The sequence below is a fragment of the Larus michahellis genome, chromosome 1, assembly GCF_964199755.1.
Source record: "Larus michahellis chromosome 1, bLarMic1.1, whole genome shotgun sequence".
NCBI classification, from domain to species: domain Eukaryota; kingdom Metazoa; phylum Chordata; class Aves; order Charadriiformes; family Laridae; genus Larus; species Larus michahellis.
In genome coordinates, this window is record NC_133896.1 from 180,176,278 (window position 1) to 180,248,366 (window position 72,089).

Consider the following 72,089-nt stretch of genomic DNA (forward strand, 5'->3'; position numbering starts at 1 on the left):
AACCTGTTCCAATGCCTAACCACCCTTTTGGTGAAGAAATTTGTCCTAATATCCAACCTAAACCTCCCCTGGAGTAACTTGAAGCAGTTTCCTCTTGTCCTATCACTCGTTTACTTGGGAGAAGAGACTAAACCTCACCTTATAGAGACAAGGTCTCCCCTCAGCCTCCTTTTTTTCTCCAAACCACCCCAGTTTCCTCAGCCACCCCTCATAAGAGTTGCTCTCTAGACCCTTCATCAGCTTTGTTGCTCTTCTTTGGACATGCTCCAGCACCTTAGTGACTTTCTTGTAGTAAGGGCCCTAAAACTGAGCACAGTATTTGAGGTGCAGCCTCAACAATGCCAAGTACAGGGGGACAACCACTTCCCTAGACCTCCTGGCCGCGCTCTTTCTGATACAAGCCAGGATGGTATTGGCCTCCTTGGCCAATCATGATGTAGATTTGAAATTTTGTGTGCTCAATCTCAGAAACTATTTTTGTTCCAGAATTTTCAGAGTGTTTTGATTTATTTATGTATATGCTGTAGTTATGAAAGATATTTATATATAGCATCATTGTATTTGTCTAAGTAGTGGTTACCTTAACATATTCAGTGGTGTCTGTAGAACTTTATAAATAGCTAAACAATTTAAAAATGTGACATACTTTTAATATGAAGATGTGGGCTCCTGTGTGAGAAGGCTGCCACCTTGTCATGACCAGAATCAAAACACACAATTGCCTCTTTGCAGGTCCACTAATTAAGTCAATTCTAAACTACATTTGGGGTGAGTTCCATGTTCATAAAATGAATAATTGTTGCAGGATCACAATTTCAGGTGATACACTGTACCAGTATTAGTCAGAATTAGGTACTGCAAGAAACAATGAACAAGTGTCCCCACAGTCCTCTGTCAATTCATCTCTGTCTTGACCTGCAAACCCCCTGATATTCCATTCCTGGCCTTCCCTTAAGCAAAGACTGACAACTGTGCCAAATTGTGACAGATTGTGTTATTGATACATAATATGGACATTTTTCCCCAAGGGACTATATAATTACAAGCGTAAAATAGAAATAAGATAAATGAATCAGAAACTAAAGCTTAAAAAAGACAGAGATTTTAACTGAGACCTGAGAGAAAGCAACACTTCAAAAATATAAAATGTTTTTAAGACTTATATCCTCACTATGTCTGCAGACATCATTACTTTAGATAACATTACATAATGTTTATTTGGAATAAAATACAGTTTTGCTGATTTACAAAAGCTATGTTAACAATGTTTTCTCAGTGTCTTAGCGGTTCAACTTGGTGCCTAAGTTTGTATGTGCTTCTTCTCTAGTATTTGCTTTTTCAAACTTTTCTCCCAAAGATTTTTTGGTGTCCATTAATAAAGGTTATCTGCATCTTTTCACATGCTATTTTGTTGTTGCTTTTATATTTCTTTATTTTTCTCTCTTCTGTATCTCTTTTCCTTTCCACAACTTTAAGCTTCTTTCTCTCTTCCCTAATCTCATAGTTGACCCATCAGCCTCTTTGGCTTTAACTTTATTCTCTTTCTCTTCTGCTCTCTCTGCTATTGCTTCATTTCTGTGTCTTCACACATACAGATATTTCTTTTCTCTCTTTGTTCTTCTGCTAACTTCTAATCAATCCTTTCCAACTTCTATCCTTTTCCTCTTCACTACTCTTAATTTTTGCTATTACTACATAGTGTTTCAGAATACGGGGTTCTTTTTTCAGTGCGGATTGTATTTGTTTATATTTTCTACATGGGAAACAGTTTACTACACTGGAAACATCTTGATGTTAAAGAGAAAAAAAAACAAAACACAACAAACCAAAAAATATAGCTCATTAAAACATCTCCGATCTATTTCAGCTTTGCCAGTCCAGAAAGCAAAATTCTTACTGTAAAGACTATTCATCTGTTATGGTGAGAAAGGAGGTGAACTGCCATAATCTTTTTCAGTCATTTTTATTTTAGGGGCAGTGGTACTTGAGTGTTAATGTGACGGTTGAGTTAAACTTGAGGATTGCCTGTTCAAGAGTTCTGTGTATACTGAGGAGCCTAACAGCAGCACTAATGGTCGTTCAGGAAAACGAGACACCTTTCTCAAGGACTTCCAGCAAAGACTTCTGACTATGAAGGATAAAATCTATACCCACCACCTCCTTGAAGTGCACCACAACATAGCTGAAAGTTCTGATCCTTTGCATTAGGTGTCTTCTTGAAGCGTCTTCAGTCACTGTAGCTCATCTGAGAGGAAGGGTATCTGGATTTAGAAACTGGAAAGCACTTTTGACTCCCATCATACACACTTTGTTTATTCAGTCTCTTACATCATTTTTACCTCTAATTCAGGGACAGGGCAGTGGAGAAAAATGAATATTAATCTAGATCTGGCATGAAATTTGTAAAGACCTGTGTAAGAATGGGTGGAACGCTTCTGCAAGAGGATTAGAATAAATAAATAAATAAATGAGGCAAGCATAATTGTCACAATGAAGAAAGAAATTCTAATTTGCCCCTATGTGCCATTAACATTGTGCATCACAATATGTATTAACCACAGGAGTAGTATTTCAGACTGTCTTAATATTTTAGGAAGAGTAACCAGAACACCCGTGTAGGTGGATGCATCTCCATGCAAAACCATCACTCTGAAAGAGAGATGGGCTTTAAAATTATTAAATTTTAAACAGTGTGGATGAAATTCATGCAGAAAAGGTGAGCAGAATGTATAGCTGCAGAAATGCAGGAATGGCTTAGAAGATTTGAATACTGGTTTAAATAACAAGCCCACTCTATTATGTAGGCAGGAATTTTGGAATGGTTCTTTCAACTAAGAAAAAAGTTGAAAATATGTGAAATCAGGAAGTGATACAAATTGTCCTGAGGGGAGAAAAGGGAAGGGAATAAAGATACCAATATTAATCATCTTGGACAACCAGTTCTGAGACCATTTCAGTCTGATTTAACCCTTTACAACTCGCAGTGATATTGCCCTTTCTTGGGGCTGCCTGCAGGTAAATGTAAGGAGCAGAAGAAAAGGAGGAACAGAGAAGGACAATAGGAAGCATCTGTGAAAATCATCAAGGACAAGTACTGTGTTTATGCTTGTATGTAAAACAGCTTTTGGTGGCCACGTTGTCAGGGGCTTATTGTTTCTTAGCAATCAGTTGCTGAGAAACAGCTTTTATGTCTTCTGTAATATTGTTCAAGATGTTCTCCTTGCTTTTGAGATACAAAGAAATGATACCTAGGAAAAACTACTGCCCTTGTGGAACTTACAAATATAAAAAAATTTACAGTGTATTGCTTTCATTGAAAGTGCCGACATTAGAGGTGATTCATGAATTTTATTGCTGCTTATCTAGGCTAGTAAGCACAAAACTAGATACCACTAAATAAGTATTCTCAACCAGAGAGCAAGCTGAACATATTACAAGGAACTAATATTGAATTATTTGATTTCAGCTGAGGCAGAACTAGTTCCTCAAATGCTGCAGTTATGTACCTTTTTCACTTTTACTCAATCACTTTTAGAATTTCTAAAACAGATTATCTGTACAGTTGCAATGGGCATTCCATAGCAGAACCCAATTCTCGTAACCCCAACTCTTCAGCAATTTAACATAAATATATAAAACACAAATTCAACTTCCCATTAAGGTCTTCCCAAGCAGAAAAGTTTAGATTTTATCAGAATTTTCATGACCAAAAAACCCCAAATATCCCCAAACAAAACCACTGAGGTGTATGATATAAAACCAGAAGCTGTAATTTTCTCAAGCCAAAGAACATTTTGTTCCTCCCTTATGACATTGTCTTATTTAATGATATTACATTTCTGAAGAAAAGACATCTGGTAAAAATAATTCAGTAAGAGGAAGCTCAAGTGATTATATTAGCGGTTTCAAAGAAATTTTGTGGCAACACAGACTGGTGGTTTTTTTCCTTTTTTTTCATCCTTTTTCTAGACATACTTTGATGTAGATGTCTAAACAGAGCAGATGAACAGAAAGTGATAGAATACTTTTCCAACCAAAAACATCTGCAGTGAGAACCTGCAAGTAAACCGAAACTATTTAATGCAAACCAGATTCCTTTTTTGGCGGATTAAATAAATTCACCACAAGATGGCTCCCCAGCTTCTCCAAAAATCCTTCTCCCCCCACCCCCCACCCCTCTATTTTTTATTTTTTTTTTTTTTTTAATCAAGCTACTCTCCAGTGAAGGCATTGATTATCTTATAGAAGTCTGGAGTACAGCTGAGCAGACTGTGGATTAGAGCCTTGTCTAATAAAATAATAGCTATTTTTACATTAAAGCCCTGGAGATCTCTTTGAAAGGTAATTCTGTTACTTTAATTTCTGTACCCCATAAAAGGCTGTTATCTAGTTTGTGCCTCTGTTCATTTTTTTTCTAACAGACAAAGATTGGCTCAGAGAATTCAAACTGATTTGGAGTTTAAGCCTTCTGCTTTTAAAGGCTAAAGCAGCTTATGCTCCTAAGATTTCTAAGTTTCTAAAAGTACTAGGAATTTGAATGCTACACACATTTTTTTAATTATTATTTTTGTTGGCCATTAATTTTTTAAAAGTAGAACTAAAATAAAAGGGTGTGAGTTATGATTTAAAGTCTTTAGCAGGAGGTGTTCCCAAAATTATTGAAATCACATTAGAGTAAACACTATTCTCAGGGAAAATACAAGGTTTGGGGTATTTTTTGTAGTTTTTAAAATAAACAAAAATAAAGGTACAACACCTGGCTCAGTCAGAACATTATGCATATTTTTTAGAATAGCACTTATGAGATAACTAGGTTTTGTTTCGTTTTTTGCTGGAATTCTTTTATTTATACTGTCTTCCTAATACAAAGCAGACACATGCAGAGGAAGAAAGAACAGAAAAACCTTGGGGTGTAAGGAGTGTGAAATTTAACAATGAAGAAGTAGTTTGTATCAGCAGATATCTTTTCAGTTTGTGTACACCAAACAGACAAACTTGTATTTATGCAAAAAATCTATTTTCTTTTTAAGATCTACACTGTACGTCTGGAAAGCCTTTCACAGGGGAAGCACAGGAGCGACTGCTTTACAGCAGTCTGAGTGCTACAAACCTGAAAATTTTCTCGTCTACAAGGTCAGAAGTCCAAGTTATGCCCATTCTGCCTTTTACGTCTATTTGTGAATCCTTTCTTGAGGTGAAAGTCACTGATCAATCACACTATCTATAAATTTCCACTCAGTCATAGGGTGACATTTACTGGTAAAATTTGATCTTTATACTTAGTGCAGAGAAAACACAAGATGAGAATGAGTTCCTTGTTCAGCTGTGGAAAGATCACAAACAAGACCATACCTTTATTAAAACAAAGCTGCTATTCTCAAGAAAAAAGTATGAAGGAAATTGGAATTAAGCATAACTTTATAAAACTGAAATAAGCTTTCTTGAAGGCTCAGAGTAGAAGTAGAAAATTGAGTGCTTCCAAGAAGACTGGTCTTGGGTATAACTATCTTTTGGATGTATTCAACAACAATTGAATCTATAGGTATCCATGACACTCTTTCTTTTTTTTTGTTGTTTTTTTGGTCTCTCTTACGCAATGGCAAGAGTCCAAAAGCTCAAGTAAAAAGCTAAGGCAAGAAGCAACCCATGTCAACTATAACTCCTATCCTATTTTTTGAGTCTGTCTACCTATACTGATATGTCTCACATAATCTTTCTTTTCATTGACTATAAGCCATGTCTAGGCCAATTAGCTAAGATACAGACGTATACACTAAACACCTGTAAGTCAGACACATTCTACCTACCTCCATCTGGGATAACGATAGAAAACATTTCCAGCTATGATTCATGCTTAAGGCTGTAAAATTGCAGCATATTTGGTGACTGAAGCAACCACTATGCCCAGGTAGTATGAAAAGGCAGGAATGTGACAGTCCCAAGGCCTGGCAGAAATGGAAGTTCATGTATAGGGATCCAGAAACAGGAAGTTCACACTGAATTCTGCACTGCATTTCCAGTGTGTTATTGCTCCATTTACTGTGCTCAGATGACGTGCTACCCTGAAACTAGTGAGTAAAATTTTTGAGCAACATTTTGTACCTCCATTTTCTCTTGTTCTAAGTCAGAAAATCTATCTGAAAAGTAGTCACAGCTATTTTACAAATTATTTGATCTTTCTGGATCTCAGCCCTGAATTGCAAATGCAAAAGTAAATTGCAATCAGGGAAGTCATTGACTTACTGAGACATTGAAACCTAGCCTATGCATTATTTCACCCTTAGTGTGGTTTGTCAGGAAGAAATATTTCTTCAGCTGTGTTCAGAGTGCCAGCATTTCTTTACAACGGGACAGAGTAAACTTCTACCTCAAGAGCAAACAGTTTTAATGTATCCTGGGCTTTATTTATTTATTCACTTACTTATTTTTCAAAGGGGATATTTTTAATTTGATGCTAAAAAAGTCATATTAGATTCCCGTATCATTGATTTAATGGTTTCTATTCACAAAATAGGTGTAATAAGACCAATTAAATAACAACAAATGAGCTAATTAAAGACTGCTTATGAAAGATAATGAGGATCACTAGATACCTTTCGCTTAACCTGTGTCATTATGGCAAAATGTCTTCCAGCCACTGCGATGACATTAAGCCCAAAAGGAAAATTCCATGCCATATGACTTGATGCCATTTCCTTTTTTTGTAAACGCTGTCCTCCTGGTGCAGACTTCAAACATCTACTGGATTAGATAGAAAAATAAATACTTCCAAATACTTTAAAAACACGCAATATCACAAGAAGCAGTATTCAGTAATCTCATTTACATAATATATACAAGAATACCAATATAGGGAGTAGGCTTAGCTTCTGAGAAGGAAGGTATGGAGCTGTTGTTTTGTTATAAATAGTAACAGCCATTTCTGAAAAAGAAAATTTCTTTAAATTTCTTGAGTAAAATACTATTCCTAGAGAAACAGAGGAAAGTTCTTTCACTGACTTTATTAGCCACAATTTCACTTCTTACTTTTATTAATGTTTACACCGTTGCATATAATGTTTCCTTTACTGTTTTTCTGGTCAATATATAAATATTAAAAATTTTAAATTTAATGTACTTAATTCAGATGAATATTAATTCTTGCCACAATTAAAATTAGCCAATTACAGATAAACAAGAAAAAAAATTACATCCTTGTCTAATCCATTCATAGGATACACAGATGGGCTCTCAATCATGCACATCTGCTTTATATTTTGTCTGCCAATCAGTATGGATTGAACTGTTTTATATATAACATAGCTACATGCATTTATATATATCACATACCATTAAAGAGACAATTGACAAATAGAACAGACTTTTCTGCAAAATAAAAGTTTGAAAATTATAGCTTTTCCTAAGATTGAACGACAATGTAGTTGGGAAAAAAAAAAAGTTTTTTGAATATTCTAATGAAGTGTATTTTAAAGTCACTCTTTCTGCATGAATTTTCTTTAAAGTAAGTGAACATGTTGATCTTATTCCATGAAATCATACATAAGAGTGGACATCAATAAAACATGTAAAGTCTTTGTTGGGTGCATTTGTTTCAGCACTTGAGGGGGCTGAGCTTTTTAAAAGTTCATCCACAGTCTAAAATCCATGCAAGGTTTTCATAGAATCATAGAATTGCCTAGGTTGGAAGGGACCTTTCAGATCATCTAGTCCAACCATCAACCTACCTCTGTCAAAAACCATCACTAAACCATATCTCTATGGTTATGTCTACCTGTCTTTTACATACCTCCAGGGATGGTGACTCAACCACTTCCCTGGGCAGCCTGTTCCAATGCTTAATAACCCTTGCAGCATAAAAATTTTTCCTAATATCCAGTTTAAACCTCCCCTGGCACAACTTGAAGCCATTTCCTCTTATCCTATTGCCTGTTACTTGGGAGAAGAGACTGACCCCCACCTCCCTACAACCTCCTTTCCGGTAGCTGTAGAGAGAGATAAGGTCTTCCTTCAGCCTCATTTTCTTCAGGCTAAACAATCCCTACTCCCTCAGCTGCTCCTCATAAGGCTTGATCTCCAGACCTTTCTACTGATATCCGTCAATTTGAGATCAGCAAGGGAGTGGCACTTGAAAGCAATCTTTAACTAAAGCAATACTGCAGCCATATGTTTTGATTCAAGCATCCTTAACCCACGGAATGTATTGTATTACAAATCAATTTAGAAAATTAAGTAAACATACTCTTCAAACAAATGAATTCTACTATTTGATCTAAAAAGACAAAACCTAACCTCTTACAGATATATATATATAATTGAAATCACATTTTTATTATCTCTTGTGAATGCTGGAAATGATACATGCTTCTGATTGATTGATTAATTTGTGGGATGTTGGGATTGCATGTAAAAGGTTTTAGTGCACTGTGTTAGCAAAGGTGACTTTCAGTCACTAGCTCTTGTGTAAATAACTAATTGATTTCCTGAAGAAAGAAAATTAGAGGCTTCTTTGCAAGGTCAAGCTAGATGTTTTTTATGCCTTTTTTTTTTTTTATTTCTAAACAGAAACATGCCACAGATGAACATATTTTGGATGATGGTACTGTGTGAAATGTAACGGATAATGAACTCTCCAGATCATCACAGTGAAAACATCTCTTCATCCTCTTCAAATACCTAATGAGCAAAAACTTCTTAGCCGTTACAGGTAGAATTCAGATTGTTCTTCTCTTTCTGCTCAAAGTGGAATTCTGTTAGATTTAGTCATCAAGTTGAACAAGAGTTCCTAGAACTCAGCTATTACTTTTTTCCTGTTTCCATAGAAACACATGTCAGCATGATGAATATGGAAAATGGTGCTTTAAAATAATCTCCGTTTTGAACATAAAGGCTTGTGTAAAGTAGCAATTACGTTAAAGCAGCACCTTATCCTATTTTCAGGCAGTACAACAGCAGTTTCCATGAAAGTGGGAATATGAGTAGTAAGCAGCAACAAGACAGCCAAACTTTTCAGTTTACTGAGTCAAGTTCATGGGTGGGTGGGTGGAGACTTATCCTAAAGATAAAATCCAAAAGTTTCCTAAAGTTTCAGACCTCTTGCTACATGGTACTACAGCACAGTTGCTGCAGAGAAGAGATTAGATGTTCTTTTGAACATCCAGAAATTTACTGGAACAATGGTTCCTCTTTTTGATGCATTCTGTATGTGACTAGCACAGAAACTCAGTACATGTGAACCAGCCTTCTATGTTGCATTCAAATAGTTAATTGTAAAAAGATAAAGGAAAAAGAAAAAAAAAATCAAACCACAAAACATTTTTACCCCTGCACTTTATTTTTTTGCATATTAAAAACTATTTTGATCCATGTAATTAATTAGAATTTGATCATTCTCTCTGAACAGACAATGTGGATAATGACAGCTGATGGCCAAGAAGACATTACACTATTGTAACAGCCTAAGTGGAAACTATATCTTTGAACTGCAAGGGTAGCCTTAATTGTAGATCTACATCTAATGGAGTATATGGTCTTTCATGCTATCTGGATATCATTATCTTGATTACACTTTTTGAGCAACATAGAGTGTATACCTTACATCTATTTTACACATTAATTACATAGTATCTAATGTTTATTAATATCTTCATGTTGTCTGTAAATCAAGTACATTAACTTCCATATTTGGTTGTTAGCCAACCATTTTGGTTGGCTTTAGCCAATCTAATGTTGAAATTGCATGGTTTTGTTTACTCATAACAGGCTTGGCAGGTCAGGCTTCAGATCTTTGCACTAGTCTTGTTTCAGGAGCAGTGCTTTTGAAAACAGTTTTTCGATGACTTGTGTTTTAAATTAATATATTACTCTGATTTTTTTGACAGAAATAAAATCAAAATAAAATCATGTCCTTGCTTCAGTTACAATCATATCAGTCTTAGATTATCTTTCCTAAGAAAATATAGGATGTTCGGTAGACTCCAAATTTACTTTTACATAGCTAAAAGCAGCAGATATCTATATTTTTGTCACATTTATATTTCTTTCTATGTCATATTTTTATCTTATGCTTTTGAAATATTACGTGGACATGTATGCTCTGAAAAAGCTATGGGCCTACTATTTGGTTTTATTTTGTTTTGATTATGAGCTTGGAGAGATGCTATTCTGTCTATTGGCAAATGGGACACCATAAATGGCCTTTTTATGCAATTAAAGGCAGAGGAATTTGACAACCAGAAAGGACATTTGTCGAAATATAATACACTTTCAACGTTTTTCCTCCCACATGAGTCTACAAGAGCTCCAAAACCCTCAGTATTTTTAAAAATACATTAGTGCAGATTTTTCTTTGATGTTTTGAAATTTCACTATTATTTTATCATCAAACTGTTCATCAGGATCACCATTTAGGTATGGTAAAACTAGTCTCCTGACGAGCAAAAGATCCCTCTTAGGCTGTAACTGATTTGGTGAACTTAAAAAGCAGTAATTCCTAGCAGGCACAATTGATTTAAATGTAAACAAAGTGGACATATTGTCCTTATGTCTAATGCAGTCATTTTCAGTGACACGGTGAAGCAATCCACTCAGATTAAAGTTAAACTAAATCTAGCTAGTCTAATCCTGGATTTTCAGTTTAAAGATATTGTATTATATCCCAGATAATATTTTGAAGACTCTTTAATATATGGAACAAATCATATCATGTTTAGCACTGAAAAAAGGTTTGATTTTTGTTCTTTCAAGTAAGAGTAGCCTGCATTTAAGAGGCATTCAGTTCTAGTTTACTCAGAGAAAACTCAGTGAAGCAGATACTATGACTAGGTAATATGAATGACTATTCATCAGTAACAGCAAAACATGACCGAAGAAGCACAAATAAAACAAATAGTCCATCAGGCACAGATACACAAAAACCTACAAATTTATTCACTAACTTGTTGGGTTTACAAAATCCTACCTAAATACTTCTCAGAAAGATATGACAGTTCATGCTGTTTTTGTTGTAAGCTGAGAAATACAGCATTACTTATTAGAGAAGCTCTTAAACTATCAGCACCCTTGCTGAGAAAAAGATTTATGGCTAACCTTTGCTAGGTCAGTGACAATAAGACTGAGAAAGTGTTTTTTAGAGAAAAGGCAGTCAGGTGGTTCAACATGAAATTAGATATGTTGCCAGACTCAGCAGGTAGCTGATAATATGATTGAAATTCAGGATACCTATAAATAGAAAATAGTGCCTAGCATGCAGTCTGGGTCACGAGGAATATGCTTTATCTTGTGATGTTTTCAGTGTCTTGCATTTATTTGAAATGTCATACCACACACATTACTTTTTGTTCACTAAAGTACAAAGACTGTTTCATTGTCCAACATTTCTAGTCACAGTATTTCAAGTGTTGGACTAATTTGTCTTGTTCCCTACACCAGTGTTGAATAGTGTTAGTACACTTGCTGTATTTCTATTAAAAGAAATGATTCTGTGCAACCTGATCTAGTGAAAGATGTCCCTGTCCATGGCAGGGGGGTTGGAACTAGATGATCTTTAAGGTCCCTTCCAACCCAAAGCATTCTATGATTCTACGACTCTGCAGATGGAATCTATAACTCAACAATATCCCCAAAGTAAAGAACTTGACTGGATTAAAGTTAGGGTTGTGGAAGCTTCCTAACTGTCTTTGTAAAAATTCAAGAAATTTGAATTAAAGCTTTGAGAATGCATTAATCCCTAAAACACCAGGAACCAGAGAGAGAAAAAGTATATAAAAAGAAAAATGTTTCTATAAAAATGGCTCCAGAATGCGATTTTTATATTCTTAATGGTGACCATAGAATATGTGTTCCAAAATATTAGCCGGCTAGCAATGATTGTGGCTATGCAAAATTAAAATATTTAGACTGAGACCAATATGGAGAGTAAGGTATGATTTCTGTCTTTTCAGAATTGTTACATGTAGCAAGTGTGGAGACCACAGTCATAGTGACTATATCCTGTAAATTAAACATGCCCATGATTACTCTTTGGCACTGAAGTCAGTCAGTAAGAATGGTGCACGTACTCTGAGTTAAATTCTTTTACTCTCCAGAACAGTTAGCTTATATTAAATTGCTTGTTAGAAACGATCCTTGACTTCTACCTACCACCCAGCTGTACCTGAGAAAATGCTGGCTGGCCAAGGTTCAAACTAAGCCAGTAAATATTCTGAGAGTTTACAATTTATTGGGACTGAAGAGAACAGACTTCCTGACAGAAGCACCTGGGAAATAAGTTCATCTGATAAAATACAGGCATGTGTGGTGCAGATCTCCCCATTTGATTTCGATGTTTAGACTGACTTTATAATCAGTGGAGAGAAACTGGCACATCTAGGTGAATGATTCACTCCATCATAAAGCAGACACTTAACATTATCAGATTCATTGTTTCCTACAGGTTCCCATTTTTCTCTCTTCGCTATAAAGAGAATCCAGGAAGACAAATATACATGTCTATTGTAAATATTTAAAGATAAGACAAATGAATCCCAGACTAAATGCATGAAGATGCATTGTGTCTTTGTCCCTCCACAGGTCTATCTATGATTCAAATTCAGATGTTGTAAAGCTCAGACTAATAGAGGACAAGAATTGATTTCCACGCATCTAAAGAAAAAGTTCTTTCACAGATCCTTCTTGGTTTATTATCCACAATAAGACTATGAACTTCTGATTCTGCATTGGAAAACCAGAATTTGACTATATGTCCACCTTAACAAACCTATTTATTGCCATTTTAGAGACTTATTTTTAGCTGTTGACTTTTATTTATTGATAAATAATTAAGGAATGGAAAATAGATGCAGTAAGAGTAATTTTCTATTCATGGGGAAAGAAGAAATGAATCAAATATTTTACAGTCCCTGTAACTTTATAATCAAAGCGCAAAGGCAAGAAGATGGTTTTCATGCAGGGAGATAATGTCTTTTCAAACAGTCCAAGGTTACGCTTGTTTCAGGCGTAAAACAGTCAAAAATATACACACTAAAGCCAAGGTCACCCGTGAATCAAGGTTTCTTTAAGTGAATAGTGGTTGCAGAAATGACCTGTGAATGAGCCAGACATCACAATGAGTCCATTATATTTTAAATCACTACAAGCTAATCAATAAATAATACATTTCTGTTAATGAAAAAAATAAAAATCTTTGATAATAATATTATGGTTAAAGCACTAAAATGAATCTAGCAAGTCATCAATTCCTGATTTTCCCAAAAGCTTCCAGTGTAATACTTGATTGGTGGCTTTCAAGCAGAGTGGTTGAGTTGTCACTCTGTCCAACAAGAATAATATTTATTCATAATTTTATTTTTATTTGTCAATGGAAGTGATATTCTGATATTTTATTGGGAATGCATAGGTAAACTTCCACTAGAATATAGCTTTTTAAGTTACAAAACCAAAAATATCTGAGAAAATTAAAATATTCCAAATCATGTATTTAGTTCAACATTCTACCTCCTCATCTCTTACTTCCCTCAAAAGGGAAAATCAGATGAGGATGAGGAGGAGTCCAGGTTGAAGCCATGGCTAAGACAGCTGAAGACAATTTGGAGATTTAGATGTTTAGTTCAATTATTTTTTGGATCTGCCCAAATACATAAGTACCTTTTTAAATATAAGAAGCTACAGAAATCCAATGTTCTTCAAGTTAAGATCATAAAAATTCTTTCCTGAACATGATGCTTTCCTAAGTCAAGGTGATATTGAAGGTTAAAGACTCCATTTTTATTTACTCACTAAGAAGGCAAGTGGTTTTGGCTCAATGGCTTCTAAAGGACATTTCATTCAGTTCTTTGATATCATGCTTCCCGTACCTTCAACTTCTTCTAATTTCCCATTTCATGAAACGTGTATGCAAGATATACAAGTATAAATATATAAAATATGTATATAAATACATGAAAGAGGAAACAGTCATTCACTCTTCTCCCAGATTTTCACATTACAGCTCAGAATTTATTCTGCCTTCCTTCAGAGAATTTTTTGGTACAGGTACTGTGAGGTGCAAACATAACAAAGTAAGGTAACTATTTTATCTCATGGAATACTAAGGATGACTCATCTGCTGAAAGCTCCTGTAAAGAGAGCCGAGTTGCTGAGACTTCCCACATGTTAGTTCACTGAAGTTTGGCAGGACGAGCTCCACTTCTAATGAATGCATGAGATATAATCAACTGACATACAAATTGTCCAGAAATTTCTTTCCATTTTTCTTCAGTTTTCACTGACTTTGGACTGACTTGTATGATAAACAATTATCACTTCACTTACATTTGCTTGGATAAGGACTTTAGAATTCAATTTCAGGACCTAGGGTTTAAAATATTTATTTGCATATTCCCAAACGTGTTTTCACAAAGGTCGTAAAATCTATGTTATTATGGAAGTTACCTCCTTTCAGTGTTTCCAAAAAGTATTCAGTTCAGAATGAGGAAAGTTATATGCCAAAGAACTACTACTTCTTTTCCGTTCACACTTCCCTGATGGTTGAACAGTGCATTACAGCAATTAGAGTGCTTCACACATACGAAGTATAGATTCCTCCCAACTCCCTCTCACATGACTGGAAAAGACGAAAAAGAGGCAACAAAACAATCTCTCTGTTAAGCCTTATTAAATGGCCTTAGTTAAATCACATGAGCAAGCAATTCTTTTATTTATTACAAATGAAAATATATTTGTTCTTGCCACTTGTGCAGCAGGGAAACCTGCAATTTTCATTTATATATATCTATTATAGTTTATCTGTTCTATTTGGGTAAAAGGAGTTACATTTGTGGGAATCAGATTAGTTGTACTGGGATTCTTAATTTAAAATAATTCAATTTACCAACATAAGATTGGTACCTTATAAGTTTATAAATATATATTAATATTTTATAAATATATAAATAAACCTCTTCCCACATGACCTGCAAGGCAAACAATTGCCATTCAGCCGATCAGAAATTCTGTGAGTAGAGGCTGAGGAGAGCTGGATTGCTTTCCAGACATTTTTAAACAAGTAACTAATCTCTTATTTCTGCAAAATTATGCATTATATGCATAATGCCAAAAATAATGAGTGCCATCTCAGACCTTAATTGTCCTTATTTCACTAGCAAGGCAAGAACTTTGCATACTGCAGCAGGCATACAAGATTCAGGAAAGGATGGAGGAGGTATGCAAATATTTGTCAATTTCTAGGTTATGTCAGATGTATTTTAAAGTTTTTATCTTAAAGTCACATAGAATTAGAAAAAAGTTCTTCCTGAACTTTCCTTTAGAAGACGTCTCATCAGAGAATTTAGCTTTTTTACTTGTTATTGTCGTTTTTCCTAGGGGTGTAATAGTTGTATTTGTTCTCTCTCTGTGAAGCTCTGTTTCATTTGGTAAAAGGAAAATGCATATTGAAAACGTACTTTTTGAAGACTATGAAAACATGCTTTAATAATATGATATAATATTAACAGGGACACCCATCTTAGTACTTCACTTACTCCCATCATCCCAGCATCTGAAATTAGGAGTTTGCTCTTATGCTTGCCTTTATCATAATCTCCTTCAAACAGGTATAATTCCTTTTTATTAATATTACTGCTTTTCCAAAAGAAACTATGTTTGTGGATGCATATTTGAATCACTCTCCTGATAGACTCCAAAATATTACCTGATATCATACTTCTAAACATATTCAAGCCTTTGAAACTTTAATTTTAGTTTTAAATCCTTTTAGACATTAATTCAGATGCAGATGTTTGCTTGCTTTTTGACTCTTTTGAATGCTGATTATGTTTTTTGTTCGTAAAATATAACTGGATGTGTGCAGTGAAGCTACACCAATTTAAGCTAGTAGAGGAAGTGTGAGTTAGAGGGCAACTAGTCACATTAAATGAAAATCCAGTTGGATAACTAAATCATGACAGAAATATAAACCTAAGTGTTAGTGTAGCTGATTTTTAAATTTAAAAGGATCTTTTCAAACATTAGTTATACATTTGTTATCTTTGGAAAAAACAAAAACAAAAACAAAAACAAAACAACCTTATTTTTCTTAAAAGAAAACACTATATATTGCTAATATTTCAGTGCGGCATATGCTGTAATAATAATTTCTGTTGTCCATTTTTGCTGTCCCTGTCAGGCTTCTTTTCATGCTCTGGTTTTATCATGTAACACTTTATTTTTAATTAATGAGTTTTTATATGTTCCACTCTAAGAACAGAAATGACAACATAACTACTGAGAGTAGATGCTCAGGGTATCTCTAAGCCATTAAGTAAAAATGGGACAGAAACTGAAGCAACCCACTCTGGAACTGAGCCAGATGTTTGTTAGGGCCAGTGTGTTCTAGAACCTAGACTGTCTTGGAAAGAGAGAGTTAGGGCGGTCCAAAGAAAAGCCAGGGGTTGGATAAGGAGTATTCCTGTGTGAAAGCTCATCCCCTTACCTCCTTTTGTTTAGTAACATAAATCAAAATCTCAGATGTGTGATGATACTTGTCAATATAAGGATAGGAATGAATGCAACTAATTGTAATTTTATCATTATTCCTATGAAAACTGAAATTGACTGAAATAGATTGTAGAATAAAATTACCTACACATTATTACCATAGTACAAAGAATGTAACAAACTTATTTTAATAGAATTACAAAGATCTTATTTCAGGTGGGTTTAGAATTTTTACTTAGTAAGGTTTATTTCTCCCTCATTTGACACAGAATATGTGAGCATGACCCTGTTGTCAATAACCAGATATTATTAATACAATTAAGAAATAATATTAGCAGTAAAACAAAAAGAGAATACAACATATCTTGTATAATACTATTGAAAGAGTGTATACTGTTGTCTAATTAGACAATATGAGATTGAATCATGTTGAAGTGATGATGACAGTGTCATTTGACAGACAGAGCTCCTTTCTTAAGAACAGCCCCCATGATGGTCACAAATTCTGTTGTAAAATAAAACCAAAATATTGTTGATGGGACAGTTGCTTGAGATTTTATTGAAAAGATAAGATCTTCCAGTCTTATTCTGGACAGATAAGAAAATAAGTACTTCAGTATGCAAAGTATGCAGTGACATTTTACGGTGAAATAAGTTCTTTTACTTTATGGATAATAAATATTAATTTTTAGGCACATTGAACGTCAAGATTCTATATTTGACTGAAATACAGATAAGTTTTTAAGAGTCATATGACAACTAGTAGGTAATTTCTGTCTTGTATTGTTTATAAGCATTTTAGTCAGAAGTATAAATTAAGCATAATTGTCCTACTTTCTTTCATCTTAACTAATGTATTTTTTGGGTATAATTTTTGACAATTTTCTTAGTTGCAATATTGTTACACTTTTTAAGGGAAATGACCTAGTTTTGTAACAATAGGCTTGCAAAGTCTGAATAGTGTGAAGAATAATGCTTAATATGGGAATGTGGGTATTTTGATTTCACTGCTACTATAGGAGGGATATGTTTTATTTTTGTTTCCTGCACCTTAGGTTTGTTTTGCCATGGCCTTTTGTGAGTGTCTAGAAAAGCTTAGTGGGATACTAGAAAAGGGGAAGAAGTGTTTAAGTGTTTTTCTCCCCCTTTCTCCCTCACTTTATTTGATTATTCCAATACAATAATATTTTTATTTTTACTTTTGGGAAGTTTTTCTTTCTTTCTTTTAAGGTCCAATATTGCATGGTTTGGTATACAAAATCAAATTTTTGGCCTTTGGGGGGACTGTGATTTTCTTTTTAGATATTAAAATACTTTAGAAGATGTGGAGATCAAAGACTGCAAGGAAACTGAAATCTAGTTTGTTGGGCCACTTTAAGGCTTCCACATCAGAAAGTGCAGCTTATTAGGAAACATCTCTTTCTTCTTTTCTCTTTTGTCTGAGTGGAAGATATACCTGAGAATCAAAATTACTTCCCCCTTCTACAGAGACTCCGGCTGTTTTAGATAGAAGTATCATTAGAATGAGGCATGAAGTTCTACATGGGTCACTAGGTTCAACCTGTAAGTATAGATATCTAAGTCACAAGTCTAAGATAATGAGATGATGTAATCTAGTGACAATGCCAATACATGTGTCAACACTCTGAAATTACTCAGGGGGAGTTAGAAGTTTCCAGGAGCTTGAACTATAACTTTCTGGGATGACTGTTCAGGCAGCTGTTAGACTTCAAGTAACATCCATCCTCTCACCTAATAAATACCATATAACCCATATAAAAATCTTTTTTTTTAAAAAAAACATGACTGGCTACTACTTCTACTGGCCTCTTGATGGATGTTACTCTTTTAGCTCTTCTTATCTCTCACAGAATGAAACAAAATCAAATAAAAAATAGGAAGTAGGTGGGTGGGTGTTTCTTCTAAAGACAATGGAAGAAAATTAAATTAGCAGTGTCTGAAGGGTAAGGCTCTAGGAACACTTTTCGTCTTCTTGACCTGGGCATGTCTTTTGGCTGTGCCTTGACTGCACAGCAGCATGACAGGAGGTGCACACTCTCTTTCTCCATCTGCTACATGGATGCCATTACATGAAGGGAGGAAGAGAGTGCTCGCCTGCTCTCAGGGTGGGAGCATGCAGCAGCCTGTGCCAAAAGATCAGCTGCTCTGAATGGTATCAATAAGCATATTCTACTTGTCAATGTGCCTATCCTACAATTTAAATGCAACCATTTCCTATTAAAGCAAAGCCTGCCCAGAAAATCTGTGTGAAGAAATTAAGTAGATAAGAAAAATAACTTGATTTAACCCAATGATTTCATAAAAAATAACAAAAATCTGTAGTGTTATTCCTCAACTAAAAACCTCACCTGATGAAGAAAGAAGCACTTTTGATAGAAATGAATAAGGGATTAAAACAAAATGGATACAACTCAATGTCTTTATGATCAAGAAACCTAAAAGAACAAACTTTATACGGGAGAGTTAATTACAGAACAGAGTAATAAATAGAGAAGTGTCTGAAACTGTGTAAAAATTAATTCTTCCTGAACAATAATATCTAAAACGTGCAAGTTTATGATTCATAAAAGCTTCCTAGAAGATGCTAAAAACATATTTATGAACATGTCTGTGTTTCATGGAGTGGCAATTTTAAATGACTGTGGGAAGTTAAAATAAACTAATATTATTTGGAGCACAAAAATTTGGAGCAGAAAAAGACAATGTGAGATAAAATGAGACTCCAGTATCAAAAAATGGTTTCTTTTGTGACAGACAGTTTCAACAGATTTTGCAATTCAAATACATTTTGAAATAATCTAATCTTCTTGATAATTTCAAAATAAAAAATTACAATTACTCTGTTCCAAAAAATACTGAGGGTGGAATTCAGCTCCAGGTTTTAGGCACTGAGTGTGGGATTTTTTTGCCTAAATATAAATGTCTACCCCTGGATTCTAGTGATTCTTTGTAGTATTGGCAAATACGATAGGGCCTAGGGAACACCTCTGCCCTTCTGAAACAGCAGCTGGAAGCCAGGTGAAATCTACTATGAAATCTCAAATGCCACTAGACACCATCTGTACTCAACTTAATTGAGGCCCTGAATTGAATGTATATACATAAAAATAATTAAATTCATCCAAATTAATATGCTGGTTAGTGGAGATCTAGGAATTAATTTGTCCAAACATAATTGCTAATGGAATTTCACGTGTCAAATGCTATTGAAGACATCTGTGCAGAGTCAGTATATATGACACAGAAGCAGTAGAAATGTCCTTCTGTAACAGCGGATGAAACTACACAAGATAGCCTAGGACATCTCAATGCCACTAGACATCCTTGTGTCAGCAAATGAAGGGGAAATTGAAGAGATAGACAACTAACCAGTGTCTGCATCAGGATAATCGCTATCATCATGATGTAGACTAGAGCTCGCACAATTTGCAAAGCATCTGAGAGAGCCAAGGGAGAGTTTTTTCTACCAGGATTAGCAGCTAGAGCATTGTAAAAGCAGCTAGTCTCTTAAGTTTTGGAAACGGAACCAAGCCTCACATGAGATGTTAAGATAAATTGATTTTGGCTACAGTGAGCAATACAAGCTAACACTGAACAACAGTTTTATTACTTGTTACAATTTAAATATTTAATAATAATACAAGGAACATTAGGTGTTAGAGAAGTAGTTTACAGTGAAGAAAAACAAGAACTCCAAGAATAAAAGTAGGAATAAGGAAATTTAGCTCTCATCTTGGGTAGCTCAATACTTCTTGCACATAAGCTAGATGTTTTTAATGTTGTCTTACTTATGCCTGTTGTTACCTCATAATATTAAATACTGATTGGGCAGGGTATATGTATGTGGCTGATTTTGAACCATAATATGTAGTGCAGAAGGTTACTATTCAAATGAACTGCAAATAATTTTTCATGCAAGATTTTCTGAGTTATGGAGTAATTCACTGGAGATTTTAGGTATGACATGTATTATGCTTAGTTTCTTGAATAGACAGAAAAAGAAGGGGATTAAGACTATATTGCAGGACAAAGATGTTAATTAAGTAATTGAGAAAACTAAGAATAATGAGAGAAGTAAGAGTTATTCCCCATTGCATCTGATGATATTGTTGAAACTTTCCTCCAAACTAACCCTCAAACTATTATTGTATAGATCAAAGGAATAAATTAATTCATAAATGCAGTAGTCAGAATATACTGTGGAAAAAATTAAGAGTAAGTAAGTGGGATATCCATGGCTACCAGGAGATCAGCAAGATGGTAAGTGCCTGTCACATCGGGAAAGGAAGAATGTAACATTGCATTCTGATGTGAAGTTTTTTGACCTGTGTAAGTATGTAGCAGGACCCTAGTCTTACAGACTTACAAACTTGATAGGTTGCTTTTTTTTACCTAAGTAAAAGAATCAGCAGCTTTTCTTATGAGGAAAAAAGCAAGACCAGCATTTTCAAAACTTAAATGCTACTTCTGGACAAGATGGACAATCATCTTTATGGATTAAATCGTATGTCTGAATGTTCTAGGGAAGAATTCTCTGAAGAAATGTGCTTCAATATTTGTGAAGAATGATAAAGAATAAAGAAAAATTAAACAGTCTAACTGGGGAAATCTGAGGCATATCTGTAAGCTAGCAATCTTTTCTAAATTCTCATAACGGCAACTATCACCAAAATATATGAGTGAATTGCAAGAGATAATAACTAGTTACAGAAGGTGTAGTGCAAGTAGTATATTCAGTTACCGTTAAATGTTTATTTAGGCTTCAGTGCCATAAATACTGTAAGAGGAAATGAGGAACTATAGACCAGAAGCCCAGATAATCAGTGTCTAAACCCCATTGAATTTAGGAGGTAAATATAAGTCCTCTAGAGTAGAAGGCTTAGAGTAGCAGTGATGAAGCAATTTAATTTGAGTTTTCTGTAATGTCAGTGAGAAGCTAAATCAGGAAGAACTTATTTGCATTCTCTTCCACGATGAACTGCAAACATTTGTGATAAGTGATACAAATAAATCTCAGCCCAACCTCACACTCTGATTTCATTTTTCACTCTGAAGTGCCTTCTTATTTGCCAGTTGCTTTGGATCAAGGAACACTGACATTGTAATTTTAGGCAGTTCTATGTGCTTGCAATAAAGAAATTACCGACTTTTCCTACCCTTTGTTTCTCTCCCTATTCTGTGCATTCTGCAAGACCCATAAATATTTGCATTTAAAGGCAATTTTGTGAGACAAAAAAAAGAAAATAATCAAGTTATAGTTTAGTCTCTTAAAGACTGAAAATCTTTACTAATAGCCAGAAGCTTTTAAAAATGCAGATTTCCTTGATGAAATTAATAGTCATTTCATAGAGGAGAAACTATACTAAGGAACTATTGATCCATTCTAGACTTAAACTTCATAAAATTATCACAGATAAATCTCTATATAAAATTCTAAAAGAAAAATGACACAAGAATACTTAAATATGGTAGTATTTTACTGATGACAGTAACAAGTTACTTAGTGAAATATGGACAAGGATGTATGCAAAGATAAATGATGAAAATGGACCAACTATAAAATGTATTTAAAAATGTAGAGGCATCTTTCTGACCCTTGCTGTACACCTTCTGCTATGCTTGTCCAAGCTTTCATTTTACTAAATTCTCCCCACGTTCCTATTTCTATTTCTTATCCGCCATTTTTTTTATTTTTTTTTTTATTTTCCATTCATCTGCTGGGCTCTTCTTTACTCAGAAATAACTACATATGTTACTAAACAGAAGGGACAGAGTGGGATTCTCCCAATGAGGCTAGGGAGAAGTAGATAGAAATGTTACAATTCTTGTGAGGACAACCTTGTTGACCTGCTTGCACAAGATAAAGATTAGGATGGGGAGGTGTATGTTTATGGAAATAGGAATAATCCAGTGAATCAACTTTAATACAGTTTTCCTTTCAACTGCTTGACAGCTCCATTTTCTTTGATTTTTTGAATATTTTATTCTATTCTTTCATATAAAATTTAGAGTTTTTCTACATCAGTTGGAGAGAAAGAGAAGCTGAGACTGCATCTTTGTTGCTGGTAAACAGCTTGAACAGCTTGAACTATTGAGAAATGACTCTACGGTGATTATGCAAATCAGATAAATTCAACCAACCAGTGTGCAGAGAAATGCATAGCTAAGGAAAAATCTATACAGGTATGCATCAATAGCTGTTCAGTTACTCTGTATTCTGATTGGCTACAGCAAGTCTATTTCTATGTGTTATCCTTGCATTGGTGAAAAGCTAAGACATACAGGACTGATTCTCAAAATGTTTGGAAAATTATCTTGATTGACTAAAGAATTTGTCTGTTTAAATGCACAAGAGATAAATTTAGCCACCAAATTTAACCTTTTTCACAGTCTAGAGTAATGCTTTTTCATTTATTAATGCTTACAGCTGCAGTTCAGTTGAGGAGGTGCACAATTAATAGCATAAAATGTATTTGGAAAAATTACCCCAATTCAAAAGGAAGATACTGTCCACAACTACGCTATAAGGTTTACAAATTTGTTATTTAATTTGAATATTCTGTAAGATTAAATTTTCATCTACAGACTTGTGTTGGATATGAGTTGTACTTCATTTTAATATCTTACATCGTTCCTTTTATATTCTATCTGGTCTGGAACAAGATTGAGGTTATCTAAAGAACTAGTATACCAAACACTTCTGAAATCCAGTATCTTCAAAAAGAATCTTTGCAATATTTCTCAAATACCAGGAGTTCCCAAATCCTTCAGCAACATAGTGAAACTAAATTCTTGTTAGAAGCAGCAGTAAACCCGAGGTAGTTCTAGAGGCACTCCTATGCTGTTCTCCCTTACATTAAATACTTGCAGGCCTAGAACTTCCAGTTTTGAATTCCAGGTCTTCAGTTAACAAAGTGATGTGCAATGAATTTGCCGGCCATGAACTTTGTGCTGATTTGATAAAATAAAAAATATTTCAGATTTTTAATCATATAATGAGTATATACTTTGGCTGGGTCAGCTGCTTTGGAGCAAGAAGGGAGTTCTACCACTGATATCAATAGCCTTAGGAATATCTTTTCCATCTCATTATTTTCCTTATTATTCTCATTATTCTTTATACTGTCAATTACTTAATGTGAGACTAAGGGTCCTTTTTCTGTGGCTGTATGCATAGGGGTTGTATATGCAGTGCATATACATTCGATGCTCTTCTAAATACTAATGTGATTTATTTCTGCTAGGAAAATATTTCTCCCTGTCTATTAACTGCCTCAGTCAGTATGTTTATCATTGATATGCTTCAACACCGAGGCAATTAGTTCTTGGAGATGAAGGAAGGAATATGGTTCCATTTTAGATACAAAGCCTGAGTCATACCACAGGTAAATGACTTACGGGCTTCTGAGCAATCTGATCTAGTCAAAGATGTCCCTGCTCATTGCAGGGTGGTGGGACTAGATGACTTTTAAAGGTCCCTTCCAACCCAAACTATTCTATGGTTCAATTCTATGATTCTATGACTCTATGACTTAGTTTAAAAGAACATCAGAAAACTTGATTTTATATATATACATACACACAAAATAAACGTTTTTTACTAAAAGTATTAGTAAAAATGCCAGAAATACCTTCTGACTCCTGGAAAGATAGTAAAAATGTCTTTTTCCCTACTAATTTTCAGCTGCAGTATTTTAGCTTTTGACATTCATTCAATCAAAAAAGAGTTTTTAAGCAGAGGGTCATTTTGGCTGCCACTAATCAGTAAGACTGTGTCACACCTCATCTTATATTCTTTAACCTGCTCTGAACTTAAGACTTGATTATTCTCTACCCCTATACCACAGAGAAATTGTATTTTACCAGAGTTCAGTGGAAGCAGAAGTGGGTCCTTATAAAACTAGAAGCATGATGCTGTCTTCTGTATTTTATGCCCATAAGAACTCTGTAAATAGATGCTTGCTAATGCTGGCAAACAATAGAAAGAAAACAGTAGTTGACTACATCTTGATGACAGGAGCTGAGATTGCAAGCAAAAGAAGTACAATCTAGGCAGGAATGAGGTTTCATTGTTTTTATTGAAACTAAACAGAATGCATCTTATGACTGGAATATTGAAAAAGAAAAAAAATAGACACTGGCATGTGTTTGTTGTGGTTTCATCTGTACTAGTAAATAAAATAATCTAAATCTCATTCTCTGAGCTTGAGGAAAAATGTTTGCATACAAATAAAAGGGTCGTCTCCCTCCACAAAATAAAGTGTCCTCTTCCACACTGTCTACTGTCAACAGATCTTGGACTTTGCTTACTCTTAAGACTGGGCTGAGGGACTATCTAGGAGGGTATTAACTGCTGTAGCAAAAAACCAAACAAAAAAACAAACAAACAAAAAATTTATTCTGAAACATGATAGCAGTTAAAAATTGAACACATCAGTATTGAACCCACTTCCAAAAAAATATTCTTAGATTCTTACAAGACTTTGTGCAGGGACCTGTGCTTGTCAATACATCTGCAATTCATCTGGAACATAAGCTGAATAGAGAAGAGAAAATGCTGACTAATACCAAAGTCAGTAAAAATTAAGCAACCTGTCCAGACCTTCATAAAAATCTCATGAGAGCGAATGACCAGAAGATAAAATGACAGATAAATTACAGTACTGATACATGCAAGCAAAAAAGATCATCTATTTGGGCATTAAATTATGCCCCTGTACTAATCCATTGTATGTCAGTATCTTAAATATTTTTATATTCTCAACTCAGATCAGCCCACCTCTAAAAAGTGCTCAGTATTTAGAAAAGGGGCAAAGGTGAGTAACTGATCAGAGATCATGGGAAATGATCAGAGAATGAAAGAACTCTTGTAAAAAAAAAAGGAACAATTATACAGGACTGAACTTAGGAAACAGATCACTAGATGTGAGTATGACACTATTGATGTCTATAAAATGATAAATGGCATGGATAAGGTTAATAAAAAATAATGATTCGCTTTCTCATAATAGAAGACAAGGAAAAAATAAATCATCACAGTTTTTTAAAAAAAGAAAGGAAATACTTTTTCACTTAGAGCATAATTAAATTGTGGCGCCCATTGGTTTGGGATAATTTAGATGCCAAAATTATAGCTGTGTTATAAATAGATTGGGCAAACTGGTGGGAAAAAGCACTTTCAGAAGCTATTAGGCAAGATGGTCTGAACGTAATCTGCAGTCCAAGAAATTTCTAAGCTACAAACTAAGAGAACAAGAGCTCTATTCCTCAAATAGGAATATTTCCTCAAAATATTATTTAAGGGTGTTTTGTTTCTTGTATGTTTTCTGTACCTACCAGCTATGCTTACTGTCAAAGACAGCATGCTAATTCTTTTATGTAGGACCTTATTTTTTAAGTCCCTGTATGTAGTCCTACTTTGCAGCACTGAGATGATCTCAGTGATTCTATTGCTTCTGTTATATTCTTTTTAGTTCCATGATTTTTGAGCATATGAAGAGAATGAAAAGAATGAAAAGAGAGTTCTCTTCACAGAGAATGCAAAAGATAAGGATGAAATTGGAAAAAACAAAATAAAATACATAGAACTAACAGGAATACAACAGAAACCATATTAAGAAATTTATCTATATTTCTGTTAAGTTTTTTTTTGAAATAAACAAGAGACTGTATTTATCCCATAATCCTATGTTTAACATTTGTAACAGTGGTAACTAAAGAAGTGTCTGCTAAAATTAAACTCATAAATGTGTTCTACAATCCCTTCTTTAATAATTACCAAGCTTTGGAAAAATAGAAAGAAATTAAAAAAAAAAAATAATTCTCTAATAATTTAAATATGCCAAGAACTACAGATTGATATCACAGCTTGGGAACTAACTAGGTAAGGATTACATCAACAAACAATTAGAGGACAAAGCTATAATAAATGTTACTTCACATGGGGTCAAGAACAATATTGTTGGCCAAAAACCTAACAGTCTTCTTGTCCTTTTTTCTATTTAGGATATTGCTGACTGGTCAAGACCACTATGTATTACCATTTTGTATTTTGACTTCTTGAACATTTAAGGCTGTGTGTACCATTTGATTTAATATCAGTCAGTATTATAAAATAAAATGCCTTAAGAATTTTGTAAATATAGAGGTGGGAGAGACACGGGATGCTGGGACCCAGGGGGATCTCCTTCGTGGCCCACCACAGCAGAATCTATGTGGACTCTCAGCACCAGGGGAGTCCTCCCACCCCAGTCAGGTGAAAGGGCGGCTGCTGGGGTTCCCTGTCCCCAGGTACAGCCAATAGCCAGGTTGAACATATTTCCCCACAGGCACATACACGCTACAAGCAAGGCCAGGCATACACACCAGGACACAGAGCAGTGCCTGTCTCAGCACCCACGAGAACATGAACAGTGCAGCCCAGTTCTTTTCCCCCTCACTGCCTGATCAGGATGGGAGTTTGATAGTGGAGTACATACACCTCCCTGGGAGAAATATGGATTCTCCAGTAGCTGATTTCAAGCCCTTAATTTACGCAATATTTGGATCCCAGACCATGATCTCCTCCAGCTGATGACACCTGGAATCACAGGTCCTTCAGACCTATGCTCTCTCCCTGCAGTCACTAACTTTCAGAGCCCTTATTGTGCTTGCAATCTAATTTAACATGAACTTTCCTAGCACTCACACACACATTCTTATGATCTAGAGTTCATACACAGAGAAGATAGTTATAAATTAATAAGAATATAGGATAAACTGCAATGGTCAAGCACAGCGTTCAGTCAAGCAAGCATATTAACTAGCACTTACTCAACCATGACCAGTACTTTTGTATACCTTTTACCCTCTACTTTCCTGCACTTACACATTTTAACTCACCTTGACACCTCTCTTTCCCTTGCTTTGATCTTTCCCCTGCTTTGGTCTTTCCCCTAAAAATCCCATAATAAGTTTTACACAGTCCTGGAATTCTCTCTGCTCTTTTCCCAAATTCTCTTCCTCCACCATTCCATGGTTAGTCCTGTACACCTTTAGTTTGCATGGCATTCTGGGGAGAATTTTTTTCATTGAATCATCGTAACAGGTTGTCCTGTGATAACCTTAGGAGTAACCAATTCTATATACTCTGTTTTTCCAGACTAGGTTGCTTGGATTCCTCCAGATGTGATTCCTGTGATTCTCTTGGTGATTTTTTTTTTTTTTAATTTGCTTAGCCTTTAGTCAAATGGTCTAACAGTAAATAGTGAAAAGGAAAAAAAAAGTCATGTCTAATCACAGTTAATGTGATAACGAAGAAATCAAATAACAATGTGAATGTCTAAATTACACAAGGGAAGGGGAAGAAAACCTGAATTTCTGGAGACAAGGGAACGTGCTTCTTAACAGCTGTATGTGCTCCAAAACTTGCATGCTTTTAATTGCCTGTTTAAAGCTGACCCTCATGACTTTCACAAGAGAAATGGATTATTTGAAATCAGTAAATCAAAATAAACTGGTACAATTTACTAACTTCCGTGGGTTGCCAGCAACAAAACAGAAGTTTGGGAACACCATAGATAGTCTTGTCCCTACAGCACAGGATTCATTTTGGGGTCTGGTAGAAGGAAAATGTTTTCATGAATAAACGATATCAAGTAACTTTCAGGAAACTGAAGCTGTTGGACAGACAACACACAGCATCAGGAAGTCCCCCACCAGTCTACTTGAGAACAGACTGGGTAATGTGATATTTGAGGGAAATAAATAAAGGAAAGAGTGCCTCCTTCGGTCAAAGCAAAGCAGAAATTGTATCCTGTTGATATTTCAAGGAGAAGAAATACCATACTGAAAATACAGCTGCTGTAAAAAAAGCTGTTGTAAAAACAAAAACCATATTAGGTTTACTGAAGAAATTCTGAGGAGACACGAATACCTAAACTGTGAAAAAATTATTCATACCAGAAAGATTTTTGCCTTGAAGACCTGCAAGCTGCAATTAGAGAACCAAGATGACAGTTTTGTGACTGAAGCTGATTACATTTCGGGGTGGTCATCTAGGGGATATGATTTGACTTGCTCTTGATAGAGATTTCAAGTCAAATTGGATAACGTACTTAACAACATGCTCCATGCTCTCATTTGGACCAGCTTTTTAACTCTTTTATCTGTATTTACAGAAAAGGTAGTCCTTCCTTACAGCACAATCTGGGGATTGCTAAGTACTCCTAGATGCATTTTTGACAAAATTACCTTCCAAAATATAGCAAATTCACTCTTTTAATAAAATTCCATGATAATGATTTGAGCTATTAACCTTAAATAACCAGGAGATACTCTTTCTGGTTATTTAACTAAAGATATTGAGTGGGCATGGGTGTGTGATTTGTTTTTGCCTTTCTCTGAAAGCTGAAGACGATTCAGGATGAGTCAGTGGTGCCTTGCTGCCTGATGGCTTTCTCACTATGTTCAATGATTATAAATAGGGAGTCAGGAAGGAGTCAGTTCCTCAGTAAGGTCAGTGAAGTTTCTGCACAGCAGCATTTCTCCATGGCGTGTGGCTGTGTTTCACATCTAGAATAGTAAATGTGTGTTTCGTTTACGTACATTATATAACATATGTCATATAATCAATTCTGTCAGTGCAGGTCTATAAGGTTTGGTGACACTCCAGCTTCTTTTGTTTTCTATTTGTTTAGCATTCTGGAGACTAATCAAATAACTTCAATATATAATTAGTCTGACTAAAAGCTCTAGTAGTCTGTTTAGCTGTCATTTCTGTGAAATCTGTGTCTTTAAAGAAGTGACAAAAGCCTGTTATTATCCAATCCAGATAAAATATTGTCAGTAGTGATACAAACAACTGCCGTAGCTAATAATTTATTTTTTCCACATCAAAGTCTTTTTATAAATAAAGCTGTTTTAAAATGGCAATATTTAGGACTACACACCTGAGATCAGAGTTATAAAACAAAAATAGCCCTAATACCCGCTAAGACTTCCTTTTAAATATCAGCTTTTACCATAGAATTTTTAAGATGAGAAGAAGCAGAAAGAATTATTGTGAATGAAAGCTTAAATTATGTTTGACTAAATGTTCAGATATTTCTCACCTCACTTACAAGGAAGGACACTTATGTGCTGCCTTATAATAAGGTCAGTCTAGAAGCTGTTGGGGACCTACAGCACAGAGTCACTGCGATCAGTGCCAGGGGTTACCCAACACAGAGCCACAAGATTACTACTGCTGAGTAGGCACTATGTGCTGTGGCAGCCCTTGGGTAAGTCGCAAAGACTAATCACATCTGACTTAGAAACCCCTACAGCCTTGACTTAGAAACGCCTATACCCTCACTTGGTTGTGAGGGATCACTGTAAGTGTAGGGTGTGCTACAGAGCCCTCAGGGTTGCAAGATGACTCTGTAGGCTGCCAGCAGCCTCCTGCAAGATTTGAAGTTGCAGGGACCACCCCATGGTGTTCAGTTTGGAGGGTCTGGAGCCAGCACAGTGTGAGAGCCAAGATCCATGATGTTCACACAGGGCTTAGGAAGGCCACAGCTAATTGTCCAGGAGCATCAAGAGCAGGGATCCTCTGCAAGGAAAGGTGAGTCAGCAGCTGAGGGTGGCCACAGCACAGGTAGGAATAGTGCCCTCAGCTGCAAGAGTGCTGTCCCATGACAGGTGAATGAGGTGAGCAGGCTGGGGTTTCGTCGACAGTCTGGTGATCATCAAATGTGACATGGCGAGTCAGGTCTGAGGCGAAGTCAGGAGGTCCAGTCTGCCCGTTGGTGCTCTCAGGGCCTTTACACCTAAGAACTAATTAGAACAGAGTGTTAGTTTCATCTGTCTTTCTCTTTTTTGGCCTTGGTCTTCAGAGTAACATATTGATTAAAGCAAAGTTCTCTTTTGTGTCTATGGGGCTGGAACACTGCTTTTTAGATTTTTATTTTTCCCTCCAAGAAAGGGATGTATTTTCTTGCTGAGTTGCAGAAATGTAACAGCATGATGCACAAAATATCACAACGAAGTACAAAATGTGCATACCTGGCTGTTGGTTTCTGTGAGTTTTTTACATAGCTCTGGGAGGGTACATTATCAGAATGTAGAAAGTTGCAATCACAACTGCTTTTCCGTGGAGTAATAACATAAATTAACATATTCTGAAGGACTGCAAATCAGCAGACAGACCGTTTAATTTCAATTGATTATGAATTGGAAATGATTCTACATTTGTCTCTGGGTCTGCTACTAAGGTTGTTCGAAAATGTCTGGTTGTTGTGTCATTTAGTGTAACCACTTTATTATCTTCCACTGACCCATAATAAATTTCTGTGGTTTTCTGACCAGCTTGAAAAACCTAGCTTTTAACTCTTCACACTGAAGCAGACTCTCAGAGGCTTACTGCTGTACTTTAACTTTGCTTACTCTGTTGTAGTAAAATTTGGCAAAGAAAAAGAAGCATCATCTCAAGAAAATTTAGACTTTTTTTTTATTTACATTTTAAATCACCTGCAATTCAGTGATACAGTCAGTATTTCTCTTGTGCTAGACTTTTACTACCAGAAATAATTAAGATTAATTGCTTAGGTGTTCATTGAGGACTTTACTAAGTTCCAACCTTGTTTGAATTTGTAACCTTATGATTGTGACATTGTGGCTCGCTTCTCTCAAGATGATCTGGGTGACCTAAATAACACTTAAAAGAAAACCTCCTAAAGCATGTGAAGCTGTCTGGTTTATAGTACAGGTGCTCACAATAGTATTTCCTATTAGTACCTGTGCTGGAAACACAGAGAGATTACATGCATGGATCACTTCCAGATGGCAGCTGCCCTTCTTCTAAGGAAAATAAAATGGAAATTGGAGGATACTGCATATTAATTGATTGTAAAACAGAACTGGAAATGGCTCAGACAAATGCATGAAGCACTAGAACCACTTCTAGTTTTGCAGGATGCATACTATCTTTCCTGTCTTTTGATTATACAATCTTCACCACTGTTTTCCAGTGCATGGAGAAAGTTAGTCTTCTAGGAAAAGGCTTCATGGCAATACACAAGTTGATAAAGAGAGCTCATTCTATAACTTAATAGATGAGTTAAATATGTAAATTTCTAAATTTAATGGAGATCTAGCAAATATAGTTATGAGTCTCGCAAGCAATTTCTCATCTCTTACATACCTACTGAGCTGGATAGCAATATACATTTTATTGACAGTCAAGGGGAAGTCAGTTCCTGAATATAGTCATCCCCTGCCTCAGATGCCCTAAATAGGAATTCCCTTGGTCCTGTGTATATTCCAGCCTTAGCTTAAGGCCTGAGAGAGGCTACCAGCAAGAACAGTCAAGGACTGCACTGTGTTCCATAGACTTCCATTCTCTTCCAGCGACTGTAAAGGGAGTGTGGGTATGTCAGCTCAGTTAAAGACAACTATATTTGGTCAGAAAGATTCCACTCATTAGATCTACAGTACCTGTCACATAGAAAAGAAAGATAGGGTCAGATGATGTTCTGGGATATGAAAGACTGATTTGAACTCCTCCTTTTTTTGCCTGACTAACTGCCAGGTCTTACATGTCCCAGATGCTCTCTGGGTTGAAAGATATTAAGAATTAGGTCTTTCTCAAACTTTCTTGTTGAACTTCTTCCAAGTTGTATAAAATATTGAAATGCACACAAGCAAGAGAAGAGGACTCCACAACTTAGTGGCAACCTGCTGGAATAGACTCAGTGTTTACTTAAAGTAGTCAATTGAACAGAATTATAACCTTCTTCTGGAAGTAAAATTATAGAACAGTTACAGAACAGTCAAAATCCATAGAGTTATATTCTCTTATTTTCTGTAACTGGGTAGTCATATCCAAACTATGTAATAGGAAAGATGGTCTGTAATAACTGCCAAGGTGTATCAGGACATTATTTGGGAGTGCTGACTGGCTCAGGACAAAACCAGCCCAGGACCCTTTTTACAATTTAATGGCTATGGGTGGACAGGTTTGAGTATCTAGGAAGCTAGTTACTCCCACCTGGAGTACTGTATCCAGCTCTGGAACCCTCAGCACAAGAAGGACATGGAAGAGATGGAGTTGGGGAGGGACTGTTTGCAAGGGCATGTAGTGGTAGCACGAGGAGCAATGGTTTTAAACTAGAGCAGGGTAGATTTAGATTAGACATCAGGAAGAAGTTCTTTACAATGAGGGTGGTGAAAACACTGGAACAGGTTGCCCAGAGAGGTGGTGGAGGCCCCATCCCTGGAGACATTCAAGGCCAGGCTTGATGAGGTTCTGAGCAACCTGATCTAGTTGAAGATGTCCCTGCTTACTGCAGGGCGGTTGGACTAGATGACCTCTAAAGGTCCCTTCCAACCCAACACATTCTATGATTCTATGATTCTATGATTTCCTGACATCTGTTTCATTTACTAATAATGACATAGTCTCATGTTCCAGTCTGTATTTCAGTGAGGAATAAATTATATTTTATTAAGTATACCTTATACAAACTGTAATATGGCATATTCGACCAGCATCCACATGTTATGCTAAGTTTTGCCTACTTGCTTTTAAATTAATTCTCTTCTATCCTTGTTTCAGGGAAATCAATTATTAAGCTCATAATATTGCAGATTGGGCTTTGAATTTTTGGACTTCAGAAAGAGACCAGTGCAAAACAAAATGCAACACTGTGCCGGCTAAGAGCCTTTCTCAGGAAAGAGCTTGCTTTCAGATTGTGCACAAGCAAAACCAGCAAAGCTTAAGTGGCACAACGATTGAACACATTCAGGAAGGTCTTGATCCAGATGCCACGTAGCATCATGCTTTTCAAAGAGAAAGGGAGCAGCAATGTGACAGTGGCGGTTTAGAGAGTGTGAGCTCCCTGCAGAGCAGCCTTGGGGCGCAGAAGCCTGTCACGGTTACCTACGAGCTCCTAGGAGCTGCAGCTGAAGCTAGGTCTGAGCACATTGTAAATGGAGACCAGCAGCACCAGTGCTGTGCTTGTTGGTCCAGGCTCCTTAGTGCATTTTCAGCTCAAGCACAGCTTGTACCATGAAGCTGTATATTACCAAGACTATCTTTACTCAAACATTTCTCCTATAGAGGCTTTTAGCACCGTAGCTCCTGTGCTCACATATGAGTAGTCTTAGCTGTTCACAGCAAAAAACGTAGCTGCTGGCTTTCCTTATAACACTTTTGTCTACACAGTTGTTGAACACTAGACAGTTTCATTAAGTGACAACAGGGAAGAATAAACCATTGATGTAGATGTGTAAAGGGGGTTAACATGTGAAGTTATTCCACTGAGATCCTGACAAAGACTCTCTTTCTTGTAAAGACTCATGCTGAAATTATTAGATGAGATAATCACTAGCTTGAGAATGAAAGAAAGGACAAGATAAAACACATCAAAGCTGACGTTTTGCAGAGGGCAGATGGGACATATGGCACAAGCGAAGAATTCTCAGAAATCCTTTTTTCTTCATGTGCTGAATTAATTTGAAATTTGTGCTAATGGAACAGTGAGCCCACCTTACTGATACTCTGCTTTTCATTCATGGAAACTCATCTTCAACGACCAGCAGAACCTTTCTAAATGGCAGAAACTTTTAAAGAGAGTCACTCCTGCATTGCATTATGCTTGATTACACACCTTTTATGTGTTTTGTGTGTTTATAACAGTAGTAGTTTTTCTTATTTTCCTTGTAACATTGGACTTTAATCACATGGCATGGACTCCCATGGTGAATTAAACATACAGCGATTATGCAGATCAGTCACCCACAACTGGATGAAGTTCAGGGAGTTGCATTAATGAGAATACACTGTGCCGACATGGGTCATAAGTCGCAAAGAAATCTTACCCTCCAAAAGGCTGAAACAATCTAATTTCTTCATACATTTACTCACACTAATAATATTATTACTACCAGTAACTATTTTTATGTGTTGCTATGGAAAACTGTCCAGAAAATGTTAAAATTTTGAAAGAATAGGGCAAATAAACAGCTGAAAGATATACAAGGAAAATCCTCATAAGATCGAACAAGACCTGAATGAATAATTTACAAGATGAAAACTATATGAGTGCATGAAATGTGAATCTGAAGGTGATCATATTGAAACGACTTGAACAACTTATTCAGATTGGAACAAAATATACAACTAGTATTTTGACATTTTAAAAGTAATTAAGTGTGTGTATATATATTTATGTTATGTATATATAATTGTTATAAGAAAATATACCAATGGTAACTAGATATACCCCTGTTGTTATAGGAATAAATGTACTTTGCATTGTATTGTATAATGTCACCTTGCAGCATCAGCAAACACAGCAGCAACCCATACAACATACAGTAGTATTATGGCTTCAGCTGCCTGACTTCTTATCTTAACTTCCTTGCTTTTATTATTATTTTAATTTCAAATGGGCTGATTTGGAGAAAGTAAGTTCTAAGCAAATGGTTGTCAGAAACGTGCTTACCACCATAATGCAATTGAGAGTTAGGGAGGGAGCATTTGCAATTAAGCACAATATAAAATATTCCCACACTAAAATGCCAAAAGAAACCAGAGTTGGAGGATATTTTATAACTGTAATTCATTCTTTACTGTTTATGTTTTAGAAAAATCAAGTGCAGAAAAATACAAGCAAAAGACTATGACAAAACCTGTAACTAAAATAGACACTAAGGTGAAACAGACGCATAAGATTCAGATCATACATGAACTTTCCAATTAACTTTCTGAACAACCTGGAACAATTGATTCTGCTGAATCAAAAGCAGTAAGATTAATTAGATTAAAAATAACAGAAGAATATTAAGCCAAACATCCGGCAAATTGATGTTTGATTTGTAAGTGCTTTCTGCCAACACACTGCACTCTTTTCTTGTGACATTCCCAGTGTTATTGTTATTGAGCGATTCAATTACCATACAAACAAACCTGAATTTATGTGGATAATTAGCATGTTTTGAACTCAGCTGAAGTAGTCATGCACACTTGTAGAACTTCAAGGAGAAGAAACAAAAACACAAAGAAAAGAATAAGGAACTATCATTATTATTTCAGAAAGACGTGAGCCCAAATCTAGTTAAATAAGACTAACAAGTATATTCTAAAGCCCTCATAGTAGGTCCCCAACAGAGCAGAAGATGCCTGCTTCTATTCTCATTTCTTAAAACGTACAAAAGGTGACTAAGAAAATGGTGAATGCATAATAGATAGGTATTTGTGCATGCCATACGTTAGACACAAATGCATAGTTGACTTGTTGCCTAAAAATCCCTGCTGTAAATTGTTCTCATTTGGCAGACCTAGTCCCAAGTATTGCTTATACGTAAAAGCTCTTTTCTACCTATTATACTGCTTGCAGAGTTGCTCAGTGCTTCTCAGTATTGCTGACTAGGTTGGATTTTACAGATGGGACAGATGAGTGGGAATGATCATGAGGAAGAACTGAGGATCAGGCTTTGAGTAGGAAAAAAAAAAAAGTAAGAATAATGGCATTTCAAGATTGTTCTAATATGACAGGACTAAGACATTGTTTTGGATGGTTTTGGATGCACGTAGGAATGAAGGGTATCACTGATTATGGACATTTATTTTCCAAACATCCTTGCCGGCCCTTCTGTAGAGATTTCTTTCTCTCTTCATCTTACTCTTTATTCTCCTTAAAGAATACTTTTTTTTTTTTTTCAATGCCAGAAACAGCTGCTGTATATTTTTGTGAGCACCATGCAGGAGGGACTAGGGCTGCTTCTAGTCCTACTGCAGAAGAGGGAAAACCAAACCAGGAGAGAGGGCCTGAGAGGCTTCAGGGTTTTCTGCTTTGCTCTCCACAGTGGTGAAGGTGAGATGGGGAAGGAGAAATGGAGAAGATGCACAAATACAAGATCTTTTTCTCCTACTTCAGCAGAAAGAGCAATGGCCTGTGCAAATAGAAGGTGGAGAAGGAAGAGGGTTCAGTCTTAGCAGTCCCAATCTTCTCACCCAAAGGTGAAATAGGTATCGGCTTGTGTAAACAATGGGCTACTTTGGTCCTGGTTTGAGTCAGATATACTTATTTCTCAAGTATCATGACTCCCTTCTCAACATTCCTCCTCCCTCCCTCATATTCCTGTTTATTTCCAAAGCAAGTCAATGTTATTCACTTATTTCTAAAAGTAGCCACCACCCAGAAAAAAGTAGCTACTACCCAGAAAATAGGTGCTACACAAGCCTCAGCTAGAATATTTCGTAACTATTCTTGTTACCCCTTGGTTGTTTCTTCTAGTGACAGGTTCCTTGAATGATGTTTCAGTTGTCAGCTTTAGGGTACGACCACTGCTTTTTCAACCTAAATTTTAATCAGTAACATGGGCAGAAGGAAGGTTGTTGGTTTTATTTTTGTTGCCTTGTGTATGAAGAAACAGTGTGCTCACGGCTTCTTGTGCTTGAAAGTCTTGAAAAGATGGAATGACTGTGGTTTGAGTGGCCTATGTGGGGGGTGTTCTTTTTTTTTTCTTTTTTTTTTTTTCTGAGATGCCAGACACTGAAGAACTGGTTACAGAGAGTAAGATTTTAGAGGAAGAGAAAGAAAAGCCTTACAAAAAGCAGAGTTGTTAAACCTAGAATAAGGTCTGCTGAACGAAGGATCAGTGCTGGTTGTAGAAATTTACAATAAATGTGTGGATTAATCCTGGTAGGTAGAGCTATATGAATATATTTGGAGCATTCCTGCTGTTGGTGTAATGAAGAGTGTTTTGCAATTAATGAGGCTACAGTTATTTGGAATATTCATATATTATCAGACCTTGCATACTATTACTCTCCCAGAGGTGCGTACAAAGTACTCTTCCTTTTTAGGGTTAAACTAGAAAGATGTATGTCATTACCGTGAATTATCTATGGGTTCAGCTTGGTTTTTTATCTTCCTTGTATTTGTCAGATACAAAAATTATGATTGCCATTTCTATTTTAGCACACTAAGAATTCCACATCTGAGCATAATCCCATTGTCCTACATGCTTTGCTAAGCAAAAGGTAATGCCTTATTCCTTGGTCCTTATAGACTAATGGCTAGATTTCATCTATAAATGAGACCAGTAATAAGTAAATTCAAAATCAATAGTGGTAGAAAAATTTGGATCAGAAAGGTATAAAGAGTGTGGATGTTTTCATTTCTTCTCCCGCTGTGTGGAGTTTATTTCTGTGGATGGTTACCTAGGAAATGGCTGTAGGATGGAATTTGTTTAACTGTATTGTCAGATTGATTGTCAGTGTTTTGAGCAGGGTTATAAGTAGTGGATGTGCTCTTGATGCTAGAAAAAAGTAAAGATAATTTAGCTTTTTATTAACATTATCAAAGAAGCTATAGTAGAATGAACCTCTAGTCATTTTATTTTTGAAAATATTTATTGGAAATAAATTATATACTTGTGAGTTAATATAGCTTGAGTGAGTGGGAAAATATTTTCCATTGCTAAAATAATACTGCAGCATGAAAGAATACCTTGTTCTCATCTAAGTCTGTTAAACAATTCCACCCTGTAATTTCTTCCTCTTGCAAATACTTGTCTAAAGGCTTTACATATGTACTCACCATTGGAAGTTCTATGTCAGTGTTTGCAGTCCATTCTGCCCATTAATTACCTCCTGACTACATAATCTGTCCCAAATTTCTCCATGCATAGTCTTTTATTTTCCAGAGATATTATATTATTCATCTTTTTAAAATATTACCCTCTAGAGTCCTTCTGTAACAACTTTCTTATTTTGTAGTCTATAAGTCTCATGGAATAGAATCTTTCGTTGTTACTTTTTCTCAAGATATCTTTCCAGGGTTATTGGCCATTTATATGAATGCCCTTAACAAGCACTGAACATATTTTGAATATTAAAGGTGATATTTTCACCTGTTTTGCACTACTTGGTAATCATTTATACCTGTATAACGTGAGTATAAGCTACTAACAAAAATTGGAATCATTTTACAACCACTTAACACAGGGATAATTGGCAGTAAATAGTGCAAGGTAGTAGAAATTTAGGTGATAGACATGCAATTATATTTAAAAAAATCAATAAAAAACTCTTCCAAATTACAACCATGGCACAAACAAAATAAAACAAAATCAATAAACTTAAAAGTATCCTTCATTGCCCTTTAAAATGCTAAGTAAAAAGAGAAGCCTACATCATACCTTCAATGCCAGAAAATTTGAGCTGTATTACACAACTGAGATAGCGATTTCCAGAACGAAGGGCACAATATTGCAAACTCTTTTTAGCTCTGATGTAAAAATTGAGGTTCGTTAGATTGAAGGTCCCACTAGATTTCAATTGTTGCTGATTATTAAAAAAAAAAAAAAAGGGGGGGGGATTTCCTAGTTGCTTTGGACCTACAAGCCTAAGTAAAATAACCACAAAATATTGGTTTATGCCCCACAATCAAAAGTAAGATAGATCGTTGCAGAAAAAAAAAAAAAAAAAAGGGGCATGGTGTTCTGTGGGGTTTTGGTTTTTTCTTTTGGTTTGGTTTGGTTTGTTTTCTATTCTTGTACATCAGAAAAGCAACTGTTTCTGTTAGTTCTCCAATTTTCCCCTTTAACATTTCCAGTAATTAGCTAAATACATGTTCAGTAATGAGGTAAATTATTTCACTAAGAACATAATAGAAACATCGAAAACTCAAAATATGAAACTGAAAATAAAAAGAATTAATACATAAATTAATAAAACAGTGTTAGGCAGGTTGTACTACTAATTCCTGTTTGTCATTCAGTGAGAAACTCTGTTTTGAAATATTGCTGAAACTACCAGAGCATATTCTGCATGTACATTGGAGTGCTGCAGAATCTCAAGCATATGACTCAGAATTTAGCTCCAGCTTTCTGCATAGTACACCCAAGTAGAGACTGTGGAGAATTTCAACATTTGTTTACTGCAGTTCGGACAGAGCATCTCTAATTTCTAGTAGAAAGCAAGAGGCTGTCTGTAAGTGAACTTTCAAATTAATGAAATGGCAGGAAATGGATGGATAAAAGACTATCATCAGAATGAAAACACTTTCTTATGAGATGGAGGGTGATCATTTTAGGGAAAGCTTTACATTCTGCAAATGAGATGTTTGACATTGATTAGCATTTACAGGACACCGTATATGTGAGCAGCTTCTGCAAGAAGTAAAAAGATAGTTAAATCAAGCAGCCAGCAAGCTGAAAAGACAGAACAGCATGGAGACAAGATTACTAAAACATCAGCTGTGAAGAAAGTGTAAGAGACGGAGTATTGAGACTACTAAGGGAAAAGCAGGACTAGAAGGCAGATGGCAGGGGGCAGACATAACAATAAGATCAGGCAGGAGGTTGTCCCTGCCCCATGGAGTTCCACCTGAAGAATCACATAAGGAAGCTGGTTATGACAAGTGGGACTTCCGTGCTACTTAAGCTGTAATGTCTGTGGGACTTCATCAACTTGAAGAACATGGACACTGAGAAGAAAATAAGATGAAAACCCAACAATATTAACAGAACTAAACAGAGGCTGAAGAACCCTGAAGCTTGAAACTGTAGCTGAGAACACAGATAAGTGGCATGCAATCTTTTGATAGCTAAAGCTTTAAGACAAAGGTGTGTTAGAAGAAACACATGCACAAACACAAAAAGAAAATACAAAAAAGTTCAAGCCATGTCCCCACTGATGTTCTGACATCATCTGTGTCCTAGTGTTCATTGATGAAAATACCTTCTTTTTCCGTAAGCAGGTGAATAAATCAACGTACATAACATGACATTTCTGAAATGTGAATATGTTAGATACGCAAAGTGAGAACGGGATACTGGGAAGCCAACAGGACACAATAGTGGAATTCAAGGCAATATTTATTTTTGCAGACTAAAATACCTAAAGTCTTCACCAAAAGTATTGTGAGGAAATGCTTAAAGCGTTTTACCCGTCTCTGAAAGAAAACTCAGTCTCCTGTTCTTTAAGCAGGAGACAACTCCTGCCTGTCTTGTCATGTTAGGAAAAAAAAACATAAAACAAAAAAAAAACACAAAAAAAACCCCTAAACCAAACACAGCCCCCCACCCAAAAAAAAAAAACAAAACACCAAAACAACTTTTATTGAACTTAATTCAGTGTGTACTCTGTGCCTACATAGGAAATCTTTATCTGTGCGTGTTCAAGGTGTGTATGTGTTCAAGCAGAAGCAGGGGAGGGGTTTAGTGTGTGTGGTCTAGAAGCTTGAATGATTGTATCAGTGTAAGCAAACACTAAGTTAAGGGGATAGGAGTTTTAAGAAAGCCGTGAACAGAAGTGGAAGGAACAACAGAGAAGCAAAAAAAGAACTGAAAAGGAGTGTTGAGATGGAAGAAGCACATCACATAACACTAAACTATTGAAGCAAAGCAATTGTTGGATACCAAGATGCTAAATACAAAAGAGATTTTGCCAAACAGAAAGAGTGGGACAAAGAAAGATGTTGAAAAATTGCACTCTTCAGAAACAACTTACAAGGAAAACAAGGAGGAAGAAAGGATTTAAGAGAAGGCTCTATTGTCAGAAAAAAACCCAAGCAAAATAAAAAAAAAAAAAAAAACAGGAAGGAAAAAACCTTCAAAGATCACACACTAGTTTTAATTGGTTGGAAAAAAAATCAGAAATAAAGTCAAAATATAAAATTAAATGAGACAGGTAAAAATGTGGGATGCTCAATATCGCCTAAAGCAGCAGGGTGCCCAGAGCCATCTTTGACTACAAAGTTTCCAAATCTTTGCAATCTGATGTTTGCAAATGATTTAAGTATAGTAAGTTTGCAGCACTTGTTACTTCCAATTTCTGTGACATAGCCTGTCTTTTCCAGACAGCAGGTTAATCCTTTGCTGGTTTATCAGGAGCTACATTTTTTCAGCAGGTTTGTAGAAAAGTACGTTTTCAGAACCTCAGTTTTTCTTCAGTGTACACAATTTCTGACTACAAAATGTATACAATGTCTTTTTCTACTGGCAGTAGTTACAGGGTGTTTCAGAATACTTACTACTATAGATCTCTGTATTCCATTCACCTGAGCGATGTAGAATTTGTTCCCAAATGATCCGATTACAGAAAGGGAAAGAAGCGGGGACTTGAGCTGCCCCTTTTTTTCATATAAAACAAAAAATACATGAACATCGTGCCTGGTAGAAAATGAATCTGTAACTCTTTTGAAAACGTACATCTTAAGGGTTATTTATATTTGCCTAATAACAGATCGAAATTGTAGAAGTCTACATCTGAGTTACTCTCTCATCAAACTGCAGAGAAATGGGCTGCTGTAGGACACAATTCATGTCATCATAAAGTAGCTGGCTAAAACAGATCAGTTGTATTATATTTATTTTATATAATTCCTATTTTATTTTCATAGGGCCTGAGGTGAAGAGTTCAGATGTTTGTTTGAAGTAAATCCCATTCAGCCTGTCTGGTATAGGACATTCCTACTAGATGGCCTGATAAAATAGTAGAGAAGAACAAATGTCTCTCTCCTCCTTTAATAAAGGACAAATACTGATAAGACTCCTTTATCACATGCTGCCTCACGTCTTGTCAGGAGATATTTGCAAGACATAGCTGCTCACCCTAAGCCAAAGCACCTTTTTCTCGTCAAGGAAAATGATGAGACCAGGTGAAAATGAAAACAGATGCCACGACAGTCAGCCTTCTCCGGATTCCACCCTTCCACCTGACACATCTATCACACCTATTCATTGATTAATTATTTTATCAGCTCCAATGATAATGTCACATGCATGGTCCGTGTAATTGCCATGTGCCTCGGAAGGCTGTATCTAGATGATTCCCAGTATGCGTGTCCTCGTGTTAGACTAACAACTCATTACAGTCTGTTTCAGTTTAAGTTTATCCTTTCTCTGTACTAACCAGCTAACACCATGTACAACTTGGTTCCTTTTCCAGCTAGTGTGTCAACTCATAGTTAGTTTTAAGTTCCGTCACCATTAGATGACAGCTGATATAGATAAGCAGGTAGTGACAGTGTTGCTTTCTAGATTACATCCAAAAATCATACCTTCGGTAAAATAAAACATAACAGAAAATTTGATGTATGATGTAATAGGTTTTTTTTTTCAGTACTGTAGGACAGTTTAAAGTCAAGTAAATCCTCAAGAAGAATCACATCACTATGAATATTTTTCCTGACTGTCAGAGAGTGTACAAGTTTGCTTGCATTTTCACAAATACATTATGGGAGAAAGAGCAGCCAATGAAGAGCTTACTTCTCTCTTGCATTTCCATGGGTGCAGAGATTATTGCCCAATATAAGTTTTGCTAGAGTTGTTCAAAAAGTCTGAAGAGACCAATAAAGCTACCACAGCATTTCTGTAAGGAATGCCTCTTATTTTCCACATTGTCACTACAGGGGACCAGTTTATTTTGTTTTGTTGTGCTGCTTGCTTGTTTGTATTGTTTTTCTGGGCTGACAGAAATACATTCTTCTTCTGATGTAGAAACTTCACTACACTAATATTTTTTCCTTTGAGTACCTTGTCTTTTTTCTTCCCAGAATCTTCTGTTATTACCTGTCAGATATATTTCTTTATTCTCCTTGGAACATACTGTGTTACGCATTTGTGTTGGAACAGATTACAATACCTGCCTCCAAGTTCTTGTCACACATTGTATACTAGAACATCTCTTGCAGGCTACGTATGTGTTTTGCCTAGTCCATACTTGCTCTGAAGGAAACAGTACTGCTGATTACATTCATACTTAAATGAACAATATTGTTCTACTTCCCGTCATATATCCTACAGTGTTTTTTCTCCTCCACTAGAAGATCCACTTACAGACTCTCCTGGTGGCAAACAGAATGTAATGCATTAACCTACTAATTACTTGCAAAATTATTTGCAAAATTTTCAAATAGTCTCCCAGAGACTAAAAATATCCCATAAGTTTAAGGGGACTTCTTCCCCTGTGATAAATCAATTTGAGATATGAAGATGATCCCTGCTGTTTTCTGGCTAGGTCAAAAAGATCACAGAGTATATATATGTTCCCTTCTCTTGAATGGTTAGAAAACTTGCTGTGCAAATATGCTGTAAAAGACATCTAAAAAGATAGTAAAAATGTTTTTGATCATACGCTCCATTTTATTTCATTTCTTCTCCTGCCATTTTAGGACATATTTTGCATTTCATGTATTAAGAACAGTGATGAATCCAGATGATATGATACTTAAAGTCTACCTTTGCGTTCATCACAGAGGTAATTTCTTCTAGTGGGACAAATCACGTTCCACCTTATATGTGGATCTCCTTTTGTAAGCAAGTTACCATCTATGGTGTTTTGGTGCTGCATGACTGTATTTGATTTATAGACATGGTCTACATAATAGGAAGCTTTTCAGGCCATTCTATGGTTGTAGATTTGTTCTGAATTTTTGTTTAGTGCCGTTTCATATTCATTATTCTACATACTATTTGCTACCTCATTTATTTCAAAAAGTGCTTTCATACTGAACTACAATGTTTGTCACAATTCATAGCTGTCTTCTCTACCTATATGCTTGTCAGTTGGTTTACGACTTAGTGTAGTGGGACAAACCATTAATGAACCTTTATCAATTTGATCTTGCTACGAGACTCTTTGGAATTTTTATACTGCTGCAATCATACTCTTGGTGGAGCTTTTGTTTTATTTATCAGATTTTGCTATGTATATGCACAGTTTCTATTATCTGTATTTTAAACACATAAAAGGCATTGTCAGCAGAGGAAAAATGATCTAATAAATCTCATTGTTTTTCAAAGAGCAGAAATGTGTCGTACACAATGTCATAAATATAAAACCATTTGTTTCCACAGCCAAAAATGCATTTTTACAGTTATGTCAGTGTTCGAGTATGACTATCACTTCCATTTTTAATAATTGAGAAGCAAAAGTTGATTAGAAAAATAAAAATTAGACTTATAAAATACATGTCTGAAAGTGCAGAAATTACCAGATCCACAAAAAGGAATGTTGTTTTTTGTTGTCCATCTATCTACCGAAAGTCATGACATTAGAAGAAAATACTGAAACTGCTTGAGGAAAAATAGATACCTAAACCTGTGAGCTACAAAATACTAACTATATATATAAAATGCTACCTAATGTTGTTAATATGTGTACTAATCTTTATACATACTCACAGGTTTTCCTGCTTTGTTCTATGCTAGAAGGATCTGCTTTCTTCCCATTAGAAAAGGAGATTCCTAGCTAGGGTATAAGTAGTCAATGAATCAAAAAGCCACCCTACTTCTGTGTATTGAGAAAGATGCCCTACCTACAGGTTATGCAGTAATTTGAGGTACAGGAACTCACAGAATCTTCTGCAGAAATTGTTCAATTTTTTTTCATTAAATAATCAAGTTTTGCTGAGCCACTAGTAACATGACTGGATATCCAAAAGATTTAGGTCCTTAACTATATATTGGTAAACCTGGCATTTAATGCCTCTGCATTGACTGTTCTTGGTGTTTTTCATTTGAAGTATTTACTGGAGCGTGCAGGTGATTACCCTAACCACCAGGTTGATCAATTATGACCCATTTGTTTCTCACTCTCACTGTAGCCCAGTGAATGTTTAATATGTAATGAAAGTGGAGCAGCTTCAACAGAAGGGAATGAGATCACTTAATGGACACCACCAGTGCAAAATTCTTTCTCTATCCCAGTGCTCTTAGCACCCACCTGGGAAAGAAAAAAGAAAAAAGCTTCAAATCTCCTTAGGCAATGAAAGAAGACCTGGGTCAAGGACAAACCAATTGTACGTTTCTTTGTACAGCAATAAGCAAGTGTGCTAGATAACCCCAAGGTACAAATAATTGAATTGATCTTAGAATGACACGCTTCATATTTTAAAGAAAAGGAAATGCCAGAAAAGAATCACCTTTATTTTCTGTTGAAATTTTTGACTAAATTTTAATTTTTCTATTTTTTTAATTAAAAAGAACAAACAAATGATAAATTTTACCAGGATTTAAAAACTGTTTACATGAGATTATGTAGGATCTCTTTGGGACCTATTTTAACTTTCATAAACTGCTTGAGAACAACGGAAAATTATACAAATTCATTGAAGTGTGTGTGCACTGAAGTGTGAGCAAAAAAGAAACTATATAAATATTCATTTTTATTTTTCACTTCATGAGCTACTACATAAAGTAGTTAAATCTAAATAGGTTAAAGGGGAGCTTTACATGCTGACTTTTAAAATGCTACACTCTTTTGTCACACAAACATGTACATAACAATGATATTATTTGTAAAAAGGTACTGTCAGTGGAAACTTTGTGTGGGAATATGACTCAAAAAAAAAAAAAAAGTATGAAGAAAAGGGGGAGGAAGTCCAAGAAAGCATCTGCAACATTTCAGTCTGAAAACTTGGATTTTATGAGATAAAGAAATCATCTTCTCTGAAGTACATGAACACCCACAAAGCCAAGTATAAGAAAAAAAAAAACTTAAATGAGGAACTTAGTTTTACATTTTAGGAGGGAGGTGTAGGAGTGTCCATGCTGTTTCTGCTTATGTGTCAGCTAGTGGACAATTTCAATCTTCAGAGTAAACCTAATTCTTTATATTCGCCCTGCATTTAGAACATTGTTAAATATTCTTTTATTTTGCCCTCACAAGAGATGAAAGGATTCTTTTTGCAGCTACAAGTAAACAATGGATTGCTACATTGGAGGTGTCCAGGATATAATGCTGGGTCACCAGTTTAAAAAGCAAAAGGAAAGACAAAAAGTTCTGGAGTCATATCATAAGGAATCCACTAACTGACTTAGAAATATGAATATGAAGGCAGCTCCGACAGACCTAATCATGGTTCTTCAGTGGGTGATTTATTACCACTTAAACCCATAAAATGTTAATTCCAAATTTTTCTGAGAGGCACCAACTGCCATTTTAAAACACTGCTGCAGGTTGGCAGCTAATAACAAGTGGTGGTATAAGGTGCTGCACTCTGCGTGTGACCATTGCAGGGGCATGAAAACAATTAAAATTTTGTTTCCCCTGACATGTTTTTAAATGCACCTCTGAAATTGTAAAAGCCAACTGCCAATTTATTTTCTAAATGACAGGTAGTTAGGGAAGGAAATATATGACTACCTTTACTACTAAGTATCTTTGGTATTTTTATTTAATAACTTCTAATTTAAAGAAACAGAAAAAAACAGTTGGCATTATAAAGCATATTCTTATGTAGGTAATAGAAGGAAAAGTGTCAGCTGAGAAAACTAATATTAATTAAAGTGGATACACTACATATAAAAATCTGCTTGCTGTTAATTATAAATAAAATTAATTTAAAAATTAAAAGTATGTTATGTTTTCCTGCCCTTGCTCAAATTATTTGCTGTGTTAATGCAACATGGAGCATTTATCTTGATCCCATTAATCTTGTCAGTCTAATTTGTTATGCTTGCATTTTACTGGAAACATGTATGACAAGGCAGTGAGCCATTACTTCATATTTCTAATTCATCCACATTGTCCTGTTAAAGAAAATGGAATTTGCAGTTATTCAAGCAATGTGCTAAGGAAAAAAAGAAAGCAAGAAAAGACGATTTGGTAATTAAATGCAGGTATTACCATAAATGCTAAACATCCTTTTGGACTGAAAGTCAAAAGCCAAAATTTTCTTAACATAACATGATGGCAAGAATTGAGCTTTGGACTGGGGAATCTCAAAACCACTAAGAAGAGAGTAATCCCTGCAGATTCTGCAATCTGTTATTGCAGAATATCAATTATTGCAGTTCCAACTACAACATGTAACAGTACATGTGTAAAGGACTCCATATTTAGCAATGGGTGGAGGATAAGAACTTTGAAAGTCAGATTAACAATACATTTAATGTAATGGGTGAAGTTTACAGGAAAGTTACAGTTAAAGGAAATACTTTACACCATTTTCTTTATATGAATGGGAGACAACAAGGATGTTAACAAAAGAAAACATGACAGACTCAGCTTTCAGTCAAGATTAAATGAAGAGTGGGATAAATCTGCTATAAATTAGATATCTAAAAATTAGGTGACTAAAACTGATCTAATCATTGTAGGCTCCTTTTACAGTTAAGGGAGACACTTCTAAAGAACAATTCAACCTACTCTGAAGTGGAAGTCTTCAATGAAGGCAAATCATGCTGTAAAATTCCCTTTTGCTTTTTATTGACTCTACATGGAGCCACATGTTCAGACACATAACTTTTACACAAATGTCACCTGTATTTGCTTTTGATAATGGACTTTGTACCCCAAATAAATCTGAAAGATAGAAAGAAATGAGCAAAAAGTCTCTTCAGTCAACTACTGAAATGAACCCTAAAATTCAGACACACTTTGAATATCTCCAAGGAGGGAGACCCCACAACCTCTCAAGTCAACCTGTGACAGTACTCGCTCACACTCACAGTAAAAAAGTGTTTCCTGGAACCTCCTGTGTTTTGGTTTGTGCCCATTATTACCAGTACTGTCGCTGGGCACCACTGAAAAGAACGTGGATCCATCTTCTTTACACATTCCCTTCATACACATTGATGAGAGATCGTCTTCTCGCCTGAACAGTCCTAACAGTCCTTTCCTTATATAGTGGTGCTCCAGTCCCTTCATCCTCTTTGGGGTCGTGTGCTGGACTCTCTCCAGAGAAAGACTCTCAGGAGAGTCTGGTAAACAGAAAGGAATATTTTCAGATGTGCTAAGAATCCATTGATTCAAAGATGACATTTTCTTAAACACTACCACCAAAGAAGGTCTGTATTAAAGATACAAATAACTTCAAAGTTGGTAGTCTTTCTGGATCTAAGCAATCTTGTTTTCTTTTTCTCTTTCTCTCTGTCCTCCCAAGAGTTTTACCTTTTTTATACAGCCTTTTGTAACAGGTACTGTTTTAAATTTATCTTTCACAGTTGGTTCATTGACTTACCTTTCAATTTTGACTTACTTTTCAATTTTGACTTACCTTTCAATTTTACCTTGAATAAATAAATGCTATTATAGTGTGTTCCGAGACTTTCTGAATCATTCTCTTTGTGCTCATTTCTGGCTTTATATTTATAAAAGATGCAAGTCTTTAGTCCACAAAGCATTACAGGGTTGATGCAGAGAATAAAACACCCTAATTATACCTTTCAAATTTTTACTGGATTTACCTGAAAAGCCATATTTTCTATGGCTAGGTTCTTTCATATATATGTATGGTGATGAGAGTGGGAAATAACAGTATCACTTATGGTAGAAGTGAGGAGCATTGACCTGTTACAACACCTCCTTAGTCATTGTCTTTGGACGTTAGTGGTACAAGAGCAGAACAGATGTATCGGGTATGGCTGGAATGGAGTTAATTTACTTTGTATCAGTCTGTATGTTGCTGTGTTTTGGATTTGTCCATTAAACCAGCATTGATAACTCAGCAATGTTTTGCCTGTTGCTGAGCAGTGTTTTTACAGCATTGGGGTTTTCTTCTTACCACTCTGTGCCTACAGCAAGTAGCCTGAGGGTGCACAGGAAATTCGGAGGAGACACAGATGGGGCAGCTGACCCAAACTGGCCAAAGGTATAATCTATATCATAGGACACCATGATCAGCAGTAAAAGCTCAGGGAAAGGACATTCATGGTTACGGCTTTTGTCTTTCCAAGTAACTGTTACGGATGCTTTCAAGGCTAAAGTGGTTAAACATCTGCTGACCAACGGGAAGTAATGCATGAATTCTTTTTTTTTTTTTTTTATTGTGCATGCATGTTTGTTTCACTTATTAAATCGTCTTTATTTTGACTCACCAGTTTTCAGCTTCTGCTCTTCCAATTCCACCCCATCCCCCTGAGTGAGCAAGCAACCGTGCTTAGCTGCTTGCCAGGGTCAACCCATCACAGCTGAGAAGGGTAAGTTCCCCCACGCACATCTCCAGTACCCTTCTAGAGACCTCCTACACTCTATAAACATCTCAAAAGCCAGTTTCTAAAGGTATATCTGAAGGAAACAACAGGGTGAAGATAGGTGTATCAAAATCAAAATTCCAGACTAAAAAATAAACGAAACCTTGAATTCTGGAGCATTCAGTGCCCCTGTGCAAACCAAACTGCAAAATTTTTCACTATAAAGTGAAGAAAATATTTATTTAATGTTACAGATACGTTATTAAATAAAATGTTCTGGAATTTAACAACCACCCTACACGGTAAGAAAAGTATCTGTGGTAGCAGCTGTAGCAAAAATCTCATACATAATTACAAAATATTTTTAAAATAATCAAGTGTAAAATACAAATTTAACATCTTTCTTTTCACATAGTAAGATTGCATTGGGCCAGTTACAATAGTACAACAATGACAACAAACACTAGGAAAAAAAACCAAACCAAAACAAAACAAAGAAGCAACCTCCAACAAATCCAGAGCTGGTAAAAGAAAAACAAAACAAACCAAACAAACATAAATATGCAAAACTTCATTTGTTATATCATGCTATCTATTTGAGCAGTAAACCTCACACAAATATTTCAAGATCTTTTGGTTGTTTTGCAAATAAAACAATAGGTTTTTCTGATAAGTATTTTTAGCACTATTGCTTCACCGCCTTAGGAATAGTTAAATATAAAACTTTATGTTTTGATGTTATTTCTACTTATTTTTTGCAAACAAAGCAGACTTCAGAAACTCCACAGAAATATCAACTTGAGATATGTTTTAATTATCAAGGAGTTTATTTTTATTGAAAGCCTTTTTTCATCTTCAATGTCAAAATTATTATTCTAAAGGGAAATATTCTAATATTCTATGGTCAAATATTTACATCTCATCAGTCAGGCCTTAACAAATACAGGATTTAGAATTGCAATAATAATGAGTGGAGTTCTCACGGAAATTACGCCTTAGTCTCACCCTTGATAATAAGTGCCATGGATTTTTCTAAACCTAAGGTTTGTAGCAATCAATTGGGAAATTATTGGTTTCTCTGAAGTCTTGATATGACTGGTGTGGTAAATTTAAGTTGAAGGTGAAACTCTAGCCTACCATGCTGAATTAACCATAGTAAATTCTTAAAATATTGAAGCTAGGGACCACAGAAAAAAATATTGTGTCTCAATATCTCTATACCTAGTGTTAAAAAGTAATTATTTGTTCCAAGTTTTAAAATAGATTCTGCCCTACTAAGAAATCTTCTTCAACATGCATCACTGATAAATGCCCTTAGGAGGCTTGTTCTGTGTATTAAGTTGTATCTTACCAAAAATAGTATGCAATCTACTACGTGGTATGGGATTTAGCTGGCCTATATTTAGGTATCTGTATGTGACCTGGATACACAGCCACTTTTGTCACCGGAGAACTAGCCAATACCTCCACCGGAGTCTGGAAACAGTTCAGTTTACCCTAAATTACACACCCCCATGTGATGTCTAGACTCTATACCTAGACTCCATCAATTGTATTGTCTAGACCTCCACTGAACATAGTAGATGCTCATAGATTTAGCTTACATGTAGACACTTCCATTGTAAACATCTGAAGTTAGGGATACCTGAATCCCACCTAAATTAGGGTTGTTAGTAATTCCCTATTCTTTTTTGTTCTCGACTTGTGAACTTAGCATGTTATTACATGCTTTAAGCATGTTATTTTGAATGAAAGGAGGGGAGCAGGAGGAAGTCAGGTAGAACTGAACTGCTGCTAGCTTGATCACTGGAAAGGAGTGGTATCTCTAACACCATGGCACAGATGTCTATCACTGGAACAAGAACAAAACATTTTGTATATATTTAAACTGTATGTATTAAACCTTGAAACACTTGCTAGTTTCTGGATCTCATTACACATTCTGCTGCCTAAAGAGTTATGTATGCAAGTTCTACAACTATTTGCTGGGTATCTAAGATTAAGTTAGGACTCTTGGCTTCACATCTGCACAGAATAGGTAGGATTTTTTTTTCCCCAACAGCCTGTCCTGTCCCTCTGTTAACTTATCTAGGCACTGTATCATTTGTATTTTTTTCCAGTTTTGCTCTTACCCTTCCCATTTTCCTTTCTGTTTTGCTCCTACCCTTGGATCATCCATCCTGTGTTCTGCCTATTTATGGTACTCCACTTTTTCTCTGAACATGTTTTTATTAACCTTCAATTTTTACCTTGTTCTAGTCAAGCAATGAGTCTTTCTGCTTATCCACTATACTGGTGCAGTAAAAAGTGACACTACAGTTAAATATTAAGTAACATATATTTTCCTTTCAGGAAATACTTTACAGAAAGGAAAGTGTGCAGGATGAAGGAAAGAAGCACGAATAATCCACTAACTTGGCTGTTGTTCATTATTCTCACACATATAACACTTGCTCCTTGCATAAGAGCAATGAATATTTAAGAGCTCAAAAGAGATGTTTGGTATCCCCGTTTCCAGTTTTCAGTATCAAAACAGTTTCCAGCAACTGCAAATCACAGGGTAATTGCAATCTAGGATCACTTTCCAACAGAACCCTTTGAAAAAATCAGAAAAAGCATTAAAGGATCTACTGATCATATACACATGCTGAGCAATTGTCTAGATCAGGTAAACAACACACAGAATTGGAAGAAGATATATATCCTGCTACTAAAGAAAACTCGTTAACGCTCACTGACTAGCAAGAGAGTTAAATGATGTAATGAGAGACCATGCTCAAGTTCCTCCACTATATCGATCCCCTGTTTTCAGCAACTCAGCTGCTCAGTGTGTACTGTTATACAGCTTCATCTGGCTGATGAACTGGATCTGGTGCTCGCAGTCGCAGGATCAAGCACAACAGAATAAACTCCAGCCAAGAGTTGTGGAACTCAGCAGAATCTAATGTCCCAATGAGTATTTCCAGAAGCTACATTTTGCATTTGCAGACAAACATTATACTCTCTTCCTCCCTGGGAACTTTGCAAAGGCCTTTCTCCATCACAGTCTTGCAATCTTTATTCTGTTGATTAAAACCTCAACAACAGAAGTCATGTGATGCTGCAAGATTCTCAGTTTTCATTCTAAGTAAAAAGTAAAATTCTCACACCTGATTTTAACAGACATTTAACAGTGAAATCTAACTGCATCTTTTAGTCTCCTATACAATGGACCAAAAAATAGAATTACAGAATGGTAGGGGTTGGAATATACCCCTAGAGATCAGCTAGTCCAACCCCTGTGCCAAAGCAGGTTGGACAGGAATGCTTCCAGGTGGGTTTTGAATATCTCCAGTAAAGGAGACTCCACAGTCTCTCTTGGCAGCCTGTCCCAGTGCTCTGTCACTCTCAAAATGTTTTTTCCTTATGTTCAGATGGAATTTCCTGTGTGCCAGTTTATGCCTGTTGCCTCTTATCCTGTCACTGGGCACCACTGAAAAATGTCTGGCCCCATCCTCTTGAGACCCACCTTTAGATATTTATAAGCATTGATGAGATCCCCTCTCAGTCTTCTCTTCTTCAGGCTAAGATGACCCAGATCTCTCAGTTCATCCTCATAAGAGAGATGCTCTTTGTAAGAGAGATTTGAGAGAACTCAAATTTTATTTAATCATCTTTAAATCAAAGGACTTGAAGATGTGATATTAAAAAGATGTTCTTTATGTATGATGTCAGAATACTTCAATTTGTGAAGCTTCTATCAACAAATATGAGGACAAAACAAATGCATCCTCTAATCTTTTTAAAGAATGTAGAACTATTATAGCAGTGACTCTTCAAAAACAATATGAGCCAAACTTGACAACAGCTTGTGAGCACAAATAGCTTATATTTTGCCAATAACTGAATAACTGGAAATTGGGTTTCACTGTGGAAAGTTAAGACTTGAGTAATTTGCTCCTATGATTAGCACTTGACGTGAGTAGTTGGATGTAGAAGAAACACAATGGACCCCTCAAAAGGTAAGAGATTCTGACATGAAGCCTTGCTCTTCACAGATGGAATTGGCATCACGAGTACACCACTGGAATGGAAAGCTCTCTGGCTACATCTGCATTTACCATTAGAGAACCAGAATATGAGGACAGACCTTAGATGTTTCAGGATCAAGGATGTGTTCCTGCACATGCATCTGTTTATATCAGCTGTTGCCATATAACCCTGATGATACCGACGTTGAGAATAAAACTTTGACCATATCATTTATATAGGCAGAACGCTGGCAATGTCAAAGAAAAATATGAAGTCTTGGCTTTATCATTGATATGAACACAGACTTTTTATGAAGAACAGTGGGACAGAGCATTGGAGGAGAGGTCAGAGCTCAGTCTCGTACAGCCATTGCCATGAAAGCTAGAAATGTAAAATATGTTGATGAAGCCCTGGTGGTGTCAAAGATGTGGACAGAGCTTTGGCTGTGTTAAATGGTTGCTATGGAACACTGGCTCTATCAGAGATGAGGCTAGAGCTCTGTCTGTGTCAGAAATGAGGATGACACTCTGAGTATATCAGTGTTTACCTCCGATACTTGGCTATATTAAAGATAGCCAGGAATGGACACCTAGCTTTTTCAAAGCTGGGCATAGAGCCCTGGCTATGTCAATATTTCTCATAGAGTTATTATTTTAACATATAGCAGGATGAAATTGCCAATATATCTGTGATTTACCATGTATGTCAGATGAAAGGATTTTTTTTTTTAATATATTTTAGATAGAGATTGATCTCTGACCCTATCAGAGATTGAGAATCACCTCTGCCTGGGATCAACACTGATATGTGTCTTCACGTCAGAAACATAAGTAAAGTTATATCCATACGAGAATCCTTGATAGGAGCTGCTCCTCTATTGCTCTGACTATTTATCTAATATATTCATAGAAATAAGATATAAATAGAAGGAAAGTACATGGGTTTTTTATCTGTGTTGTTAAAAGAGCGTGCTGATCACAGCAGACATAAGAATGAATTTTTATAAATATAAAGATTTATCCTTTAAATTTGTCTAAGTCATACACATGTACCAAGTTATGTTACGTAACACAAAAATCTGATTAGTGGATTATAGTAGTGGTCATTTAGTGCTTGTTTTTGTAAAAGACGATAATGGTTATATATGGGAAATTGTGAATGTACTACTATTTTTTGTCAGATGTGCATTTGAAAATCCTTTCTCTGCTGGCCTGCTTGTTCCCAGAGAGCAGCAGGTTACTCTTAAAGTGCACTGATTTTGTCCTGGTACTATGCTAAAAATGCATTTATTATTCAAAAATCTTAATAGTGTTTCAGATTTTGTTCTGCAAAACTCTCTGTACCTAATGTACAGGAGGTCTAAATATGTAATGGAGGTCTACATAAGACAAAAAATCAGAATAGTCTTATTAAAATTATCCAAGGTTTTGATCTGATCAAGATGGCAAATTAATTCTAGGCATTTTGCATATAAAATAAGATGTGAGCCAAACTACTGTTGGGGAAGCCAGATTATGAAAGCTTATGCTATAGAAAAGCTGAAATAAAATTATTTGTAAATCAATGGTAGTTTGTAAATAAGCGAGGAAGAAAGATATCAAAATAAATTAAAAAAAAGCACTAAGTACCTTCTTATATGGAAGGTGAATGAGTATTTCTTTGTAAAAAAAAATAGATTAGGTAAATTCTGTTGCTTTTTGTTGTAGTTCTTGTCATAGAATACGATCAAACAACTCTCAGTACTCAAGTTATACCCAAGTGGCTTTTCCAAAAGTTAAAGTGATTGGTTTTTCAGTTGCAAACAATAATGATCATAGTTAGGAGTTACAGCAGAAGATCTATTTGTGTCTTCATCACTTGAGCTTAGTCAGTGATTTTGTTTGAGACTCTGCGTAAGAGAGAATTATGGGGCCCATCTCTGTAAACCCTTGTTCTGCTATACCTGTATACAGCCCTCCTCACTACTTGTATCAGTCAGTGCTAGACTGGCCAGAGCTCAAAGGCAGACAGTACTGGGAAGAAAACAGTCTGTCTAGCTGAAGCTGGAGGAAAGGTAATTTTCCCTGACGGAGGGGAGGAAGGTCAAATTAAAGCTTTCTTCTTATTGGTCAATACCAGTTTCTCCTTTTAATTGTTATTAAAGAAATTGACATCGTGTATGTAATTAACTGAATTTTGAATAGTTGTGGTCAGATCTATGTCAGATGATATTGTATTGCATTACATATGCTCAACCAGACAACATTTTAAATTGTAACGAAAGCTGGATCTGATGTACAAGACGTGCCCTTTTAAAAGGCATGCTTTGTACTTTATTAATTAATACTCTGAGGTTGTTTATATTTAGCCATCAGCACCATCTGGGCCAGCAGCAAGATACCTCATGAAGGCACAGATAATGAGCTGTTATACTTTCATACAAATGCCTTGTGTTTTGTTATCAAAGTCTGTTTGTAAGTCTGTTCAGACTTTCAGATGGAGATAAAGTGTGATACAGAAGAGCAAATATGGAAACAAGTGAAATTTTTCCTTCCTTTGATAATGAAGCAATGGGGTGAAGTTGGAGGCTGTGTTACCTAAAAGTCTCTGGTGAATTTCTTCCTCAGCAGTTCTGCATTTCTGCATGGATAAAGCTTTAGCGTTCTGCAGCACGTGGCTTAAAAGCTTGTTGAAGGACCTTGTTAGTTACAGCCTTCTCCTGCCTTAGATGCAAATCCTCCATCTGTTCTTGGTCCTGAGGTCTGTACTCTGATTCTCTATCAGCTATGGAAACTATGGACAGTCTTTCCAAACTTCTGGAAAAAAAAATATTTCCAAAGACTTTTGCATGATCCTTATAAATCTGACTGTACTTTGCCTTTAATATGGATTCATGATTATGCCAGCATGATTTGGGCTAGTTTTCCAGGATGCACAGATTTTATTCCCTGGGCGTAATACCCAGAGAAATTAAACATAAAGACTTTCCTTTTTGAATCATAGTATGTCTAAAATATGTAAATAAAAGCACTTTGAACTGAGCCATGATAACCTCTATGTCCTTTCTTTACAACACTTATCTAAAATAAAATTTCATATTACGTTCACCTGTATATTCTATTAAGAAGATACTAAAGTGTTTGCAATGACAATTCCCATTTATCGAACAGCCTGTGCTTTGTTTATATGGCTGCAATGAGAATTTGGAAAGAAATAGAAAAAGAAGAGTTGGAGAGGAAGTTATAGTTCCGATACTAGTTGATAGGAGTTTATTTTATAAGCATTAGAAATAAAAGATCACACACACACAAAAGAAAAGTATAGCTTGCCTGTTCAGGAGACAGTTCAGCTGGCAAGAGAAAACAAAACTAATTGTCAGATGGATTTATTTTTTTATCAATTACAACAAATTATTTGCTGCTGTGATGTCCCTAAATAAAACTTGGTCAAAGGAAGACAAAAGAATTCCTAGCAGGAGATAATCATCACATATATTAATTTAATAGTCAGAGGCTAGAATAAGACAGATTGATTTATTCACTATATATGTGGAAGTTAGGCCTCTGAACTCACGTTGTCATTTAAAAACAGCTCTGTCCTTATGTCCCCGTAAGGAAGAATGTTTTGAAGGGTATTTTGTATCCAAGGTGATTTCTTTTTTTCCTCTGTCTCCCTCTGTCTTTAAATATATATGTATGTATACAAACACAAACAAACATATTTATTTTCTTCAAACAGTTTTTCAAATATCATGCTACAGTTGGAAGAACTAAACATATTGATCTGACACTGTACACTTCAGTACAGTTTGAATATCACAAAGAAAGAGAAATTTCTGATGGCAATTATACTCAGTTCTAATCTAGGGAGTTTCTTCCACAATTAATTAACTAAGAAAAAAAAAAAAAGGAGATGTAATAAAACTTTACCAGAAAGTGTCTTTCTAAACAGTTTATTAGAAATTAAACATTGTCTGAAGATTTTATTTAAGAATTTGTCCTAATCTATCTTCTGACATCTTTCTTCTCTGACCATTCTGCAATGTTGAATAAGGCTTTGGTTACTGCAGCCATTCTCCAAGATGTAGACACCTGCATCTGCCTTTTCCTGACTATTTCTTTGTCTGAGTAATATGGGACTCCATAGTTTTTTTGCTTCAAACCCAGGAACCTTGTGACACAAACTTCTGTCCTGGAGCCTTATTCTCTGGCATTGCTTACATGCATTCTTTGAGAGTCATATCCACCTGGAAAACAAGTTAGAAAATTAATTTCTTAATCTTCATTTGTGTGTGGTCAGATACGAAAACATAAAAAAGGACATTGTCCTCTACAACGATACAAAGGAAAAATTTGCAAATTTCCAAAATTGCAAAAGTGTAAACCTCTGATAATATGTCACCAAACTGCAGCATTACTTAAATTTCATGATATCTCTTTTGTTGTGGGTTTCTGTTTGTTTGTTTGTTTGTTTCCTTAATTGTTCCCTATCTTTTTCCATGTACTTACTCCCTGTACGTTATCACAATAACATGACCACCTAAGACTTGCAGAAGTAGTCACGTTACTGTGTGATGACATAAAAATTTTTCATAATTCCTCTTTTTTTAACTCAAGACAATGAGTTCAGGAACAAAGAGAAATGGAAATGATATTGGGTTGGGGTGAGTGTTCAACAGAATTGCCTCTTGTGTGGGCACTGATATCTTATTCTGGCTCAGTATGGTTGTTGAATAATAGTGTGAGCATTGCCAATGAGCTACACTTTAGCCAGATTAATTAGTCTGATTTTCACCTGTTCGGTGTAACACCTACACTGTGCAGTGAATGCGCACACACCTGGGACCAAGGCTGTGCCTGAGACTCAGTTGACTGTTGATCAATTATTGGTGATGAAAAAAAAAACCACACAAAGAATTTGTACCACAGATAGGTGTACTAAACAGAACCTTATCTCTTTCCAGCTCATCCTTCTTTATGGCCTGTGAAAAACTGTTACTTAACTCCTTGAGAAAAGGCTACTTTAAATATGTCAATATCCCTAGTTTCCATTGTTCTGTGGTGTCACTTGAAAGATTATAAGAATTAATAAATTTCAACTATTGTCTTAACTAAGGTTATTCAGAAGCTGATAGAGTAATTTCATACTTTAATATTTTAATTTTTCAAAGAAGCAACATGAAAGCCTTTCAACTGGTTTGCTGAACTGTTGCGGTTTGGTCTGGGTTAGCCAATGACAAGATGAGAGATGCTCTCCCCCACCTCTTGCTCCAAGGAGAAGAAAAGAGATAAAGAGATTTATGAGTTTAGGAAAATTAAACTACTTTAATGAAATATTAATAATAAAATATAAAAAATAAAATAATGAAATAGATACAATATATACAAAATAATACCAAGCTCCCAGGGAGATTTCACTGGCAAGCACTGGGAAATTTCCAGACTGGACTCAGTGATGAATGGGAACCGGATTCTGGATCTTGAGTCAGGAACCCATGGATGGGGATCAAAGGTAAGCAAACTGACAGGGTCCTCCTCAGACATCAGTCATTGACAAAAAAGGACCATTGGCAGTGCAACAATTGAAAAATGAGCCCACCTAACCCCTTTGAGCCCTCAGCTTTTATAGTCATGGCGGATGGGATGGAACACCCTATTGGTCAATTTTGGGTCACGTGACCTGTCCACTCCTTCCCACATGTGGGACCCCTCCACAGGGTAAACGACTAAGTCAGCTGACCCTGGCTGCCACGGCAACAAGTGTAAGCAAGAGCCTCTCTCACTGAAGAGGAAGTTGGCTCTGCTCCACCCCAAACCAGGACGTTGAAGGTAGAATCTCATTTCTCATCTAGAAAAAGATACTGAAGTGCCAACGTGACAGAGACAGGGATGGGAATAACCTTTGTCTTGGGCAGTAGGAAGCTGAGGTTTGCTGCTTTGTATAACATAACCTAAAAAAATATCTGTCACTTCAGAACTGACAGGCATAACAGAAAGTATACTGTGGAGCTTTGATCAAATTCAATACCATTGAAAATTTCCAGCTTCTATTGTGAAAGAGTTTCGAGATTGTTTCATATTGAGGAGTTAAGAACATTTTATGGGACAGATATTTGAAATGCAGTTCTGGAGCTCTGCCTAAGACATTATATTACACAAAATATCAGAAATCGCAATCCAAACATCAGTTCACTAGATTACTCGCTACATCACGTTCTATATCTATTTGTAGTCTATTATTAATAGTATTACTACTATTCCTTTATGCCTTTGCATTCTGTTAGTTCTATTAGCAGATGCAATTGATATGCTAATTATCCTTGGACTAAAGTTTAAATAAAAGAAAAAAGAAAGCTTTAGAAATTGTATACTAAAAATCATGGGGGAAAAAATAACATATAGTAATGCAAAAAAGAAACAGAGTCTTAAATATATATTAAATAAAATATGTGAAATAAATAGTAATATTTAACAGTGAAAAAAAGAGAGTTGAAGAGTTTAGCTGTTTCAGATGTTGAAAACCAGAAGTTAGAGCTCTAAGTGATACAGATTTTTTTTTTTCATTTTGTCACTTAAAACAGAAGTCTGAGATAGCCTGATATGCTATAGAATCATAGAATCATAGAATTGCCTACATTGGAAGGGATCTTTCAGATCATCTAGTCCAGTCATCAACCTAACTGTGACAGTTGTTTCTCACGTAGCATCTTACTGCACAGTACACTTCAATATTACATCTAAATTTTCCATATGGACCTTTTTCATCCATAATACTTGAGGATACACCTGGATGGGACTCTGAAATTTAGAAAGCACTACAATGTTGGCTTCAAATGAGGAATGTAAGGGAAACAGCAGGCACGTGACTCCTTTCATGAAAGTTGAAGCAGGTTGTCTATTCAGCAAAAAGATTGAATCTTCTAAAAACCTACTAGTTAAGAATCTTATCCTAAAGTTTTGTTTGTATGCTTGACTTTTTTTTCCTTTTTTCGCTCAAAACTGTTTAATACTCATTTATGTTTGTATTTATACCAGTTTTACCCATTCACTTCTACTGATGTTTACTCTTCGGTCACATCTCCCTTTAGCTTTCACTTTACAAAACTAAGACAAGTACCACAACTCTCACAGTGAACAACAGTGACACATTCCTCTGATCATCCTAGTAAACTTTTCTTCACATGTTCTGGTTGGTTTCATTTTATTTGAGCATGGGAGACCCACATCAGGACAGGGTGTCATTTTATACAGTAATATTTCCTAATTTCTACCATAAATTCTTCAACAAAGAGAATCTGGGATTCATATTTTTCCTGATTGCTTTGGAATATTATCCAAAATGATTTTTGTTCTGCATCTACATAGGGAAGAGCGAGGTTATTCTCTCTTTTCTGAGTAATTTACTCCCCCCCCACTTGAGTTCTGGGGACATTTCCATTCTGTCTTTTTAATAACCTTACCACAGTGGGGCAAACTGAGATGGTAACTGTCTTTTCATATAACTGAAGAATCACAGAATTGTTTAGGTTGGAAGGGACCTCTTGAAATCATCTGGTCCAAGACCCTTTCCTTCTTTGCCTCAGGAATGCATTGCTACCTCATAGTCAGCTTATTGTCCACTGGAGCCCCCGCATCCTTCTCTACAGAGCTGCTTTCCTGCTGCTCAGCCCCCAGTGTGTACTGGTGCAGGACTTTGCACATTCCCTTATATAATTGCATAAGGTTCCCATCAGACCTTATGACAGGAACAAGATCCTCTGAACCACAGGTACCACAAACATCTTATGTATCAGACATTCCTCCTGGCTTTGTATCAGCTGCAAACTTACTGAGGGTGCACATATTTCCATTATCCAGGTCATTAATGAAGCTGCTGAACAGTAATAAAGACCCAGTAATAAACCCTGGGGTACACCACTAGTGACTTACCTCCAAGTGGACTTTGTGCCATTGATCACAACCCTCTGGGCATGGCCCTTAAATCAGTTTTCAGTCCACCTCACTGTCTGCTTATCTGACATGGAACTGCTTTCATCTTGTCTATGAGGAAGTCATGGGACATGGTGCCAAAGGCTTTACTAAATTTGAGGTAATCAATGTCTACTGCTTTCTCTTCATACACCTAGCTAGTCACTGCATTTTATAAGGCTATCAGGTTGGTCAAGCATGATTTCCCCTTCATAAACCAATGCTGACTACTCCAAATCATTTTCTTATCTTTCATGTGTTTGAATATGCATTCCAGGAGGATTTTCTCCATCACCTTCCCAAGGACTGAGATGAAGCAAACTTGTGTGTAGATCTCCCAATCTTCTTGTTTTGCCATTCTTGAAAATAGGAGTGATATATGATCTGCTTTCTCCTTTTTGTTGTTCGTTACAAAGCACAGTCAGGCTCACAAGGAAAGAGGCAGTCCTATAAAGAAGTGAAATGTTAGAATGGCACTATGCCAAAGGCACGCTTTCCAATTTAACTTATCATACAACTTCCTGCCCAAGATTTTCAGTATATGTGTATCTTCTAATTCTCTGATGCATAATTACTACAGACATGCAGAACAGATTGGGTTCTACAAGTAATTTAAGTGTTTTGATGCCTCCAACCTTTATAAACTTTCTAGGGAATCTAACTTCACTGGAAAAAAGTAGAAGTGCAAATGGTACTTTCTGCCACCCTTCTGTAACAATAGAGGGTGTGAGCACTTGCTGTTATATCCCACTCTGTTTGTCTTTTTATTTTCTGTTGAGTATCTGGGATTCTTTCAGGTATCTAGGGTTTGGGGAAGGGGGCGTTGATTTTTTTTTTCCTTTTTATTCACAGACATACATTTTAGTTTGTCGTGTAGTCAGAACATAGAATATCTTTTCTCAACAAACTCAAAGGGGATTCTACTTTGCTGCATGCTTCTCCCCTGTGCATTCATTCTCTGATAGAATAGACCCATTCTAAAGCAATCTCCTCTCGAATACTTTCTGTGTTCACATACCGCATCCTTCCTTTTATGCAATTCTCCTTGAAAAAAAAAAAATTAATTTGGAAGCTGTATTCTATTGACAATAATTATGAATCTCTAAAAATAAATTGCATAACTTTTTGTATTGCATATCAAAGATCTTAATCTTTCTGTCACTGCTTTTTTTTTTGTCACAGCAAATACTAGGCCTAAGGTCTCCACTGGAAAACGTCTCAATGACATCTTGAGGGATCCTTTGACTCTATACTCTGGTTGACACTGTCATAAAATTACTTTATTGTAGAAGCACTTCTGTGAGGATGGTGAACCCACCACAACCTGTCCACAGGTTCTCATATCTCATATAGACTTAATCATTTGATGATTTTCAAGTAGAAATACCTTGGGAAAGCAAGAAGATTCCTACTGGGAATGAGGTCTAAGAACAGAAACCTCAGAGATCAAAAAACAGAGAACTGAGACCTGAAGGAAGACGGGAGAAGTTTGCTTCAACCAGAAAGCTGAGGGAGTCTACCAAAACAAACAGACATTTCCCTGAGCCTAAGTACTGCTCTGGATTAGTGCAGAAGAGATAGGCATGTAGAGATTGTTAAATCTGCCTACAAGTCTGTACGTTTGTGTGCTGCTTAATAAAGAGGGAGATTGTGTTTAATTTTAGTTCTCGATCAGTTTACTTGCTGGCTCCCCTTTAAGAGGTACACTGTTGCTTCAGAGCACTCATGTCTTCAGTCTTATGGTAAAACACTATACCTAAATTGCTTGAAATTTTGGCATTATTCCTGTGATTGAACATCCAGCTATGGGATCTACAACTCAGAGGACTTGATCGCTCAAGATCAGTTTGGGGTCTATGCAAATTTCAGAGTGAGACTCAGTGACTGTGACCTCCAAGGCAATAGCTTTAGTATGCTCATCAGCAAACAGCTCTGTTAAGGCTAAACAGCAGCAAGAGCATCCTGCAATTCGGAGCTGCTTAAAAGAGCCATCTAAGGTCCTCTGTGACAGTTCACTTATCTTCCCTTTACTGGCATGGTATTTTATGCTGTGGTTGAGTCAAAAGTAGGAAATCCAATTACTAGAATCTTTGGTAACCTCTTCTTAAAGTAAACACAAAATGGCAGCAGCTAGAGGAAACTCTGAGCTGAATTAACAATTAGCAAATCCTGTGGTCAGGACAGAGAAATAGAAAAGTTTAATTCCAACACCTATTAAGACTGATTTTATTTTATTTTATTTTTTTTTTGTCTTACACTTGTGACGAGCAAGGCTTAAGAATAATACGAGGAAATCAGGTTAAGGCTTAATAGTACTAAAACTTCCTATGGCCTCTTTCAGTTTTCATTCCAAACTGTTTCAAGTTTTAGACACATAACTTCTGGGCAAGAAGGCCAATCTCATGTAGGTATGTACATCTCAGCATTTCAAAGGGTATGTATTGTTGGTTACCACCCAATAAAAGAGCATCCATACTAGCTTGGGCACAAGGTCATTTCAACCAGTGTCCTGATTCCATAATGGCTAATTGCAGAACACGAGTAGAGGAAAAGGGCAAGCGTAAGATGACATGGTTAGGTGCTGACTATTTCCTTTCATGTCATAAGGAGATTCACCTCTAGCTTGCTTTTGTAAATGATATTTCAGACCAAAGGCTCAGCAGCACCTTTGTATGCCTGACATTAAACGTTTTTGCAGATCTGGTCTTTCAACTTTTTCCAGTGCCATTTACATACCTTCATATAAACTTTGCCGAGGTTATATGTATACATACAAATATGTGTCTATTCACGGTATTTTAAATGAAAGGGAAAAAGTGGAAGTATTTATTAATCTAGTATAAACACTTTTAAGTGTTTCAGGTTTTGTAAACTGTTGGAAAAGGTAGGCCAACATATAGCCCATATTTTCAAAGATGTCTGTTAGCATATACACATCCACCCACATATATTTGAGTACACAAATATTAGACCATACTGTTTTACTTATTTCCCAGTGAAGAAGCTATGTAGAAAACTGGACCACACAATGTGTACGTTTATCCATGAAGTATTAAATTAATTTGTTTTCAACAATGCAAAAATGAGGCTTAAATTTTAATTATATATGGGCATGAATAAGTATTTTGTGAAACAAACCAAAAAAGGATTTTTTCTAGCTGAAAAAGAATTCCCGTTTAGGATAAAAGCTATATTATAGGGGAAAAGTCATGACTGAAATTAAAATCCTAATAATGTTAAATTACAAAGAAAATTCATATAGCAGCATTAAAATAACTTAGATAAGGAAAATAAATTAGACAAATTTGCCACTGATAATGTACAATTTTAGATCAAAAGCTAGATTAAGGAAATGTTTTTTCTAATTAAATTCTTATGTTGAGAAGCCTTTCATGAAAGTTAATTTTTAAAAGACATTTTGATGAATGTTATTCTCTTTAAATAAAGGTTTGTATATACACATAGCACTCAGTGTTTTTTCTAAGTAATCATCTAACATTTTTATACCAAAATCACAATAATACTAAAATGAATAGCATTGTTATTACAGAAGCATGCAAGATATACCGCAGATGATGTAGGAGACAAATTTATTGAAGAGAGAAATTAGTAGAACATTACATTTTATGGCGTGTTCTAGAAGAACATATTAGAAATGTTATTATGTAGCATTATTACATGGCATAATTCAATACATATGACTGTATATATGTATGTATAATCAACAATAACATAGAATATTACACAAGTATCTGTGGCCTTTGTAGAATGTTGCTGCTGCTACCACGTCAAAAGGAAACATTCTGTAAATACTTATGTATTTTTATATATATATAAAAACACATGTGTATATATATATGTGTGTATATATGCAGACTCCTGAAATTTAGTTAAATATAATGGGAGAAACTTGTACCAGATTCAGGACATTAACTCAGGATGTGGTTAGATTCTTTCACTATTCACAACAGTTTTTAACTATCTAGCTGCTTTTCATGCAGATGCAAATAAACTTTATGTAGTACCCTTAGTTGCTATATTTTCCTTTATATGAAAGAGTTCTGGAATTAATTTTATTCATCTAACAGTGGCATGAAGCAATTGCATTGAATAGTTAGTTCAAAATTGAAAATACATATAAAACCTCAAAATATGACACTATATTGGAAAAACATAATCCCAGCTCCATGAAACTGATAGAGATTTTGCTATACTTTTTAAATGAGTTTGTGTAAATATAAATACCACTATTTAATTATTCAACAAGTATGAGTAATTTTTAATAATCATAATCTGTATCGTATGAATTGGTACTTAGTATACCCAATATCTCAATATTTATCCCGCATGATTGAACAGTTCTGCTTATGGTTATACATTAGCTATATTTAAAAATATTCATGGACAAGCACACCTACTTGTATATGTTGGAAGGTATATATTAGTTAACACTTTATTCACTGGAACACAGCAGTCTGCAATCAATGATGATCATAGATATTTTCATTAGGAAAAAAGAATGTTTCTCAGCATTTTGTGATCAAACAGACTCTGGCAGGCGATGTAAGTTTTGGAACTTTGTAAATAATAAAAAAAATGAAGTTTAGTTATTGTACTACAAATTCATTTTCTCTGCCAGAAAGGTTTATATCTAATAAACAGATCCATACCTCTGTGCTGTTTGCTTAATTTTTTTCACATAGAGATGTAATATCAATACATTATTTTACAGTTAATGCACTAAAACACAAAGCTTAAACATTAAGACTGCATTTACTGTAAAATAATATAAAACTAACTCATGAGAAAATAAAAGTTTTCAGTGCAGATTTGCTATATATTCACATTAATACTTACAGGAGAAATTAAGCTTCAAAATAATGTTACCTCCAAAAATTGTTTGTTTATTTGTTTGTTTTTTAAACCTAATGTGAAACAAGAAGAAACTTTAAGGAAAGATATTGTGCTTTATAATTTCTTATGTAATATACATTGATAGAAACATTTGCATCAAGTCCTCTAGTATTCTGAATGAAGGAAGATGGGTAATGTTTAATGTTTATCTTGAAGTTTTGGCAATTGCATTATTCTCTAAAAAGCTCCATTTTTTGAATATTCTATAAGTACAAAACATTTCTAAAGGTGAACACATTCTTTATACATTCAGATTTGACATAAGGAAATGTTGCCTATTTTTTCAAATTAATATTATGCATGTCATATGAGCACGAGTGTTCTCAGTATAATTGTTTTAATTGAGGCAGACATCAGTCCTTTAAAAGATCTTCATTTCTGTTTTCTATAAGCTCTGGAAAATTTGTCTATTTTTTACAAGTATGACTGAGTTGTATGGACTTGTTTTAACCCAATAAAAGACAAAAGAAGTCATTTTTATAATTCACTTTTAATCTTCAAGAAACCAGTTTCTACTTTTCTGTGTGTAAAACTGTCATGTGATTTCTCAGATTCTTGCTGCAATCTTTTTCTCTATCAAAATTAAAGTAAAATCTTCTAGTATAGTCTTCCTTCTGCTATTTAGTGAATCTTCTCATTTGAAACTAAGGGACTTAAAAAGACAGCCAGAATAAAAACAATGATATTTTATACTCCTTGATAAAATGTAGTGGTACTGGAGTTAAGTCCTCTCATTCTAGGCATGAAAAAAATAGTTTAAGTTATTTGCATTACCCAAACGCCTACATTTTGTTAGGTGAAACACATGAAAATATTTAAATGTTCTTTTGTCCAGATATAAAAAAAAAGGGTGAACATGGTCATTATCTAGAAGTTTGTCATTATCAGATGTGAATGATGTAGACTTCAGTTCCTACATCACTGAATATAAAATAGATTTGTGGTTCACAAATCTGGTTGTAAGCGTAGTCTTTTTCTGATGCACGGATCGTCATAATCATGTTGTAAAGTAGCTACTAATAATCATCATCATCTAATGCATTTTAAAATTGGATTTTTAAAAGAATTTTGAAAATAGTTCTATCTAACCAATTTGAAATAAGTATACCCTTTTCCTTCTTTCCAAAGTAAAAAAAGGCAGATAGTGTCACTGTAGAAATGGATGTGCTGTTTTCCTTGCCCGTGTGCCACAGAATGAACAGTAATAAAAAAGAAGGTAGACAGATGGTGTTCATCTAGATGCAAAAGGAGTACTCATCTTCTATCATTACTAAAAAGACCTGAGCAGTAAACACAAATCATGCCTTCTTAAAATAACAAGCACTAAACTCATATCATTAGGGGCAGAAAATACACCAGTTTTAAAAGGCCTGGTCTAAAATCAGGGTTTGAAGAAACACAGGTTTATTGCATTAGTAGTTCCATTGACTTTATCTTTTAAAAATAATTTTTAAAATATTTATTTTATTATTTTTAATTTTATATTTTATAAGGATAAATTATATCTTTCCAGTTTGCTTTCAGAAAATCAGATATCGAAGCCAATTGAGATGACAGAGAAGAGTTAAGATTAATAAGGACAAAATTTAGTAAATTGAAATCTCTCTGCAGAAAAACGGTAACAGTGGTGGCCTTTTGTCATGATAAATTAGGGAACCTTGACACTATTTCTAGATGTAATAATATTCATCTGCTTGGTCTCCCAGGAGGAAAGAGAGCTGAAGATTATATTGAAAAGTTATTAAAACACTTTTCATTGAATTAAAGACAGCTAAGACTTTCTGAGGGCTTTTTAAACTTACTGAGCACTTACTAGTTATCATGTTGTTTTGTCCACTACTGGAAGGGAGAGGAAAACATTACTGAAGTATCCCAAGACTTATCAACCAAATAATACAGTTATATAATGAAAATCATGGTCATATACTATCTGACTTTTCAAGAAATACTTCTCTGAAGTATTTGTGGCCATCTGACCAGCACTGCACAGCTTTTTGCTCCAGTCTTCTGAGAGGTGAAGTCTTTCAGAGAATCCCGATGAATCCTACTGAGACTAGTGTTAAATGGAAACTAATAAAGCATAAAAAAGCTAAATGATTTCTGTGTCTAGATTACTGCCCAAGGCTTAGCATGAAAGAAGACATTTCATTAAAGGTACAAAAAAAAATGGCAATAATATGATGCCAGGTATTTTATGCCATTTCTTTCAAAACTTTTGAAATTCAAAGAGGACTTGCAAAAGTTATTAAGTCGAGAGTAAGTTTTAATTCATTAGTGTTGTTCATTCTGATATATGAGGCATGAAAAACTTGTCTCCTGTGTAGCAGACTGCTTAGCCACAGGTATATTTTAAAGGACCCAATAAAGCCCATAGACTAGAAGAAAGTAATTGACCTTACAGAGATACACATAATTACATAATTAAACCCTTCACTGGATTTGGAAAGAAAATATCAAGAACAAAGCTCATCTGAAATTTTATTCTTGCTTATATGTGCAACAGGTGATTCGAAACTTACATTTCCTTACTGTATCCAAAAATAAGAATAAGCTTTGGGAAAAAAAAAAAAAAAAGACAAAATGTGTGAAAATACAGATGTTAGTCCCAGAGAAGAGATGGGAAAATCTATTTTAAATTGGTGATGTTAACTTGATTTTAAGAGATTTCTGGATTCACTAAAGTCTTATTTAGGAATAAAATGAGACGTAATTGATTTTACACTATTATCTCTCATTTTCACTAGTTTTATATTATCTTATCTGAGGGTGGCTGTAGGTAACACAATTGAGCCAATGTAATTGCTTCCCAGAAGGGAAGCTTACCACCTTCTCTTCTCGCTTCTCCATTCTCCCTTCTCCCATAGTCACTTCTACTTTCCTTTTTATTCTTATTGTGTTTTGTTCTTGGCCAACTTGATAGTGAGCTGACTCAGTTCATTAATTTGGCAGAAAATTAACCTAAGAAAAATGTTTTTTTTTAAAACAAATAATATTTTTGCAGGTTTAATGAGTTGAGGCATTTATCGGCACAAAGTGCACAGACAGGAGCAGAAAGAAAAGTTAGAATGAGCCCCTTTTGTTGCCTGAATATTGTTAAATCATCACAGCTACAGATTCTAAGCATGCCCTCAGTGACCTTTATTCAGCCCCTGTTCTCTGAAGGCAACTGAAGCATTGCCTTCACGTTAAATGCATGAATGGCTCATCTGAAGTGTAAGGGCTTTTCAATGTAATTAAGTTAATCTCACGTTGAAGTGTTTATGCTTTGTTCACATAGGGAGAAAATGTTTGTATATTTATTTGTGAAGTCATTATTAATAGAAAGCAAAGTCAAAGAAGCTTTCAAAAATAAGCTAAGTCTGTGGGCTTTTATATCTTTGCAGATATAAAACTGTTGCATTTCTTTTTTGAAGTGCTTCTTTTAGTGTGCACTTGCCAGTGTTCATGTGTGCAGAAGTGTGAGGAATTTACAAATAACAAATGTGGCAGTTTATCTAAGTCCTTTTTTGCATCAACAGTGGGAAAAAATGCCTAAGGGTAAAAATGAAAACCGTGAATTAGGCCTTTGTCAAGTGGAGTTAGCTATAGACCTCATAAGGAAAGCAGGATTTGACAGAAGTGAAAAAATAATTAAATTCTTAAGTTTATAATCTCAAAGTTTATTGACAGCACTTGGAAGCACAGATCCAGAATGCAAATTTCTAATTTCTTCTAGTAAGTAATGGTTTCTACTGATGGTCCTAGTCGAGTTGACTGGATTTTTCTGTGAACAGTTTTTGCAAATTGGCCCTTATTTCCCATCTGTATCTTTCATTCTGGTAGGGTGAGTATATCGCTTTTCATCCAACATTAGAGATCCTTTCAAAAGGACTGTTTGCTTACTTGCGTGTTTTGGAGCAAGACATTCAAGACTAGAAGAAAATCCTTGCAGAATTACTGCTAATCTTGGAGTGTACAGATCTCTTGTGCTGTGGTTTGAGAGTGTAAGAGTTCCTTCGTTGCAAAAGGCAAAATAGCCAACACTGGAATTTATAGGGAAAACAGTCCTTTATCTTTCTTGTAAAGAGAAACTGCTTACTGCTCACTGATAACCAGCACAGGTATGCAAAGTGTATCATCAGAGTTGCAGTGCATAGTGATCATGTGTATGATCATCATCACAGGAATGAGTGGATTATATACTTATTTAATTATTAAGCCTGTAAAGAATGAAGATAGCAGATGGATTTACTGCTATAAGAGTACAATTTCTATTGTCAGTTTTCCCTTAGCCGTTTGTTCTGTACGCAAATAGGTCCTGACATTCAGTACTATACCATAATGGCTTTTAAACGGTGTTTATCAGTGTTAAGTCAGACATCCACATTTCAGAATGCCCTGGCTTTCTATTTATCAGTAATATGTGGAATCCTTTGCAAAGCACCAAGGTATGTAACCTAGTCTAAAAATACATTAACAAAAATAAGATTATACAGTTAAGCACCCAGAAGTCAGGAAATGGCAACATTAAGGCAGTACGTGTAACTTTGCCTCTTTGTTTTTATACATATGCATACATATTCAATGTTACTGTCATATCCTGTTGGTTTAATAAGACTGTTGTCTTATACACTGCATGGTTTGGCCCTGCAGACTGTAAAAAGCAGGGATTCAGTCTTTATGTTTCAGTACTTTATTATTAGAAGAAAAAATTTCTTCTAACCTAAGCAAAATGATAGTTCTCTAGAATTTCAATTCACCTTTTTTTTAACGACAAACCTCTTTTACTTATCTCAATGCATATGTATGTGTGTGTATACCTATATGATTTTGTGTAGGTGAGTGTATAGATATAAGTGTGTCTTTCAGTTACTAAGCAACACTGAAGTTGTGCCATTATTTCCAGAACAAAGATTCAGTCTTAGAAAGAGCAAAAATAAAAGCAATTTTAGTGTAACACTTTTCCTGTTTCTGCTGCTGTCTTAGAGAACTCAGAGATTCCACTACAGCAGGCTGAATTAGAGGATTATCTTCAGTTTTATGATCCACATGGACTAGCTGACCATCTTCTAGTTGCATTCTGAACTGTAACAACAGTATTTACTGGGAAAGCTTGTTCTGGCAATGTCAAAATTTCCTTAAACTGAGGGCTTTCGTAGTTCCACTTTGACATATGCACACACTGTATAATAGGACAAGGAAGTGTCCTATGAATCACAGGACTCATGCTGATAAAGTAATAATACTGCACTATATTTCTTATATAAGTCTATATAAATAGATTCTGTTTATGGAATAGCATCCTAGTATCAGCATTGTCACTGGGAAAATTCTCATTAATTTCAGTAGGTCTGTGGTAAGCGTTACGTTAAATATTCCCACATGGGATGACCAAAACCATAACTTGTGTTGTGAAAATAGATGCAGTTTTTATCTTTAAGTATAAATTGCTAAGATGCCACCTAGCATTTTTATTCTTCCATATAAAACACTTCAAAACTTAGTACATGTTCAGCAAGAATAAATATTGATTTCTATCTCTGAAAAAACATTTGAATGTGATAAATCGTTGCAGTACTATATTTATTTTTAAGAAAATATTATGAAGGATAGAGAAACACTAGTTCATCTACTAAAGATTTCCTAGAGCTGGTAAATCAGAAGTGCGATATTTATCCTTTCCTTTTTTTTTTCTTTTTACCCCCCCTTTTTTTTTTAGGTCACTTTTAACTACAATGTTGTTTTTCTCTATGATTTCTTCAAAAGTTGGTTGAATGCTTTTATGCCTTTGTGCATCCCTCAGGGACTTTATCCTTTAATTCTAAGCAATGAGACACTTAAAAACAGAACTTTCTG